Consider the following 71607-nt stretch of genomic DNA (forward strand, 5'->3'; position numbering starts at 1 on the left):
AAATGTGCCCAATATATGATACCTACAAAATAAAATACCTACATAATGAAGAATGTTATTTATTCAAAATTAATTTACTTACAAAATAAAGCAATTTTATTTGATTTAAAATTAATTTACCTATTATTTGTACATATATCTTATAATAATAAAATATGCCAAATATATGTAATAATACATGGAAAATATATTACCTACTAAATAAAAGAATATTATTTATTGGATTCAACATTAATTTACCTACAAAATACATGTTAGTTGCTTATCATAAATTTATATATATATATATATATATATATATATTGAGCTTATGGTAGTACTATATACATTTGAACGTGTGTATATATATATATATATATATATATATATGTTAGGGGTAATAATATGTGTAATAACTATTTGTTCATTGTAATTAAGGTGAGTAATTACATTTATTGAGTTATTTTGAATATTGTGGTACAAGTTGTAAATATCTTGTAATAATAGGTCAATTATTTTTCTACTTGGCAGTCATTTTCAAATTTAGGTTTTATTTGGAAGTTTATAATTAGGTGGGTTTTTGTTTAGAAAATAAAAGTTAGAAGAGTTTATATCTAAAGAACCCTTAAATTTACACGGACGTGTTTTTGAGCTGTTGGTCAAAAGTCTAGAATCTGAGACTGGATTCACCCCTACCCAACCCCTTTATCAACACGTTTTGCACTCTTAATTAATCAAAAACGACTTAATCAGGACCAAATGTTTGCATAATTCAAGTCAATATCATAGCTATATATCAATCACATTATCCGTGTTTTGAATTAAAGTTTTGACCATCGTGCATTCATCAGTTGCTGAGTATTTTTTATCAATAATTGAACGTTTCAAATTATCAACTGCAACACAAAGAAAATGATTTCTCCAGTGAATATAGGTTTTTTCTTTTGAAAGCAACGATATATGATATTGTATTGATAGAGATTCAAAGGCAGTAACATATTACAATGACAGGGGAAACTCCCGCAAATATAATCGCTACTGTCAGTCAACAAAACATTAAGAATTACATCGGGGGTTCCTCGAACAAAGCGCACACACAATGGGAGGACAGGGCATACAGTAGAGAAAATGGTTTCTGCTTAGACTTCCATGGTCCAAGAAGATGATGGTCATCTACCGTTTGTTCTTAATAAAATGGTAATGGTTATTTAACCTTTTTTTGTTGTACTTTTTCTCCGTTTTTGAATTAAGATTGAAAGACGATCACCATTTTCTTAGATCACGGGTCTAAAAGAATGGGACTCATGCTTTGAAGTGTATATAGTTTTGCCTACAACAGTCGTTTCATTTGATAACTACTTTGTTTTTAGTTTTCAATTTTAATATTTTGTGTGATTAATAAAGGAAAAGTATGTAGGAGAAAGGAAGAATGGAAAAGAGTAAAGGAAGAAGTGGTGAAATAAATGTCAAATGAATGTGTATATCAAAAAGGTAAACAAAATAGTTATAAAATGAGACATTCTTAAGTGATATGTTGTTGTAAACATCAATAAATTTTAAGGAAAACTAATGAAAATATCTTGAAAACTTTGAATTTTAAAGACAAGGACAAAATAAAGGGTAAAATGAATATTATCAGAATTGACTTTTTTATGTAAAAATGTAATTTTTCGTTAAAGTAAACAGTACCGGAAGCTTTTCATTAAACTTCCCTAAATTTTACTATTATAAAACCAAACTCTCACTTTGGGGTCACAAACTTGGACAAAAAATATTTGAACAAATAAAGCATCAAATGTGCAAACAAATAAAGCACCAAAAGCACTTTTGATGAATACTAGTTTATACACTTATGAATATAACTAATCTTCTCTTCATGTTAAACTAGTGTAAAATACCATTCAACTTATTAATTGAATGATAATATTTGCAAACTTGCTTTCCCTCTTCGTGATAGAAAAAATTCAACTCTTAGAGGTGGGCCCATGCAAACTTAAATGGACTATTATTTTATAAACACGTCTCGAAAACTAACGAGGAAAGTTCCACCATTGTGAAACTGGAATAATAGGCAAATTACAAAACGTGAAGCGAATGAGAAATAGGCATTGGTGATGGACCATTGACTTTGATCAATCCATATATACAATATTAACTTTTCACCCAATCCACCAAAACGGTGTCTCCAAATTAAACATTTAACCGGAACATTTCTAAAAGCTAGAGTTCCACCAATCCTAAAAGCCTAGAAGCCACTTTCTCTTGAAGTGCTTTTAACAAGCAGATTCTCATTCTACACACTTTTGTTAACTTTCTAACTGTGTTTTCTCAGTCTTCAGCAACACTCCATCTCAACAAAACCATTTTTTTTACGTCAATGGCCATGTCGATCAGAAGCTCAATTAGTCCTCCTTGCAGTTCTAGACGTTTGCAGGCTTCAGTTTTTAGACCTAGTTGTCTGAGTACTAATCACCGGGACAGATGTCGGTATCTCGGAAATTGGAGCTTCTTGCAGACCCTCGTGAAGATCCAAAATGGTAGCCAGAAAAAGATGTAAGTAAATTAATCCTAGCTATATTTCTTCAACTCCATGGATTTCCAGTTAAATTTGATTATCACGGATAAATAGTACGACCCTTTATTTGCAGGGACGTGGTTGTCAATTGTGTGGAACCAGGAGCTCCTCTTCCTTCTGGTCCTTCCGGTACTAATTGGTACGTCGATGATCTTCTACTACTTGATCTCCTTGAAATGTTTGTCGAATTAATTTCCCACATATGCTTTTCTTGTAATTTATGGTTTTGTATCAGATCAGCGCATGATTAAAGTTGACATTATACATATTACAAGTGCAGGAAACTATGGCTTGTGGGGATGCTTTTCTCAGTAGTTATACCCTTTTGGAAGAACAAATGGTCGCCATTGCTAAAATTCAAAGGTAAGGAAATATTTAATATCATTATCATCATCATTGTCACCATCGTCGGTACTTTTTTCTTTGATCTGTAAGAAGAAAAGATTCGATAATTTTGTTTTTCAAAAAGTGTGGAGATAAATATTACTAGGTCAATAGTTATTTTTCTGAAAAAGAAAGATTAATTGATTTATAATAAAAAATTATTTTGATGTAATATTCTCCATCCCTATAAACATGACACCCCCATTATGTACAGAGACATTTTCAACGGCGCTGGATACAGTGGAAGATGTGGCAGAAATGGTAGAGAAGGTGGCCGGGGAAGTGGAGAAGGTGGCCGATGACATTGCCGATCATCTTCCAGAAGGAAAACTTCAAAGGGCAGCAAGGATTGTTGAGAGTGTGGCAAGAGAAGCAGCCAAGGATGCTGCGCTAGCAGATGATCTCATTGAGCAGGTAATCTTTCTTTATACCTAATCCTCTTATATATCTTGATTTCCACGTTTAAAAGTGAACCACCATATATAATAACATTATCTGGTTAGTACTTAGTACTAATGAAAAGTTTTATTTCGCAATTAACGGGTGAGGATCACATGTTTTTGTCAATTCCGTGTTTAGTAGTTGTCAGCGTCAGTCATTGTACATAATATTTTGTTGGTATTAAGAATTGAAAATGGGGACGTGCATAACAAAACAGAAGACTATTTCTGCAGTTAGGAAAATGTCAATTAAATATTATGATTTCATTATAATTTAGTTCAGATCCAGCCAATGTGTTTATTCAAAGATTGCAGACGTGGGTGTAGCCAACTTGTTGATAAATCTTACATCAAACGTTATTACGATTATATGTTGTGTCCATTTGTGATCCAAATGTGCTATAATTTGTTTTTTCTGTTTCACCTTTGAATATAACATTTATTCTTGTCCAATTGACCAATTAGGAGATGCCATTAATCTTCTAATTTTTTTTAAAACAGAGCTTAATTAAGTACTGTTTAAGTAAATTGGTCTTTATGAAACGAATCAATCTGTCTTTGTATGTGTGTCTCTGTCTTGATGCTTTTGGAATATTAGAACACGAAGCCACTCGTTTAGTAATCGTTCACCATTTCTTAAACAAAGGCCGCTTCCTTCCTTCCCTTTCTCTATTACATATCACATCGCACTTGTTTAGTATCTTCAATAATTTTTAAGCAATTAAATAAAAACTCCTTTTTTTTTTTTTTTTTTTTTTTGTTGAAATGAATAGAAATTCTATTTGCAGCCCTAAGTTCGTAATGTACTTTTTAAGGTTTATTTTTAGTCTTAGAATTCGATTTTAATCTCACTTTGTCCCCTGTAACTAAAAAATCATCACTTTACTCCTTGTTCTATCATGGGACTCAAAATTCGCTCCACTCAAACTTGTAGACTCTCTCTTTTCCTTGAAACTCAAAAATCACCCTAAAACATATGTGGGACCCACCACCCATAAGATTAACCACATATGTCAATGAATTTGATTATAAGTCTCCACTATGCGTTAGCATTAAACAATCAGAAAATACTAAGTTTAAAAGAAGAAAATTGAAATTTTTTGGGTTGATGTGCTTGCTTGAGTTAGAGAGATGAAAAAATAAAAAATAAATTGATTAGTTTGGTGCACCCAAATCAAATCAACAGAACGGAATTAATAGAGTTAAGACAATTTGAAGCGAATTTTGAGTTTTATAGAGTGAAATGACGACTTTTCAGTTTTAGGGTGCAAAATGATATCAAAATTGAATTTCAAGGGGCAAACTGAAGCAATTTTGAGTTTTAAGGAGTAAAAATGACAATTTTTGAGTTACAGGAAGCAAATGACATTAAAATCGAGTTCTTGAGAGTGTAGCTAAAAATAAGCTTATTTTTCATTCTTATTTTAAAAAGTTTAAGATAAAGACAACCAACCTCAATTTTACTTTCAAAGGCCATGGTGAAGAAATGTCATGGTGAGGTGAAACCATGACGTCCGTCCACAGCTTCGGAGAATAAGTTAAACTCAGAACTTCCCAAATAAAGGATACATTCGTTGAGTTTAGATGTGAATCATGTGATTGATGTTAATCGTTCCAAAATTTTGCAGGTTGAGGGTGTCGAAAAGGAAGTGGACTCTGTCATTGAGCAAGCCAATCAGAAAATCAAAGAAGAAGATGATACAGAAAATCAAGCAGCAAAAATCAAAGACGCGACGGAGATTAAAACTAAGATAGCAGAGATCAAAGAAGTGAATGCTGTTAAAAACGAGACAATAAAAAGCTGAGGCAGCCTGCTGACTCAGAGTAGCAACTCCTGTGTTTTATTTTATAAAAAACTAGATTTTAATTCTTAAATAAAATGAAGTTCAAAAATACAAGATTAAAAATTAATTATAGCCCTTAGATTCTATTCAATGTCAGTATATATATATATTTAATGTCTCTTTTTTTATTTATAATTTTATGGTGTTCATAAATAAAATTTTAAGATTATATTATAAATTTTAATTCTCATTATGGTAAGTATCCTATATAAGAAAATATTTTCGTAGAGATTTTTCAGTACCCTTATACTTTTGTATATTGTCTTATGCGCCACTAATTCATTGCAATATATTTAGGTACGAATATTTCGGTACACTAGTTTAGTATAATATGTTTAGGTACGAACATTTTCGTACACTAGTTTAATATAATATATTTAAGTACGCACATTTCGGTACACTAGTTTAGTATCATAACTTAGGTAAGGAATTTTTGGTATACTTATGTTTTTGCATATTTTCTTATGTGCCACTAATTCACTACAATGTATTTAGGTACAGACATTTCGGTACACTAATTTAGTAAAATATATTATGATACAAACGTTCAGGTACACTAATTAGAAGAATTTAAATAAAATTAATGAATTAAAATGTGTGTAATAATAAATTTAAAATTTAATGTAATGACATTCAATAAGATATCTATTAAACATTAAAACAAAAATATAATATGAATTTAAATTAAGTACACATTAAAGGACTAAAATCAATATCCAATCTAACACCAGATTTTTATTAAACTTTAATCTTCTTCAAGGATTAAAATTCAAAAACCCCTTTATAATTAAATATAGCACTATGCCTGAATAAGGGAAATAAACTCGAAATTTTGACAAAAGTCAGAATTTATAATAAATATGCACCAATTCATTTGTTTGGATTCATAATCATATAAATTTTAGAATTTCCGCATAGAAAAAAAGTGGAATTTGGAAAGATTCCGGCCGATCCAGGTATGTATGTATGTATGTATATGTATATGTGTACACACACACACACGTGGTGACATTCAGATAAGAAGATCGGCAGAGAGGGAATGGAGAGAGAAGCTGGATAAAAAACAGAGAACTCAAATAGAATACTAAACAGGTCCTAATCTGCTCAAAATGCTAATTTTCTTGGTTTGCTCTAAAGATAATTTCTCTACACGGATGGATTGTCCATCGCTTCATGAATTTTGTTTCAAGGATTAATCTCAAGCTTGACTCATTTGCACAATGAATATGAGGTGACAATAAGCCCAAGTAGAATTTTTTTTGAGCAAGTTTTGTTAGCATTCTCTTTTTGTAATTGTCTCCACAATTTTTTTTGGTATGTTTTGACCAAGTACACACTTCAACAGTGCATCTATTATTTGTGCAAGACTGACCAAATTTTTCTCAGGTCGATTTGGTTTCAGTTTTACCAAAAAAAAAAAACCAATTAATGCAAAAACCGAACGAGATCGTAAGTTGACTTAAACCAAACCAGGCTAATCAATATTATCGACACCATATCAACATTATCGAGCCCTAACAATAGATTAGGAACAAGGGATTCCACTTCTTCATTTCGAGCAATGGCTATAGGATAAGATCCCTAATTGATGATCGTGGATTGCCAGTTTCAAACATCGGATTCGCGGATAAGGTTGAATAGACTGATAAATGGCAATCTGTTTAATTTAGAGCCACACCAAATTAAATAGGATTGAATAGGTACGAGGACAACACCTTTGCAAGTAGTATTGCTCAATGGCAGCTTAACCTTGCTTTCAGTATCTAATCAGTCGGCTTCTTGGAGAGAGTTAACAAGACAGGCAGAAAATGGGGTTGCAGAACGAGCGAGAGGCAGAAAAAACGCGTAAATAAAATTCATCCAAAATGACTAATTCGTAAAATCACATGCCAAAAATGAGTATGTTTGGTTAAGATTGACATTGTGAGTATTTTTTTTATTAAGGTGGCAAATAGTGAGTACTTTTCCCAAAGGGAGGTGTTTTAGTTTCTCACACAACCTCTTGATTTTTAGCCATCAAGTTAAATAAATCAAATAAAAAAAATTATCAGAATTAAACAAAAGTGTGTCAGAAACTAAAAAAATGAGTGTTTAGCATGTCCCGTTGGATTGTTTTGTTCACAACCACATACTGAACATACCTCACATACTAAAAACAGCTCCAGCGGTATCCCCATTGTCTTGCCAATTGGGTTAAACTGCTTTGGCACAAAGAATCCAGCTCCACGATCCGTAAGGTCGCGTTTGGTACGCGGGACGGGACGGAACAGAGTGGAACGAGGCGTTCCGTCCCGCGTTTGGTGCGCCTAAAATGAGTGGAACGCGCTGTTCCACGGAACAGATTTTGGATGATTTTTTGTTCCACACCCCTACCCTGGAACGGGTTGTTCCACGTCTGTGGGACAGAAATTTCCAATATTTTTAGACAAAAATGCCCTTGGTCTTTTTCAAAATTTACAACTTCAAAATCAGTTAACAAACCCTAAAAACAAAATCTCTTCTTCTCAGCCGTTTCTCTTCACCTCTGCATCCCTTTCCCCTTCGCAACCTTCCTGCTCATCTTCATCCCTTTCCCCTTCGCAACCTTCCTGCTCATCTTCTTCTGTGCAGCCTCGCAACCTTCCTCCTCGTCCCCTTCGCAACCTTCCTCCTCGTCCTCTTCCGTGTAGCAGCTCTGCGAACTTGGTGGTCCTGAGGTATCTCTCTCTCTCTCTCTCTCTCTCTCTCCTCTGTATTTTTGGGTAACTTGAATGTTTGAATTGGTGATCACAAAATCAAGATTTGTTTGTCAGTTACAGTATTAATAAGTGCCTGATTTCATTTGTAAACTATTTCTGTTTACAATAAATATGGATTGGTAATTATTGGATTTATGGATTCGTAGTTTATTTCCCAGCTGAATTAGATAATTTTGGTTTTGATTATTTATGTTGGTTGGTTTGCTTTAAGAAAATTGTTTTATTATTTAATTAGTAGTCGATTCTAATTTGGAGAAAATCTTGTGATAGGGTTATTTGGATGATACAATGAAAGTTGAGGTGATTTTAGGTTCTGGGTTTCTCTCAGATTTTAATATTTTTATGGGTTTGCGATTTGAATGGAGGATTTGCATTCTGGGTTTAGCTAAGATCAACAGAGAAGGAAAGGGGAGTTTATTAATTCAAATGTCGAATTGTCGGTTTCGAATGAAAAGGAAAAGGACAGGGTAAAGAATTAGTGTTGAGTGGGATCTTAACAACCCAGTAAAAAATATTACAAACAGGCATCTAGGGATTGACTATGCTTGGTTTTTTGTTTTGTCCTGTTTCTAATGACTTGGCCACTGACAATCATTTAGCAGTCAATGCATCTTTTTATTTCATTTTCTCCAGCAACCAAGAGAAGGGTATCGAGTAGTAGAGCAGGCTTTTATTAGCTGGCCTCTTTGCTATGGATTTTGGGTTGATTTTGGTTCGTTTATTAGTAGTAGAGCAGGCTTTCTGCTATTATACATCTGCTTAGAGCAGTTGGTTGTTTGCTTTGAAGAATATTGATTCACTAAAACACCTAATTTGGTATATACCTAATTTGGTATATATCTCCCATTCAATTCAATTTCTGAATTGGTATTATTATGAATTTAGAAGGATGACATAAAGCTGGCTTATGTGGTTAAATATAATTTCATGACATTTTAGTGCTAGGTTTAGATCAAATGTTTGGATTAGGCCTAATGAAGGGACCAATTCAGTGTTCAAGAGCTTGTAGATATAACAGAATTCGTAGAAATGTACTCTCATCTTTGAAAAACGATAGACGTGACCAATTTTTCTTCATAGGAGGATGACATAGGTATAGGGATGTCAAGATTTGGACTCTTTTCTTGTAAGGACAAAACTTCGACCAGTCAATATTAAGGTTAGATTCCTATTTTGAATGGTCTGATTGTTGTATTTATAGCTTCTGTCGCAGAAGGTAGTTCGATTTAGATGGTTGTTTTTACTCATCTACCATGTTAGGCCTTGTTCATTATGTTTGATATTTTCCTTTTTGTTTCCCTTTTCAAATCAGTGAATTCGAGGATGCTTTCAAAGATCGACAGAGAACTAGTGGTTTGTCAGCTCATAGTTTCAGGCGAAACGAGTATGGTCCATCTCCACCTACTAGAGGGGATGTAGCTGGTTATTCACGGCCAATCCATGGAAGGTGGGAAAGTCGTTCAACTGGACGGAGTGACAAGGATAGTGACTCGCAATCTGATAAGGATTCTGGTGAGGTTTTAGTTAATCATATTGATATGGTTTTCTCTGTACAAAGGCACATGTAGTTGAATATGCATGTTTCAGAAAAAAGCTTCATATGATTGTTAGTTCCTGTTGTAGAGGCTGGCAGCGATCTTTATAGGGATTCCAGTAGAGTCTTCCATAAGTAAGTACTAAGTAGGACTTTCGCCCTTCATCTTCTTTGCATCTATTGGATTTGCAGTTATTTGACAGAAGAAACTTATGAATTGTTTAGCCTTTACCCAGACCTCCAGCCACTCTCTCATCGTTGACCAAACAATGGAAATTACATTTCAATTTTCCAAAGGACTGGGCTAAGATTGGTTATGCTTAACAGTTAATATTAGCAGGAGGAAAATATATATTGATTGGGTGACATGAAAGTAGTTAGGGATTGTGAGGGATGCTTTTGCGGATGTCAGATTATGCTTTTAGGGATGTCCAAATTATTCTGTTTGGGAAAGCCCTTGAAGTTTAATCTGAGACTTACTTTGTGGACAAGCTGATATTTGTTGTGAGGATATTGAAGGATCGACCACTAAAAAGCATTGATTAGCATATAGAATTAGAATTGGTGACTGGTGCCCTTGTAGGTGATTGTTAAAATCCTACCATTGTTCATTTCCTGTCTTGAAACTATCAAGAAATTAATTTCTAATTGACATATTTTTTGTCCTCATTCTATGTTAGGCTCATTTCTGTGACAATATTATCTTAATTCCATGGACTAATCCATGTGTTGACTGTGTTGAAAGGCACAAATTTTTTTGACATGTTTGGGTTTGATCTCATGTGGATTATTGGAAAAACAAAATGGTATTGCTCTGACAGATTGTTGGTCGCTTACAGGTCTGAAGACTAATATTACGAATCGTGATTCTAAATCAGCCCAAGATCGTTATTTATCTGTGAGTTTTGCATGTTTATCAGCTTATATGGTTTGGATCTTTTTTTTTTTTGTTGGATCGTTATTGTGCGTGTCTGATGCATTTTGTTTTCCAGATTCGGGAAACTGTCCCTTTCAGATTTTTGGAATTTCAATGAAGTTAGTGAAAGATACCGATCTGATGGGTATTTGGACCACCTTGGATGACTCACAGAAGCCAGATTTCATTAAAGTGTTTATGGAGAGCCTTTGAGGTTTTAGTATTTGTGGTTTTAGTATGGGGAACTTTATCAACTTCTAAGTGTTTTAGTATTTGTGGTTTTAGTATGGGGAACTTTATCAACTTCTAAGTGTTTTCATTATTACTTTAGCAAGACATTATTTGTTTTTTAAGTCGGGACGAATGTTTGATTTCGAAAATTTCATGTTTAAGTTATGCATATTTCATTTTCTTTGTTTAAGTTCTAAATGTTTAAACCCTAAAATGTTTACGATATGCATGATCATTAAACTTATATATTTTTCAACATTTGTCATGTGCTCTTATGTGGTTTGCCTTGTTCCTGCAATAGGGAATATTTAGAGGGGTGTCCTTCTAAACAAGGCCAATTCTAATGTTTGTAGAACCTAAACTCCCTAAACAACAACCCACAATTGAAAGGACCAAAATTAGGGACTAAAAATTGAATTGGGGTGTGGGTTTTGCAATTTGCACAATAAAATTTGATGGGTTTGTGGTGAAAATTCGAATGGAGGTGTAGAAAACGGGAAAAATTACAAATTTTAAAGGGGTTTGCATGTGAAACACAATATATACCTATTAAAATTTGGACCAAGAAAAACAAATAATGGATAATAGTGTTCAAATTTGAACAACTTAAAAAAAAAAAAAAAAAAAAAAAAAAGATGTCCCGTTCCGCCCATAAAATTGTACCAAACAACAGCGGAACATGGGTATTTTAGTCATTTTAATCTTTTGGTTCCGTTCCGTCCATGTGCTACCAAACGCAGGACGGAACAACCGTCTTGTTCCGTCCTGCGCGTACCAAACATAACACAGAACATCTGTTCCGTTCCGTCTCGTCCCGTCCCGTCCCGTCCCGTCTGCGTACCAAACGCTACCTAATTGCACAGGCAGGTGGTGAGAGCAAGCCGGTTCAACTGCCCCGCCCAACAATTGATGGGCCTGAGCCCGCTGGCGATGGATGATGTTATGGGTGACATCAGCCTGCGTAAACAAAAGGATACAAATTGAACATAATTTAAGTCGTCTTCATAAAATAATTTCTTTTATAAACTGAGGCTTAAATAATTATTTTATATTAAAATTATTTAATAATAACTAATACGTGAGATCTTTTTACTTATAAGTAAGAGATCTTATATTTGATTTTCATTAAAAGTGAATTTTAACCACATTGTTGTCAGCTCATTATGAGGCTAAACCCATAATATCGTTTGTTCAAAAAAAAAAAAAAAATTCAGTACCTCTGGCAAAAATCCTCCAATTTTTTGGGAAATGGATCATCTCCGAATCATTTTTCACCATATCTACCTAATCTGGGATCCGGACAGTTAAAATTTAATCTAAAAGTTATAATTATTATAGCTTTTAAATATTCCATTTATTTATAACCGTTGAATTAAATTTTAATGATTCTGATCTCAAACTAAATTGATTTAGTAGAAAATGATCCGGTGAGGAACCTTTCCCATTTTTTGCCATTCATTTTCCTTTTCGTTGGCCACGTAGATCCAGGTGACGCCCTACTTTATAATGAAGCTCCAACGGCTAGCGCCTTTCATTTTGAAATCTTCCAGACCGAAGTTCAAAAAGTATACAGAAAGCAAAAAAGAAAGAAGAAATCCCTGAATAAACCCCTCCTCTCGATTTCGGACCCCAAAATCCCCAAATCTCAAATCTCCACGCCCCGTGAATTCCAAATTCACCATTTCTAGGGTTTCAATTCGCACCCAGAGTGATTACTGTACGCGCTCTCTCATCCTCCTATCAAACCTTAGCGGAAGAAAAATCAGATTTTTTGTTGTTGCGATTTCTAGGGTTTTGGCGAGTCTAGGTTTTTCTAAGATCGAGAAGGAAGAAAAAGAATGGATCTTCCGCAGGAAATCGACGACTATATCAAAGAATCGATCGACCACTCCTTGGGCCTCCCTGTGTCGACGCACACCCTCGAATTGAAGCTTCGATGCTCCGAAGAAGCGAAACGGCGGCTTCAGAATCAGTATTCACTACTCCTCTCGAAACTGAAGGAGAAAGAGCAAGTCCTGGAGCGCTATAAGGTTCGTAATTTTACATATGTTCGTATAATTGTATCGATATATATGAGTGTGTATATTTATTTGTTTTTTGGGATTTTGATTGTTTTGTATATTAGGCCGAAGCGAGTATGAATGCACAAGCTTTGAGGAAGTTCGTTGAGGAGAATCAGAGATTGGCGTCAGAATGTGCGCATCTGGTGACTCAGTGCAACAAGTGGGAGAGAGAATGCTCGCTCTACGATCACGACAGAGAGGCTTTGATGGATTTTGGGAACGAGGCTGATCAGCGTGCCAAGGAGGCGGAGATTCGTGTTCAGGAGTTGGAGGACGAAGTCAGAGAGTTGAGGGATGAATTGGGGTTCTACAAGCACAAATTGGAGATGCATTTGGTAATTTCTTCAACCGATTCTTATTTTTGAGCCGTGATTAGGTTTTGATCAATTGAAAGAAATGAACTGGGCAATGGGTTGGAATTTTATTATGGTGGTTAATACAGTAAATTGCTTGTTTTCTTCATTGTGTAATGTTCTCGTGGAATGCTATTACGTTTTTCTGGAATGTTATTCAGCTTCATGAAATTTTCTTTGTGCTTGGTGAAATGGCATGTATGCTTTTACAAGATTCATTTTTTATTTAGATGCTGTAAATAAGTTGTTATTCCTGGTTTCAATATTCCTCAATGTTTTTCCAGCTTTGTGCAGACATCACATACATGTGCACACAATCACAGACAAAAACTTAGAATAAATCTTGTGAGCTTTTTTGGGTTTTACCCATTCCAGTTTCTTTGAAGTACTGGGAAGAACAAGTATACAGATTACTTCTGTGCAATTTTCTTCTGATGTTGATGGCAAAAATTAGCAAGAAAATTAGTGTAAACCCCAGAGAAATCAGAAACTTCGATGGAATGAATCGATTAGAATGAGCGCAAAAGACTGAAATAATTGGTTTTCGACGCTGTATAATGCTTCTCAGTCATGAATTTGGAGTTCTGACATATTGCATATTTTTGTTCTAATATTTTTCTATTTCAGATAATGTTTAGTCATTTTGTGAAATTTGGGGATTTAGTTTCTTTTTCCTATCCCACTATCTTGTTTCTTCTCTTCCGTGTTAATTATGATTGACAAATAGGTTAACAATCCAAATATACTTTTATATGATTTTATGAAGACTAATAGAAGTTTTTATGTTGAAGGTTGAATCATCTGCTGAAGACACAACCATTGAAGAGAAACTACTGGATTCTGTTTTGGCAACATTGATCAATAAAGATGAGGCAACATTGATCAATAAAGATGAAGCTGTGTCTGCACGTGCTTTTCTGGAGGCCAACAAAGGAAATGAGTCATGTGGAAGGTTGCTAAAAATGTGGAAATGGTGAGTTTATTTGTAATTCTTCATTCTTTTTTTCTTTTTTTATCAAATGGTGAATTAGAATCTACCTTTGTGCAAAGTCTACTTTGCGAGTTGCTTCTATCTGAATATGAACTTCTCGTTTCTGAATGTGGTAGCTTGAAGCCGTCATCTCAAAAAGTTCTATCACTAGTTGCTGAGGTCAAGACACTTGAGAAGGATAAGGAACATCTAAGAATCAATCTTCGTACGGCTGAGGAAGAGGTAAGGAGTGCAGAAAATTTTGAACCTTTGCTTCTTTCCCTGATCTGTCCTCTCTTGATTTTTCCTGGAATACTCTGTATTGTATAATGATATCCCATACTTGTGATGTTTATATGTCAAAATATTGTAGAATGATTTCCCATATTTATGATGTATGCAGGTCAAATTGCTTTTTGAAGAAAACAAAGTCCTAGATGTGGAGAACAAAAGATTACTGAGGCTATACCAGAAGGAAAGAAACCATTCTGCGTCTGGTGGAAAACATATCGACAGTGCATCAGTGAAGGTGAGACAAGGGGAAAATAAGAGCTTTGACTCGTTTGTTCTATGTATTGATCTGCTCTAATATATTGCATTGTTTCTCCGTTGCAGTCAAATAAGCGCAAATCAAGCTCTAAGATAAGCAGCCCGATTCAAGGGAAGATTGATTTCAGTGAGCAAGAACCAGCAAGACAGCCCCTATCACCCTTGCGCTGTAACTCCCCTAACTCTAGAACCTATAAGAAGTAGTAGAAATTTTTTTCAAACAGTCCCCTTTGTACCTCGTGTATTCATGATACCTTGTGACTGGGGGTTAAGATCACAGAGTTCGGAATGACTAACAAGTTTGATTGTAAGAATCACTTGCTAAGTCTTTTAGTAAGTGGTAGGGAATTTTTCGTTTCAAAGGCAATGCCAAGTTCTCGTCTTTAAAGATCTGGTATTTCTAGGGATGCAGCAATTACGTACAGTTGTGAAATTGTTTGCGTTTATGATGAATTTCTGTGATCATGTTCTTGTATATTAGTATAGCCTAGTTGCATGGTTCAATTTGAGTGTATATGTTTCTTCAAAAATTTGTTCACAACAGGTATATTTCCAAATACGTTCTCAACCTGTTCATGTTCTTGTATCTTACTAAAACCACATACCAAAACGATAGGACTAATAGATGGAGAAATTTACCAATTGTGAGTTTGCCATGTCACTAGTAAAGTACTTGACGACAACCACACGTAATGTGTGTGTGTGTGTGTGAATAGATTTTATTTCTTTGTAATTTTTATTCTAATTTCCCCAAGTCCTAAGTCTTAGTGCTTACTAGTGCTTAATACCCGCGCGTTGCCGCAGGTTTGAAGTTAAGATAAGATATTAAAAATGAAAAAATTTCGGTTACGAAATAGGAACAACGATAACAACAATGAATTTGAAAAATCGTTAACTGGAAAAGGTTAAATTTAGATAATATAAAGATACAAATTATAGTTATCCATTATACTGTAGCACTTCTATGTATTTCTGGATTAGGAGGATTACATTTAGTTACAGAAAATAGAAATTCCTGGTATAAAGATACAAAAAACATTATAATAACTGAATTTTTTCTAATAACCCCATCTAATATACTGTGTTCCAGCTTTTGCATACAAAAAATGAGAAGATGCTGCTGTATGGGGATGCAAAAAATATTGTTGAGTTTTGGGCAAAAAAAGATATGTAGAGGTTTTTAAACATGTTAAACATGATTTAATATAGATAAACAAAACACGGTAAACATTCTTGATCAGAGTAGTGAAAGGTGTCTTCAGCCCTTGTTGTCATTGATGAAGCAACATGAACAAAGAGGAATAGAACATAACATATTTAGATAGGATTTAGTATCACATTTAAATGGTAATGGAGGAAAAGATAAAACAACTTGAAAGCATACTAACCTAATCATTGTTTCCAGTGCTGCTGTGTGGCTTTGCCTAAGTAGGAGGTGAATTTTTTTTTAATAACTTGATCGGAACCTTATCACATTCTCTTGGATCAACTTCTGAAATTTCTTCAAATTCACTGAGTTGAATGATTACACAACATTAATATAGTTGTTCACAGAAAGAAGAAAAGATGATTCCTAGTTATAATTCATAGTATTGAAAATGTTTGATATGTAAATTTTAAGAAAGTTGAAGTGAACACATGGAAATTTTTTAAAACATGATGTAAAAATATAAACATCATATTTGAGAATAGTATGAAATTAGATATCAAACCTTTGTTCACTAGGAATGAAAAGCACTCTTCTCATAGATTCTCTTTTTCGTTTATAAGATTGATCACTTGGTTCAAGTGTTGAGAACGATTCAAAAACAAAGGAAAAGGACTGGCAAGAGCGGGAGAAGCAAAGAAAGCAAACAATTGGCAAGAGTGGGAGAAGCAACCAAAGACAACGAAGAAAGCAAACGACTGCCAAAAGCGGGAGAAGCAAAGAAAAACAACAAAGAAAATTTGAAAAGAAAACGGAAGAAAGAAGAACAAAAGTAGAGATACTACCTTGTGGCGATAACTGACACGTGGACGGGCATAAATTTTTATTTTTTGTTGTGCCACAAATCATGTGGCCTGGTTTTAAGCACATTTTTTTTAATATTTTTTTTGTCTTCCCATCAGATATACATGGGTTTAAAAAGTTAAGAAGGTATAAAAATTTTATTGTTTGTTATCACAGAAAAATTTAAAAAAAAATGTACAATGATAAATTATACATATACTAAAACTTGGTAGCACAATAAAGAACAAAGAAAAAGTCACTTATTATAAATCAAATGCTTTGCTTATGTTTGAGCAGCTCCAGGAATCGATGGTTTTCATATCCTGCAAATTCGGACTCTTAACTTCGCTAGCTTTATATACAACTGTAATTTATCAATAGGAGTTGGAGCCATATTTTTCATTTACCCTGGTCAGACAAAGCATAAATTTTTTAATTTCTCTTTCGTTCTTTATTTGTTATTTCCTATTTTCTCTACTCTAATTTAAACATCAAATTCATCCAAAAACAAAATTTTTTTAATAATTATTTCCTATTTTCTGTGCTCTAAATTAAACACCAAATTTACCCAAGAACAGAAAATAAGCAAGAATAAGTGGAAAAAAAAAAGAAGAAGAACAACATACCTGAAATAGAACCAGCGCGAAAATGGCAACACAACACCTGGAAAAAACGAACAACACCGTTTCTTGAAAATACAAAACAGAACCAAATCATGCTCCCATAATAACAATGACAACACACAAACGAAAAAAAGATGAAGCACCATTTGCTAAAACGCGAAGGAAAGAAGCAGAAAACACAAAGGAAAAATTGAGGAAAGAAAGAGATAAAAATGAAAGATAAAGGGAGAAGCCCTCTCAGCAGAAAAGCCCCCGATGATCAACACGTGGAAGACAAAAAGCAGAGCAAAGCCAAAAAATAAAATAACCAAGGGCAAGGTGGAAGACAGCGGGGCTTCTCACAATTTTTAATACTTGGTTTCCATGCATTCAAAATTTGTTATAATTTTTTATTGTGTTATGTGCCACAAACCTGGATTAACTCATTTTTTTTAAATATTTGTTGTTAGTTTTTTTTGTATTATTTTATCTTTCTTTGTGCCCACACTCTGCAGGAGACTCTGCATTCAAATGTTTTTATAATATTTTATTGTGTTCTGTGCCACAAACCGTGTTCCGTGCCACCTACTACAGGAGACTCGGCGTGGAAGACAAAAAGCCGAGCAAAATAAAAAAAATAAAATAATCAAAAGGCAAAGCAATGGGGACATGTGTGTTTCTCACAATTTTTAATAATTATTTTGTCTATGCATTCAATATTTTTATAATTTTTTCTTGTCTTGTGCGCCACCAACCATGTGGCCTGATTTAAGTCATATTTTTTTAAATAATTTTTTGTCCCTTTTTAATTAATTATTTTATCTTTCTTTGTGCCACAACTCGACGATCATAGACACGAAACCTGGGAGGACAAAGAATGATCAACGCGTGGCAATCATGGGCAATACAGGTATTTTATTATGTGAACCAGGCAATAGAATGGTAATAGACCGAAAAAATTAGGGGCATTTCCGCCTTTTACTATTGTTGAACAGTGCTAAAACTCAACTGAGTTTTAGCATATATAATGTAGCACATGACTTGAAAATTTCATTTTCATACCCAATTTATGGTACGAGAGAATCCAAGAGGATTCATCTCGTTGCCTTTCCTATCAAGAGTCATAATAGAATTCAGAAAGAAGACGAGTCAAAAGATATTGATGTCGATGGTGGTGACATTCCACGAAGCAGAGGTGAAAGTCTTATGCAAGATGAGAGGGCAATAAGCTTTCAATTTTGACCAGCTCAACAAAGCGTTAAATCCATGTTCGTTAACCAAGCAAACAAAGTGAGGTTATGAAATAAACGAAGTGAAGTGGAAGAAGAAGCAGTGAGGCGTCAAATGTAGTGATGTAGGAAGAAGAGCATTCTGATGGATTCAATTTATATGACATTTGACTCCGTAACCTCTAGTGCGCAGCCTCGTGAATACAACCGTGAAGTTGCGAAGCAGATCTTGTGCAATTAATAATAAATAAATAAAGAATGAAGGAATGGAACCTTCCTTTGACTTACTTCAGTGGCAAGAGATTCAAGAATTACTACGAAAGATAAAGGGACTCTGTCAAAGAGGCACACTCATCTCGATGGCTTGATGAAACACGGCCACACACCCTTTTGTTGTCAACGTGACTGAAACGAAAGAGTGGCGCCTCATCCACTGCTTTGTACTGAAAGTGGTGCTCCTCGTCATGCTTGACGTGGGAGGGGATGATTACAAACCATCCTTTTTGCCAGTCCCCATCTCCCTAACTAGTCAGGGGATCCCTTGTATCATTCCGTCATTTCACAAATGTAGGGTCCATAAAGGTGACAAAAGGTAGGATGCCCCTATTTGGCTTTTGTTTTCCAAACTGGGTTTGCCGCTAAGTCAGCCTTCCATATTTGGACGCTGGTTCAAGTTAACAGTGGCAAAGATTCCCCACTTCACTTCGCTTCACTTCCACCTCACTTCGTTTACTTCATAACCTTATGTTTACACAAAATGTTGTTGTTAAGGAATTCCCACTATGGTCTCGAGAGAACAATCCTAACACAAAGCTTGGAAAACAGTTTATAATCATGCCTTCGATCTCTTCAAGCGGAGGGTTTCGCACTCAACCAGCGGGAGATTGCTCGACCATACCATTAGGGACAGGGGATTGAGATGATCTTGAAAGTCAGGTGAAGCCGAGACACATCCATACTATAAGCCATTTGAACTTCCAACAAAAGGACTCGGTGGTGACCTAACCGAGTCCATCTTGTTCCCCTGGACCATCCCAATGTGATTAAGATCAACCCAATGCCTAGTCGTTTCGAGCTTTGTCTCGATCAGATGCATCAAAAGGGCCAAAAGAGTGAGAGGAGGCTTAAAAAACTGCTAGAATGGCCACCGGAGGTAGTGTCCATTGGGAGAAGGGGCCAAAATGAGGTTTTTATTACCAGAAAGCATCCATTCAGATGATATCTAGTGGTACGCACATACCTGATGAGATCCCCATTTCCATTCTATTCATTCCTTAAATAGGCAAGTCCCTTACGTAAGTAAAGAAAAAGGTTTGGGATCAACTACAAGTTACAAAGTCAAAGTAGTCGTGAGGCATCGAAGATGTCCCTGTGGAGAAGCAAAGGCTCCACATTACGAAATACTGAATTTGCATATAGAAAGACAATGGATCCATGTCTTATACCAATGTACAGAGAAATGCTAGAAGTAGCCACAAGTAAAAGAACATGAAAGATTGAGACTTATGTGGATATCTTAATATCGGTGCTAGTCTTGCCCATAAGATAAGTAATGTTTGTGGTTCTTCTTTGACTAAGTAACTCCCTTGGGGTTCCCCTCATCTATTCTTGAGTCACAAGTCCACTACAAGGATATTATTGAAAAAAGTCAAAAAATGCTTGTTGCTTGGAAAGCTGTATGTTTATGTAACAACCCGTCCCGGAATTTACGTAAAAAAATGGGTATTTTTGTATTTTCACTAAGTTTGGGGGATACTTTCTTTTTTAAAATTGTTTTTGAGTCTTAATTGGTGAGCCCAAGGGGCCCACCCCCTGATTCTGTCCCCCCGAGCCTCTCATCTCTTTCTTCTCTCTCAGTCTCTCTTCTCTTTTTCTTTCTTTTTGTCTTTCTCTCCCTCTCTCTGAGCAGAACACACCCACACACACACACACACACACACACACACCCCCATGCCCACACCTATAGCTCTTTTCTAACCCCGTGGTTGTGTTTTGGACGTCAAATCACGAAGAAACCACCTCGGAGACATTTCCCAGTTTTCTGGCGAGCACCGCCCCTTTCGAGGCAATTTACGGCCAAACCACGGCTAGTTGGCCGGCGTACAAGGTATCAATCTCTTCGTCTCGCTGAGTACTACAACGTTCCTTTTTGTTTCACCCAATTTCATTGAGTATTGAAGAAGTTATACTCATTTGAATCTTACCCAGTTTCCGGCGGACACCCGTGGATTCCAGGCTGTTTTCCGGCCAACTCCGGCCACGATGACGGAAACCAAGGGTATATTTCGATTCCTTACCTTCGGGGCTTCAATTTGGTATATTGAATGACATGTTTTGGTTGAGTTTTGAGCTCCATCGGAGCTTGGGAATTTTCCGGCCAAAAACCGGCCTTCTCCTTCCTTGGAATCCGGCGAACACCCAAGGCCTTTGGGCCTTTCCTGCCAAGCCCAAAACCCTGGGCAGCCCAACCCAACCTTTTTATTATTTTTATTTTTGTTTTATTAATTTAAAGACCTTTGGGCCGTTTCTTTTAAGGCCTCTGGCCCGTTAACCCTAAACCCATTAGACCCAAACCCTTTAGGCCCAAACCCGGATCCAACCCAAGTCCAAACCCTTTAACCCAATCCGGATCCAAACCCAGACCCGTTTGACCTGTTGACACGGACCCGGACTCGGTCTGACTGTTGTCTTGAACCCGTTTCCGATGTCCGTTTTCTCAAATTCAATCGTTTGAGTAAAGTTTGACTAAATGTACCATTTATGTGCTTAGGGGCGTTTATCTGTGGCGTTTCCTTCTTTGCTAGATGGCGTGGCTTTTCGACGGCGAAGTATTGTGAGTGGACCCCTTCTAAAAATGCATGTTTTAATGGTAGAATTGCATACATAGAAAAACATGACTTTACAATTATGTTTTATGAAACGTTTTACGAGATAACATGCTTATTGAGGCTAGTTTGAATTATTACTATTTTTCCTATAACCCATGTTCTTATAGAATATCTGATGGATGACGATATGATATTCAGAACATGTTTAAAACATCTCTTTATAGTATAGATGATGGATGACTTTATACTATGAAGTTGATTTTCAATATATGTATGTTCACTGGTTTTGTACTTATCTAGTGGTCCTTTCCGCTATGGGACGTAGGGATAGATCCGGTCCGTCCTGGGCAACGATTTGGTGTTGGCATAGGGCCTGGAGTGTGTTTTCCTCTGACTATCTGCTCAGAGACGGGGAGCCAACAAGGGGCCTGAAGTGTATTTTCCTCTAACTGTCTGCTCAGAGACGGGGAGACGGCATGGGGCCTGAAGAGTTATATCGGACATTCACTAGTGTTTATTATTTTATGCGAATTATGATTTGAGACATTGCACGACATGTTAGGTTTCGGAAAACCTATGTTTATCATTACATATGTGTTTTCATAAAACCTGGGGGTTAGTATGTTGATAACTGTTTTATTATATATATATATCAATTTGATCCACTCATGTTTGTTTTGCGCCCCCTTCAGGACTTAGAATCGAGGCATACAATCCTGACGTCCAGACACTTCCGCATCGGCATCTTCGAGTCATCTCGGTGTAGGACCCACTCCTTTGTTTCATTCAATTTTATATTATTTTCTTTTAGTGTTCTAGATTAGTGGTGTGCTCTGAACACGGTCCTTATTTGCATATTCATTATTCTTTTATATTTATAAACCTTATTTACCCCTTGTTTTCAGCATTTGCACTCAATAAATGGCTTTCGTCACCCTCGGGTGTCGGCCAGCACGTGCCTATCCTGGTATTCAGGGAATATCGAGGTCAGGGCGTGTCAGTTTATCTTTGGCTAGGAGAGTTATTCTGATTCAATCAGTGACATCTTCCATTCCAATATATACCATGCAGTCAGTAAAGCTACCAATTAATGTTCATAAGCGGTTGGAATATCATTAGTTTGGTACAATAAAACTCAGTTCGGTTCAGTCTCTGGTTAACAATGTCAGTGCCTTGACTAGATTGAAGCATGTGTTGCAGCATCCTGTGAGGCTAATCCAGTAGAGAAGAGAATAACGAATTTGACTCACTTTAAAAGGGCCAAGTGTTATGGGAGCACATGCTTTAAAGCAATCGAGGGGGTGATAAATATGCAAGCGAACCCGATGCCACAAGGCTGAAGCCTTCGCATTCATTCTTTGCGTTGTACATAATGTTCTAGTGTAGCATGCTGCTCGTGTATGTAGCCCCGCTCACTCTTCCTTTGTTGCTTTCGTGTGCGACGAACTGTGCTGGCTGAGCAGTTTCTCATTCTCCTCCTATGGTGTGAGCAATTCCACCACTAATGATTGACCCAACTAACTAATCTCCCAAGTACAAAGCTAGCCTGATTGGGACTCACAAGATGGTTCATCAAAGGCCTTAATCTGCTAACAAATTTTTTTTTAGAAATCACTTTGTAAACAGTATAACGCAAGCTAATAGGTTCGATGAACAGTCACTCACTTTTGACAGTCATACAATTCTAGAAGATGCTCTAGAATTGGGTCAATCATGTTTATTAAAAGGGGACAATAAGCAGTCTATTAGCTAAATACTGGGAAGACTATAAGAGAAATTTCATGTCATTTGATACTACAGTCTAGTGGTATTCATCTTTATTTGTAAGTGAGAGGTCTTAAATTCGATTCTTGCCAAAGGCGAATTTGAACCACATTATTGCTAGCCCACTGTGAGGTTTAGCCTACTCTCCCACATATTGCTAGCCTATAATGTAGACAATATCGTTTAAAAAAAAAGACAAATTTCATGAGACCAACACCTAATAAATGTCTTTATTTCCATTCAAACTCTCCATTAATTAGGTGAAAACTAAAAGAGTAATACTAGACTAAATTTGTAGATTAAATTTTGTAAACTAATGACATGGAAGTTGATGAATGAATTATTATTTAAACGTTGATAAACATAATCATTTTCTATTAGTAACACATCATTTAATTTGCAAATTTAGTCTCTCTATCATTTCTTAAACTGAAAAGCAATGTCAGTAATAATATTTTCCCCCAACAAACCGTTGGACCCATTTATTTGGCTGCAGACAAGAAAAACACAATAATAAATAAGTTTCCTCGACATATGTGAACAACCTCTGTTGACCAAATTGCTGTAAAATTGAAAAAAAATTATCAAGCTGCTGCAAATGGCTATCAAGGAATTCAAGACCCTTCACAAATGCCAACACACCTTTTTCTCAAATAACCGCTTCTACATCTTCCTCGTACACTAAACACATCCCAATCCCAGATATCATCTCTTCCCGTATTGGTTTGTGCTTATGCTCAAATGAAAATTCAAGCTCGCTGATATTCTGCCACTCATTGCCAGTAAAGAATTCATGCCGTGGAAGGAAGAAGAACAAAAGGTGGTCTCTCCTTAAAAGATCTGTTCTCTGCTGGGCCATTAAACATGCTTTTCCATTGATGCTGAGTTTGAGGACATTTAAATAACGATGCATCCTCCCGAAGATCCCACACACCGCAAATCCCTTTAACTTCTGATCAGTAGACCACCCTGGATGTAGCTTGACGCTGATTGACAATCCCACACTTCTGTGAATGAAACACTCTGGAATTTCACTTCCAGGAACTACAAACAAGCATCCTAAACCAGGACGATGCGTACTCGTGCAAACTTGCACCTCCACCCGCTTGAAACAGTTAGCAAAAAGTTTAATCACGTCTACACGAGCTGATTCCAGTGCGTCGCAATTGTAAGCTTCAACACAGGATATTGTAGAAGGAAGCTCTGGGATTAATGTTTGAAGACTGTCGCAACTAGAGACACCAAGGTATTCAAGTTTGGAAAGTTGAAAAATACTCATGGGTAAGCTTGAAAGAGGATTTTCACTTAGATCCAAATACCTTAATGAGGAGAGGCAGCCGATATCATTTGGAATTCCTCCTTCCAAAAGATTGCAGTTACTTAGACTCAAGTGCGTTAAAGATTGCAAACCAGATAAAGAAGGCAACCGCAAATGTGCGCGACTTGGACTTCTTTTTTGATATCTGCCGAAATATAATTCCTTCATGTTTCTCAAAAGACCAATGGAAGAAGGTGGTTCAGTTATAGCAGTTTCACGCACATCAAGCCGTTCCAAACTCTCAACATGGCCCAAGCCTTCTGGCAACTTTTCAAGCCTCAAGCAAAAAGAAACATCAAGATCTTCCAGAGACTTTAAGCCAGATACACTTCTTGGAAGACGCGCAAGGTTTTGGCAACCACTCAAGTTCATAACCTTAAGTCTTTCAAGCGTCCCCACGGATTGGTCAACTTCGTACAGGTTGCAAAATTCAAGAATCAGACGCTCAAGATTTGGCATACCTCTGAAGTCGGGGGTTTCCACAAGATTTTGAGAGTTAGAAAGTTCAAGGGTTTTCAAATTGTATGAATGCTGTTATCAAGTGAAAACATAGCAAAATTAGCTTCGCATGATATTAATGTAGGTAATAAAAATCAATGAGTGAGAAAGGTACCTTTATTCCCTTCCAAAGATGTTCAAGGCGACTAAAGATCATGCGAAGTTCCACTAGATGCTCTGGACAGAAAGATGATGGCAAAGTTTTTAGAGGAAAGTTGTGCCATATAAGAAACCGCAAACTATTGGGAAGATATTCAAGCCCGTTAGAGAGGGTCGTATCATATAGCTTGAGGTATCTCAGTTTTTTCATCATCGAAAAGGATTTAGCATTCACTTGGACTGCTCCTTGCTCATCCGGGTCCATGATTATACATTCAATTGTTTCTGTTCCCTATTCAACATGAATATATTCTAAGTCATAACATAAGGAAAGCTGTAACTAGTATAACACCATGTTGTACATAAGACATAATAGCAACTAGCAATCAAATTTATCATTGTAATAAAAGCCTCTTACAGTATTTTCGCTCAGGACATGATTAATGTCATCTCTACACCACAACCTGCTACGCTTGCCTGGATCATCAGGAGATTCTCGACGAACAATTTCTTGACCCATTTCTTGGAGTAAATCATGCATCGATAGCTCACCGACTGAATTAATAGTTAAGAGAGATTTCTCAACAAGGACATCTATTCCAATATGTGCATTAAAACCGCTAGCTTCAAGTACCTCTCTTACTTGATCTTTCGCCTCTCCACTAAAGAAACAAGCGATGTCTAGAAAAATTTTCTTCTCATTGTCATCTAAACCGTCGTAACTTATTTTAAGTGTCTCAAAAACTTCTGAATTGCAAATTTTGCCTAGTTTATCCAACACACTTTTCCATGCTGTTAAATCTCTTCCGTGCAGAAAAGATCCCAAGACTTTAAGAGCTAGTGGAAGACCCTTGGCATAATTGGCCACACGATTTGACAAATGAACAAAACTTGGTTCAGGGCAATCTTTCTTAAAGGCATTCCAGCTAAAAAGTTGAAGAGAGTCATCGTTATTGAGTCCTTCAACCTCAAACCGTCTCTCCACTCCGTGTTTAAATAACAAATGCTCATCTCTTGTTGTAATGAGAACTCTGCTCCCCAATCCAAACCACTCTTGATTTCCAGCCAAATATTCTAATTGATGCAAATGGTTTACATCATCAAGAACTAAAAGAACCTTTTTGCCACGTAGACACCTGCGTATCATTGCTGCTCCTTCATGAACCTCCCATATGTCAATCTTTTCCATCCCGATTTTACAAAGAAGTTGCTTTTGCAGGTGAGGTAGACCACCTTTTTCGACATTAATTCTAACATCAGCTAGAAATATTTGGAACTCAAACTCATGAGAGATTCTCTCGTACACAACTCTTGCAATAGTTGTCTTACCAATACCGCCCATCCCCCATATCCCAATAAAGCAACCATGATTCACCGTTGCATCTAAACACAAATCAATAATTGGTTTCGACCTTGAATCGATTGCAACAAAGTCGCTCACATGAGATAATAATGTTGGGCGCAACTTTTTCCATACCACTTGAACAATATCTTTGACAAGCTTTGCTTCAGACCTATGGAAAATAATAGAGTTAGATATAGTAGATCCGAAATGTTTTCACTATTTTTTGCATTGAGTCAAGCCAAAACACAATAATCACACACCTAAATGTTGAAGAAAATTGATGTTCCATCATAAAACTAATGGGCAATATCAAGAGTAGCCCAACTTACTTATAAGAACATGCAAGGTTCCCCTCCCATCAATGCGAGATTCATTCTCAACACTCCCCCTCCTGTGTGACAAATTTTTAAGCCTAACACGTGAACAACACAATGGGGTAGCGTGGAGTGCGTGTGGTCATTTGACTTCACATTGGGACAACATGCTCTGATACCATAAAAAAAGTTGAGATTCCACCATAAACCAATTAGTAATATGGAGAGTAGCCTAACGTACTTATAAAACCATGCAAAGTCCCTCCTCCCATTAATGTGGAATTCATTCTCAACATATATGATGTGCATTGTATAAGTATTATCCAACTATAGATGGAATTCTTTTAATGGCATTTATAGCTATGTTCATTGTAATTTGTGATATATTTCTATTCCTCAAACAGAAGTCACACTATGAGTATGGGTGTGTGGTTCTATGGGTGTGTGTGGGTGTGTGGGTGTGGGTGCAGGTGCGCGCGCGCGTCGTTAAATAAGAACATGGTTGCGAGAAAAATCAAAACATTACCAGTCCTTTGAATCCCACCCAGAGAAATTTGCCACTTTCGCTAAAGCATATTTCCAACTCCGCACCTTCTTTTCGTCTACCCTGTCGTTTTCATGTTTATTGAAGGCTTCTGCAAAACATCCTGTTTGCTTTCTTACATTAGAGGGATCAACATTATAAAAAATTGGTAGCACTGCTTCTCTTGCTTCCATGCATTTAAGAATATGTAAAAGTTCGTCCAAGCACCATGATGACGTTGCATAACTTTCCGAGAGAACAATGAGTGCAAATCTTGATTCTTCAATTGCAGTAACAAGTCCGGGAGAAATAGATTCCCCTTTTTGAAGTTTAGGGTCATCCCTAAAAGTTATTATTCCATGACTTTCCAGTGCAGTGTATAAGTGGTCTGTGAATCCCTTTCTAGAGTCTTCACCTCTAAAACTCAAAAATACATCATATTTCCATTGAGGAGTTGAAGGGGAGAAAAATGCACAGGAAACTCTGAAACGCTTCCGAGTGTAATCACCTCTAAAACTTAAAAAGACTTCAGGTTTCCATGGAGGACTTGAATGGTGGGGATATGTGCAGGAAGCAGTGAAACCCTTGCGGGCGTCATCACCTCTAAAACTCCAGAAGACATCATATTTCCATTGTGGAGTTGAAGTAGGAAAAGGTATACAGGTTCCTCCCATTCTCATCGCCACAGTACTCCCGAAAGGATTCATCATCATTTTGAGACTTGGCTCTTGGATCTACAGTAGACGAGAAGTTCTTTCTGTTGTGTGGTTTCTCTACTGCATAGAAAACACAAAATATGAATGATACTTTACAAATACACTACAAAGCAACAAAACATCGGTTTTTTTCTCTCTTTTTATTGCTTTTTGTGTCTTGGCTTCATCTTGTAATACACTACAAAGACAACACACAGATACATTAATGTATAAATGTTAGCATTTTGGTTATTGCCAACTCTAAACTGCAAAGTATAAATATATGCTTTAAGAACATACATGATCATGTTAGACATTAGTGCCTCTTTAACAGTACGACATCAATAACGAAATTCATTAATTAGAAACAAAAGAGCAGAAAATAACTAGGATTTGGAAAAGTAAAGAAAAGTGTCATGTGAGAAAGATTTCGGGAGTTAATTATACTGACTGTTGAGGTACAACCACTGAACTAACTATGTTTTGTTGCCTAAAACAAATGGGTAGCAGTTGGATTCTTTGGAACTTAATGAGAGGCATAAAGACAGGAGGAACTTGGTTTCATATTGCAAGTCATCATATTTATAGTGCATTAGACAGCGTTTGAACAACTACGATACTGTTTGTTAACAATTCTGTTTTTAGTTTTTATTTTTGTTGGATATATAAGGGAAAATTGGAAGACATGAGGATTAAAGAGTGGTGTAACCTGAAAACTAGAAACTGAAATCAATTTTAAGTAGATGGAAAAGTCTGAAGTTCAGGCTTACTTCGTTGGATCAATCTCCTAGATCAATATATTTTCGTTCGGTTTTAATTCATATTGCTACCCCATGTTATCCTGAGTTCTATGCAATATAAATTGAACTTTTAAGGAGCTGTCAAGGTATTTGTTGAACCCGGAATTAGAGCAAGTGTGAGAATAGCAAACACTAGTGTGCTTGAATTTGTTTACCTTCTTCTTGTAAGGTGAATGTCCCCACTGGGCCTACTCCATAGAACTAGCTACCAACCTGCAAACGTAGCTCAAATTGAGTGAATCACGTTAAATGTAGTTTTCGTTTTCTCATTTTCGCCTTTGTACAATTTTGAATTCGTTCTATCTAGGCACTAAAAGAATACACTGACAGCAGTAAAATTAATTAGAGCAATATAGCAAAACATACAGCTATGGAAAAATTTGTAAGACAAATATGGAAAACCCCAAAAAATATATATAGTTAGGGACGAGCATAACCTCGTTTCTTGGCAATTTGAACAGGGGGAACTTTCAATTGCTTGCCCTTCGCTCTTCAGATATGAAAAATTAGCAGATGGTTAACAACCACTGAACTTAATTGTGCCAATTAAGATGCAGAAAAGACAGACGACCTTCTACTAAGATGCATTTTAATAACCTGCGGGGGAAGCTTCCTCTCAAGCTGCATGTTCCTGCCGACTTGAAATAATAATTATTTGAAAACATTGATAAGGTGTATTGAGGTTGTTGGGTTGAATTAAAAAAACAAAGAAAGACCTGCAATATTAATCAATATCTCTAGGAAGGAATCTGAGCCATCATAAACGACGTTGGAATATTTTAACCAAATAGAGTCGAGAGCTTCGCCTGCAACCGACTGCGTTGACTTTAGTGCTAACTATTCACTTGGAACTCCTCGCACGTAATGTCATTTCGTAATCCTCCTTAAAATTACACGTACCCAATTACTTGAACCTTTATTTTTCCTACTTGAACAAGAGTTGAGATACGTCCAACACTTCGACATTTTGACTTGGGAGTTTTTATTAACACTCTACAAAAGTTATCATGCACTTATTTGAACATATATGTACGTGCCCAGATGAGCTCACCTTTTGGCGGGGTGGGCGGTATTCAATTCAACATCCAAACAAGAGGCATTTTCATTCTCATAACCACTTAGCTTCTAGGCCAAGGCATCTTTCATCCCTTGTTAAAGTAAAGCGAGTGTGCTTCAAGTCAAGCCAGTGCACTTCAATACGTAGTTAATTAACAAGTCGGCTCACTCGAGGTCGAACACGTCTTAATCCACGTGAGCCCAATTCATTTTCTTACCACGTTCATGGTTCAAAGGAGTTTTACAAAGTTAACAAAATTAGCGCTTGTGATGAAGTAGGAATAGAGTTTTCAAAGCTCAAATCTTGAGCGTGAAATGTCGAGAAGATCGTAGCAAAAGTCAAAAGCATATTAATTCCAAATCAAGGCCGATGGAGGCAATCAAGGTAGAGAGGATTGTAATGGGTTTGAATGAAATTAGAACACTATAAATAGGACCCTCTAGGTCATTTGTTAGGTCATCTCCAATGGAAATAGTTAAAGCTCCAAAAGCAAAAAAATGGCATGATTCACTCAAAAACTCATCTCCAACCGATGGTTGAACTATAATTCTGTGGATCCTACCAGGCCATTATTTGGCCAAAGTGGCATCAGACTGGCCAAATGTAGCCCCCCTCTTAGCCTTTGGGGGCCGGGGAGGGGGGGGGAGGTCTAACTTCTCAGTTTTAATAATTGATTCAAATTTAACAACTAGATTACAAAATATCCAAAGATAATTTAATTAAATTAACCATTAAATTTGAAGTATAAACGTAAAACCAATAAATTGTGGAGAGGGCTATATTTAGCATATTCGGTTTGAGATGGTATATGAGTATGAGATGACTATTCATTTAAAAATAATGTTTTGTAGGACTATAATTCTAGACAAGACCATATTATGCCCTTTCAGTTGGAAATGACCTTAGGGTCCTGCTATTGCATTTGTTACCCATATATTTGTATTTAGAAGTGCCTCGTTCACATTATTTGGAGCTAAATTACTTTAGTTTTGTAATTTGTAAGGATTAGGATGTGTACTGGTAAAGGTGGAATGTAACATGTTCTTAACACATTCTTGACATTAAAGTCTTCCTATTCACATTGGCTTCACTTTTTTAATTAATTATTATTTTATTAATCCCACCTTTGGAGTTTTAGTCAAGTGAAAGCAAAAAGAAAGATGAGAAATTATTTTACAAAGTCTCTTTCCAGTTCGTGTGGTTTTGAGTAGAGGGAGATGAATTGGGGGCATTCTTGACTTTTTGATTAGACTAGAAAATATGTGCACGCATTGCTGCTAGACTTGAATGCACCAGGTTTAACTGAATGAATAAGGCACATTTAACCTGAATAAATTAAACATAATCATGAATGAACAGAGGGATAGATGAGTGAAGGGAATCGCTAAGATAAGCAGCTTGGTTTTTATATGCATTCAACATAGCTGATATGAAAAGACATTGTACAATTAACAGAACGAAGTTGAACGTTCTTGATTACAAAATATGTGGTTGCAAAAAATCCTCTGTTTCCATAAGAAACAGAAGCAACATACAGTTCACACATATATTGCCTTTGAAATTAAGATGGCAAAATATATGTCCTATAGGCTAGCCGCTTGTTTTAGCAGTTAACAAAAAACTTTAAAAGTGTTCCGTTTTTTTGTTTCAGTAGCTAAGCTTTCAAGCACTAATGTTCAAAGAAAAAAAATGCAGGACGCCTATTTTCGTAAGAAACAGAAGCAAGATGCAGTCCACACATATTTTGCCCATGCAGTTAAGGTGGCAAAATATATGGCCTTTAGGCCTAGCACCTATTTCAGCAGTTAACAAAAAATGAAAAAAAATGTTCCATTGTTTCAGCAAGTTTTCAAGCACATAGTAACTCCAAGAAAACAGAATGTTGGAAGATATAAAAACAATGCTAATTTCAAGCATAAACTATCTCTGAAAAATTAATACCTCAATTTTGTTTTCCCAATCTACACCATAAATATTATGTAAAATTGAACCATCCTTGACAACAAACCGAGGAAGCTCCTTGAAAAGATCTATGGTGTTGTAAAACACCCCAATAAGAAGAATAAAATAAGATGCCAAGAATTCATGAGCAGCTAATTATAAGCTAAAGGAAAGACGGTCTAGTGCCTAAGAACCAACGAAGTGAAACTTTGCTTGCTATATATGGAGATGCATGCTATAAGAAAGATTTATTCCCCCATGTAGTAGGCCGTTCTCTGTAATCTTAAGCTAACCCAAGTAGACTAATTATAATGATGCAAAATATATATAAATCTGACTGTTTTTTAAACTGGGATTCCAAAGAATCAATACCTTGTCATATAACTGTCTGTCTTCATCAATTACTGCAAGATCATCTTTCTAGCTATGCAACAAATCCAAATTGAGTACCATCGCATAATCTTGGGCTTACATTGTGGAAAACAGAAGCACTGCCATCGTTAAGAACAATCAACGTTACTTGCCAAAATCATTAGAGAGTGAACAATTAGGACCATTTTTTCTGTCCAGCCATTTTAGTTGGCCTAACTCTATGTAATTGCTTCTAATAACATAATATTCTGATTGATATGAAAAGCATAGTTCCTCTAAAAAGGCTGGAATCATTCATACCTGCCAAACCCAGAGTAATCTGGTTCAAGATGTGAGAGACCATTTATTTCTGTGTAATCATCAGAAGTCTTACTCATCTGCCTCCCAATCCCCTCCAATCCTCCAACAGATGTATAAATGAAACAATGAAAATATATGGGAACTCAAAACTCAAATGACCTTTCTTCTTGCATGAGAACTCAAATTCAAAACTCAAAATTAAGTCTCATAAAAAAGTATGAAGCCATCTTATTTTTTCACTACATAAACAAATCACAGATGTAACTGTACACCCAGATAAAAAATTATTCAAATTCAGATAAAATTCGCATGAGTCATCCAAAATCAGAATTATATTAACATTTTTCATCCCTGGTTTACATTCCTGTTTACAACTATATTACACTTCTAAACTTACTTGGTCATCACTTCAAAACTTCCGTCTTTTATTTTTCATGATATACATGTTTCTCTGTTACAATTTGGAAAAATAAAAGTTGTTAATGTAAATGAATAACAGTTTTAGTGAAGTGAGTGATTTTCCTAATTGCTAAAATAATTGAGTAAATTTATGTGATACTCAAATGCATTTAATAAGATTCATTAAAATAAAAATTGCACGCTACCTTTTATCGTCGGCAACGTTTTACAAACTTTATTTTGGTGCCAGCACGAACAGTCACAACCTTCGTAAATAACAATTGCCAAAAACCTGTCTAGATTCAAGATAAATCTTCAATGACAGTCATATGATAAAATCTGCCATTCTTCTAGTAGCATTCTTGCAATAAATAAAAAAGAAAAAGACAACCATTGAGTTGCTTTCCTTCCAAATTCAATTCATCCACCATACATAAAACAACTACTTGGAGGAAATCGAAAAAATCATAAATCATAAAATTTCCAGTGCATGCACCACGAAGCTCCATATACTGTTATATACCAGTCCCAAAATAAACTTATGCAGAAACTTGTTAACCCTAAAAATTACAAAGCCTATGCGGCGTGCAGGCCGAGTAACTAATAAGCTAACTACGTCCTTCGGTTGGATGCAGGGCGTGCAAACTCGTCGGCCAAGCTCGGCCAAGGAGTAAAATTTGTTGATGTTACGTTGAGCGCATTGCTGACTTCTTTATCTTGCAACTGCGGCCGAGGAAGGAACAAATCTTGGCCTTTGGATTCTCGAGCCTGAAGACAAGGCTACTAGTTCTGCGAAGTTCACAAATCGTCGGCGCCCGATTCAGTCACAGTGATTATATTCGTAAGAGTATAAGCACGTCGAATCGACACCAGACTATACGGACAAAGTATTCAAAGGTGATGTATGTCTTGATGGTGAATGTGGTTCGGCCATTACAATGTCGAACTCTGAAACTCACTTGTGAGTATCCAATCATAAAATCACTCGGCGTCCAGCACACCGAATGTCGTAACTCGTAACACCTTACTTCACCGAGAAGGCTAATAAGATGACCTCTGCCAATAAGGATTCGAAAACCCTTCTCGACCGAGACTTGGATAGGTAACCAGTCGGCCTCGACGCAGTGCTGTTTATCCAAACTGAAGGTGCTCCTTGATCGGCTGATTCTATGGCAACAGTGCTGTTTATCCAAAATGAAGGTGTTCGCCGGTTGCCTTCACAATGCTGTTTATCCAAACTGAAGATGTATCGGCGAGAAAAAGAAAATAAAAAATCTCAAGATGTTTGAGAGGTTTTGCGCAGGGCAATCGTGTGTTCAATTGAAGGTCCCGAATTGTTGCATGATGTCTTGTATTTATAGCACCAACTCCTTCTTGAGATCGAGTTAAAATCATATCTGGATTGGGACTTCTTGTTCCATTCCAACTTTGCTTCAACCAATCCTACCCCCATTAGGACTTTGAACTCACCCCTTTTTGAGGCTTTATTCATTGTTGGTCAAGAATCCTAATTGCACTAGGACTTCCTCGACCCCCTTTTCTTATCTGAGCTACTCCTTCTTGTGATAGGACTCGACCATCCTTACTGAATGGCCCAGAATCACCAGACAGCCTATAGTGTTTTGAAACGGTTTTGGGCCGAGCACAAATCTACCTCGGCCCAACAATATTATTTTGGGCCCAAACAAAACAATACACCATAAACTTTCTCAAAGATACAATGTCTGGCTTGTATACTACTCAGAAGACATAATCCATCGAAAATTAATCTGCAAGAAGGATAAAGAAAATTTACCTTAACAGCACCATTAAAAAGATGGGAATCCTGGAGATATTTTTGTTCAACTTGAATGGAAAATCAACAGAATTTCAAATTTCAAACAGTGAGCATTTTTCAAACCCAAAATTTGAATCATCACAAAACGAATTCGGTGCAACCATTATGCTCAAGGGAAATTTATTGTAACAAAATTCAAACAGATAGCAATTATGTCCGTGGATACCTATGACTTTTCTTATAACAACTTGATAGGTCCAATCCCAAATTCTGTCATTTTCCTAAAGATGTTCCAATTTCTCAAAATCTTAAATCCAACTACATTTCTCCATGATCAAATGGCCACACATGAGAACCAAAACAAAGCCTTGAAGGGGGGAAGAAGAAAGAAAAAAAAAAAAAAAAAAAAAAAAAAACAGAGGAAAGGTACTGTTCGGCTCCTGCAGTAATGATTTACCTAACAAAAGTTTCCATTTTGTTGGAGGTTTAGGAACTGGCAGCTGTAGAAAGCAATAGAATATGTCATTGGCAGTCAGTCAGATCTTATGCTTAAGAATCCATAGCAACTCCTAAATCAGTTACAGAAAAAAACCAGCAGTATTAACAACCTTTTTGCATACACTAACATTTTAGTCAACCAATTTACATGATAAGAACTGTAAATTGGCATCATGACAAAAGGAGATCAACAAAAATCTCGACAATTACCTGAAAATACCATTCTACTTCTTTTCAATTGTGAAGCACTCTGCATGTATTCACTATTAAATGCTTATATACATGATCAAACCTATCATAACAACATCGTTTGACAACCATCATAAAAAATACATCCAAAATTAAAATTAGTACTAAGAAACTAAAATAAAAGCAAGAAAAATAAAAATTGAAAATTGATAGGACTTACAAATGCCCATCTTTTCTTCCTTCCAGAAAACTCCAGAAACAATGAGATAAAGAGTTCCAAAAATAAGAAATATAAGCATTTTTCCAACTTACTGTGTCTCCTACCGAAAAAATGAAATATTAATGTTGCATAATAGAAGAGAAAACAACGGTAGATTTCTTTTATGCACTGCATTTTTCCAACTTACCCCAATATAACAGCATTCCACAGCATTATATTGTTATCCTGGAGCGCCCGGCTAATCCCTGCAGGCGGGTCCTGTTGCAACCTCTTGAAGTCTCTCATCCGCCTCTTCCTTGCATTAGTCGACGTCACTAATTTGCTACCACCCATATATCATGAACCCAATTTAATAAACCGTATTTTAAGATTAACTATGCATTGAGCAAAAATCAATTTCATTTTTTTTTCCAATGCCTGCCAAAACATCAAAACCCACATTTCTACACCAAATTGCACACAAAAAGATATTGAGGCAACTCATTAGCGCAAAATGAGGAATACCTACGTATGAAAAAGTTGTACTCTCCCACATTGAACTCGATAACCTTTTGGTAGACTATCTCATCAACAAATAGGAGGTATCAGTTCAACCATTAATTTATAAAGAAATAGAATTGAAGGAGGTCAACAATGTAATCCTTTTTTTTTTTTTTTTTTTTTTAGCAGTTCATTGGATTTCTATATTTCTCAATCTTTCAAGATACAACAAGAAATGGTAGATGAAAAATCAACACCAATTCCTTAGTCGATGGAATTAAAACGAACATTTTAAGTTTCTGTCTAGAAATCCGGAAGGAATAACATCATACCCTTCTTTTTTTATATGATTAAGGAAAGGATGAACAACGATCTGTTCTTCCTCAATTGAAACGCCCCGAACCTGTCCCCCTCCTCCCAAATACAAACTCTACATCTGGATGAAAAAACATCTTCAACCCATTGCATATTTCTGAGTCCAGCTACGTGCAGTGGATTCGTACTTGGCTCGATCAGTTTTGTACATGTGGGCAATCTCCGGCACGAGAGGGTCATCAGGATTTGGGTCAGTCAGCAATGAGCAGATTGAGAGCAATACCTTAGAGATAGGAAGTGCTGGGCTCCATTGCTCTTTTAGGATGTCAAGACAAATGCTTCCGTTGCTATTGATATTCGGGTGGAAGACCTTAGTCCTAAATACAACCTTAGGGGGCTTAAAAGGATAATCTGGAGGGAAATGAATGGTGACCAGGAAATCACCTCCTGCATATGGGCTATCAGGGGGTCCCATAATTGTTGCTTGCCAATGAAACATGTCTTCAGCCACAGGACCTGTGCTGCAAGAAGTTGGAGGATCCTTCTGCAAATCCTTGAGCTCTTTCAAGATGCGCTTCGACGCCATGACGAAACCGAACCACTCACAAATCACAACTCAAAACCTGCAATCCAGGGCCGCAAAATGTGATATCCCATCTCAAAATTATTATTTTATTTTATTCTTAACGTATTTCGAAGATTTGATTGGAACTAGTTATTTATTTCTTCAAATTTAAGAAAAACGAAATGAGGGATACTTTAGTCATTTCTAATTTTCTCGACCTTTTCGGTCAACTCTTGAATTGGTTAGGTAGAGTTCGATTCCATGAGCGTGTAGGCGTAAACAGCTCTTATTTCCGAATCCAAACGGAGAAGTTAAAGTCGTTTGAAGTTAGTGGCATTTTGATAATTTTACCAAAATGCTATAATTGGAGTGAAACCTCCAAAAAAGGAGGGGGGTTTTCAGAAAATGGAAAATGGGTGCTGCCTAACCCGTTTTAGGGAGAATTGGACCCATAAACCCACAAAACTTGACCCGCTTGTATCTTCTTCATCCGAGCTCTGTTTTGGATGATCTTGGTGTCCATGGAAAGCTCTTGACGAGCCCTACATCTCTGTGATGTTAGATTTCCCCATTTATTTTCCATCTTTGCAGTTCGAGGTCGCAAAGGCCACGACTTTTCCGGCGGTTTTATCATTTTTTCGGCGATTCCGGCAACGATTTCCTTCAAGTGAGGTATGAAACTTCATCTACTCTTCATAATCTTCAAGTGGGTATGCTTAGTTTGTGCTTTCGTATTCATTTTAGAGTTGGGTGTTTAGAACCCTAGAAATCCGGTTTTCTCCAGTGAAATTGGACGGTTTCCGGTTAGAATTTATCATTGACCTAGTTGTGAAAAGTGTTTCCCTTGTTGAGCTCTAGCTACCACGTAAATTTGAGCTCATCTAGTTAATGTTGAAAATTCGGGGTTTCTAAACCCTCTATCTTGAATTCCACCGCGTGTGGCGGTGCGTGGGATCGTTCACGAGTGTTGTCTAGGTTTCAAATACCTTCTAGTGACCATGTGAACCTATGTCTAGCTCAGTTTCCAAAGATTCAATTGTTTGGTGTGGTGATCAATTTGGACCGCCACTTGTTGTGTGATTGATGACAATCCGACCATTGGATCATAATGAAACTTTAGTATGTTATTCTCGAAGCATAATGTAGACTTTGGGCAGTTATGGATCATAAATCTGATTTGCGGATCGTTGTGGACCCCATCGTTGAACGAGAGTTGAATTATGGTCAACATGTCTCGGAACGTTCTAAATAATAAAATTAGTACTATGGGAGACTTAAGTGAAGTCTAGTGGGCCTACATTGGTTAGAGAGTGACTTGAACATATGTGATATGGTTATTACCTTGATTTCTTATATTGGTATCATCTGTGAATTTGACTTGGTCTTATAATGTGATTATATTGAAATGTGATTATATATATATATATATATATATATATTTAGCCATAGACCTATGTTTATTAAACATGATTTGGCTTGTGTACTGATGATGATCGTGATATGTGATTTGACATGCATATTCGAAAGGTGGTTGATTTACATAGATGGTATGATATGATGAAATGTGAGCAACTTAATATATGTGAATATGAAATGGTTTTATAATCATTTTTCCTATAAATTGTTAATTTTCATATTTAGCCAATGATATAGTTATATGAAGTGGGATTTGACGTGCATATTGGAAATATGGTTTGTTTTGTATGATTGGCTTGATTTGATGAGGTGAGGGCTAGTGGTGGACCGTTAACCCATTGTCATGGGGTTTGTTGCTTTGAAACATGTGTCAATGCTCGTTTCATTATTTCATTTCTTGTTTTGTTGAGCCTTTATAACTTGAGTAACTTGATTCATGTGTTGTTTCATTGATTGGTGGTTATGCAATGTACTCCGCGATTCCGTTGAGTGATGGTCCAGAATCGTATCCTGGTTTGGATTCCGTTGAGTGATGGTTCAGAATCCTTCCTACTCCACTCCACGATTCCGTTGAGTGATGGTCAGGAATCGTATCTTGGTTTGGGTTCCGTTGAGTGATGGTCCGGAATCCCTCTTACTCCACGATCCCGTTGAGTGATGGTCCGGGATTGTATCCACCTTAGTTCATTGAGTTTAGTTTGAGATGGTTGCAAAGGTGTAGGCTTTGGATGAACTGTGTCGCCCTAATTCTACTACTTCATTGTGTGTATGTGATTATGGGTGTGAGATGTTATGGTTGTTTGAAATGAACTTTTGGATGTCTGGGTGACTCCGTCGGAGTTTTCAAAAGTTTGGTATTGATTTCTTATGAAAGATTTATATTCAAGGTTTATAAATTATGATTGATGGCTGGTTTTATTATTGTATCACATGCTTATTTTATTGTCCCTCACCCGAGCCTCTCAGCTTATCTGAGTGCCTGATTTGCCAGTGAACCAATTCCATAATATTGCATTGACTTTACTATGACAGGGCTGGGTAGATTATGAGAAACCGCTTGATATTTTGGTTCCGTTGAGTGGTCCGGAACCCAATGTTGTTGGATTCCATTGAGTGGTCCGGAATCCTTGCTCTTGTTCATTCCGTAAGGTGATCTTAGAATCCTAAATTCGAGTAGATGGGAATTACCCATAATAGATATTGTGAAAATAAATTAGAATTATCATGTTATTATTCATAACCCAAGTTGGGAATTATGTAGAGTTCTTTAATTAAATTCGTGAAATGATATGTTATCTCACTGATTGATTAACATAATTAAATATTAATATTGTGCTTTGTGATTCCTTGATACGTTACAAGCTATGTATTGAGATATAATGTTGGAAGTATAGTGAATTGGTAAGATCAAGTGAAATGTGATTTGACTTGTGTATTGGAAATAGTTGTGACATGTGATTGAAATGCATATTGAATTGCTTGGGAGATGTGAGGTCTAGTAATTGACCGATAACCCATTGTGATGTGGAATTGTGCTCGATATTGCTTCGTTCATTGAGTTTTCGTGAATTGGGTAACTTGAATCATGTCTTGTTCCTTCAAGCCGTTGTTATGCTTCTTGGACTTCCGTTCAATTTAGTTGGGTGGTCTGGAATTGAATTCTGTTTGGATTCCGTTGAGTGATGGTTCGGAATCCCCTTTGGTGCCTTGGTCCGTTGGGTGGTCCAAAATCCCCTTTTTCAAAGAAGTAGTCTTCAACCGAATTGTGTTGCTCTAGCCTTGCATTTCGACATGTTGTATTTGTTATTGATGATGTGATGGTTGACATTATTGATTGATGTGATTATGGAATGACGTTCGATATGAGTATGGTTATCATGAGTATTTTAGTTGATTAATATTTCTAGTGAATAATGTGTACTTTGTTAATTCTTAAATATGTTACACACTATGAAATGCGATTTTATGTGGGAAACGTGAGGAATTATGTGATGGATGAAGTTGAAATGTCAATCGTCATGTGGGATTGTTATGTTGGTTATCATGGTTATTGTTATGAATAGACTTGTTGATAAATGTGGCTAGAGAATGGTATTGTGCTTCGTTGGTTCTTTGAAATGATATATGTTGTGAATTGCGTTATCATGTTGCGACATAATGATTTATATTTAGATGGAGGGGAACTCATGATTTTTAGGTGGGTTTGTTATGTAACCCTGAGTCGAGTAATTTCATGCTTGTCAAGTTCTATTGATTGATTGAGAAATGTTATGCCTTTCGACTTAATCGGACTGTGTTGTATGTCAATTATTGTGCATGACGAACTACGAATGGCTTGATCCCTGTCTAGGGTACGTAGGCAGTCTAACATGGAGGTTAGATGCAACCATAATGTATACGAAAAATAACTATGCGATTCGATTATTGAGTTATGCTTGCCCATATCCCAGAGGTGGGGTATGATAGATACGGATTTTTTGTGACATCAGGTGTCAATTCTGGACGTATGTCGGGATTGGGGCGTGACACAAAATCTGAGAGATCGGACGGAAATAGCGGCAGCAGAGGGAAACGGGTATGTAGCAGATCCGGAGCTTCGCCTCCCAAAGCTTTCGCTACCACCAATCGCTCGTTTCGATCGAGACCCCCCAATCTTTTGATAACTCATATAGTCCATTGATAGCTTCATATTGTCTTAAATCAATTCTTACATACAATTAACAATATAGGTTGTATATTTATATGTATAAGCCATCAAATTACCTATCAGCACCCCAAAAATAAACCTTTATGATGCCACTAAGAAGCTTAAACCCAAATCAAATGTCACTGTTGGACAAAAATAACTCAATATTTACTAATTGAATGTAGATATTGTATTGCATAATATGCCTACTTCATATAATTGCTAATAAAAGGCAAAATTGCTTATCTTTATGGAACATCAATTTTCCAGGTGTCTGATGCATCAAGAAAGGCCAAAGACAATTGCAAAGTAAAAATGTGAAGTACATGGCAGCGGTTCAGGGGAAGATATTGTAAGGTGCAAGGACTCAAGCATACAGGCCAATTTAAAAGTCATGTATAAAGTAAATCATACGCTCGTGCGCTCATTAAAACAACATTAAGTGGCATCTCACTATATTTATGAGTTTTCTATGATGAACAATCGAACGCAAGAGATTAAAGCAGCAACAATCTACCATTAGATAAGACCAGTAACATTCTACCATTAGAATGGCTTACAATATACAATCTTTTGTGATTTTACTACTTGTACAACATGAACAAACCGGCATCAAATCACTTACCTCAACCCAACAAAAATCACAACTCAACAAATCACTTGCCCCAAAAAATCGCAAAGAACAAACCTGCATCAACAGGCAAAGCAAAAAATTATAATAAATCAACAATTGTCAAATAGAAAAGAGAATGTATTTAAGGTTGAAAAAGAGCAGGCTTAACATTTTGTCCTGGTAATTATATTCCAACTCTTCCATGTATAGCAATTATATTATAACACTTCCAAATAAGCATTTTTTTTTTTAATCAACACTTCTCAACATCCACTGGAACATCCAGAACACCATCATCACAACTCCTACATTTCTAAATGGTTTTGTCCTATTTTAATTCACTCCATATCCTTTAAACATAATATGATATGAAATAAAAAATTAATATGGAACAAAAATCTATACTACATCATGAAAGTGCAAACACATGTTAAAGCTATGCAATGCACTATACTATCCATTATGCACACCTTTGTTATCCATGTATCACATTCACATGCCTTTTCATTAAATACTCAAATCAATGCAAACAAAATTAGTTTAGATACTTCTTCAACAATGTTACTAATAAATACTTGTTATCAAGAAGGAAACTAAAACGTAAAGTTGTAATCTCACTAAAACTAATAAGTCGCAATGAACCCCCTTTGCAAAATAGCTCATGAACACGATCAAGCACCTGACACCTTAAGGTCGTTAAAGTCCAAAAAATTCTTTTTCATCAACACCACTCTAGTCCATATGCTTGGCACCACGTTGCCAAACTCAGATGCTTGATCTTCCTCCAAATGCTCTATTACCTATGATTTCCAATCAGAGTAAGCAATATTATAGACCAATTATAGTACAATGGGGGCACTTGATTTTTATGAAAACAGGAATATTTACAGGTTTTGTGTGGCAAAACTTTATAAAGACGGGTTTGAAAGAAAAATATGTTAGAAATTACCTCTAACCAAGTGCCAATATCAAATGCATTCAATCGGGAATCAAAATTTGTAATTGAACCATCACAAAGAATTGCAGATTTCATGGCTGATGTACTGGCATCTAAATTTGAGTCAAACTTGGAATGAAGTATCTGGAATATTAACAGAAATTAAGATTCATGGCTAAGGTAAATATTTAACTAAACAAACTTTATGGCAAAACAAACAAAGAACAATATCTTAAATCAGCACACTTATACATAAGGAAGAAACAGTTCTATTTTGTTTCTTGTACCCACCATAACCTAGCACCACACGGATAAGGTTCATCCAAACAAATGCTCCTTTAAAATTAGATAAAACCACTACTAATGCTCCCAACCATAAATTAGAACAAACTCTTAGTCTTAAAAAAAAAGTGTATCACATGTCTACTGGCAAGGCAAGATGTCACCCACTAGGTTTTTTGGTGATAAAATCACCAGCAACTAACTATATGTATATGACCTGGAATACCTATCAACAAAATTTAATTAAAATCTTCACTTGGGTAATTGAAAAGAGAAGATTAAAATACCCCAAGAATACTAATTAACACCGTAATTACATCAGGAAAAACCCAAGTTTTAAAAACCTAAACACTATAATTATATTGGGAAAAATCCTATATCCTTCATTGCAACAAACCCCAAAACCCAATTACTGTTCTGGGTGGCATACACAGATTTTTATTATAAGAAAAAAGTAACCCCAATCCCAAATTAAGCAGAGAAATCAGTTTATAATCCCTAAATACTGGAAAGAAGGAATCTTTGAAAGGGAAGCTTCCGGGTGGCATACAGAGATTTTTATTATAAGAAAAATGTAACCCTAATCCCATATTAAGTAGAGAAATCACTTCATAATCCCTAAATACTGGAAAGAAGGAATTTTTGAAAGGGAAGCTCACCTACAATCATAAGGCATGAGCACAGACGGCTTCGGAGGCTGCAAACAAATGCCCAAAGAACGAAAAACCAGGGTCTCCTGAAACTGAAAGCAAAACTAAATTAAACCACCACATGTAGAATCCCAGGCTACAAACTGGCATGGTTATGGTTCATCTGCTGCCACATTGACATGGTTCATCTACTGCCACAACAATCGCAGTACCAGTTTCCATTGGTAGAATTATAGTAACAGTATACAGAAACAAAGAAATTATCTTTGCATCTTGCATATCAACTGTCATAAAATGCATCAACCAATCAACTAACAAATAAAAAACAAAGATAAAAAAACGAATGCTTTCCATTCAACAGAAAAAGTCTACATAAAGATAAATTGGAATGATAAACATACAAAATTTCACTTTTCACTTCACAGAATTTGTTTGAAATCACTAATTACCATTAGAACAACTTCATAATGAAAAAACATTACACTAAAATTTTAGAAATTGTTACTTACCAATCTTCAGAAGCATCTTTATGATTTCTAAAAATTTTTCCAAAAAAAGTAGAAAGATGAATACAAACCTCCTCGGATGGATATAGGGGTGGGTTCGAAAAACCGAAAACCGAAAAAAACCGTACCGAAAACCGAACCGAGGCTGAAAAAACCGAACTGAAAAAAAAAACCTAACCGAAAGTGTAAAACCGGACCGAACCGAATCTGGTTCAGTTCGGTTCGGTTTCTGAGGTTCGAAAACCAGACCAGACCGAGCCGAACCGAAGTAAGGCAAAACGACGTCGTTTTATATTTAATTATAAATTAATAATTTTTTTATCTTGAACGGCGTCGTTTTTTCACTCACTCTCGTCTTCAGTCTTCAGTTCAGTCTGAAAGTGAAACCCTAAACACTCCGCCGGCCTTCCCTTTCCCTTATCCTCCTCTGCAGCACTCTCACTCTGGACCATCTCCTTCCTAACTCCGCCGCTCTTCCGCTTTGTCTTCTTCCTTCCCTGCGACCTGCTGCAGTGCTGCGACCTGACTCACACATCGACGCCGTCTTACTCTCTATCAGTCTCTCACCCCCGTGACCTGTGATCAGTAACCCGCGCGCGACCCACGACTTCTTCTCGCCGTTTCTAGTCTCCAGTCTTGACCCACAAATTCCCTCATTTGCAAGGTTAGTCTCTCACCCAGTCACCCTATTGTGTGCAGATTTTTTTTTCTCGATTTCATTGGTTATAATCTGTAGACATTTCTATTGGGTGCTATATTGCTATAACCATTGTTTTAATTTTGGTTTATAAACATTATTCAAACATTGTGTAACCTTATTCAGACATTTGTAATTTTGGTTATAAACATTGGTTTTGAATCTTCTGATTAGATAAACTCATGAGACATAGCAGATTCAATTTCCTGTATCAACATTTTTGCCTTTTCTGCATAACCCTGCATCACATAATCACACACCTGGTAAGATTCTTAGTTGGCAAGCCAAGGATAAGCACAAAGTTGTAATTTACAACCACTCAAAAAACTATAACCTTCAAATTATGATGCCCAGTCTCGTAACAGGGCACCACATCAAAACTCAGCAACTCATTGATAATTTGATATAATCCAAGTGAACTTTCTCGATATTGTTACCACTACGAGATGACCAAGTTTCAAGTTTAGATAGACAATCTCTTACACCTTCAGCCCACATCTGAAATCTGATCAAATTCTTGGTTGTTTCCCGCACCTATATTTCAATGTGAAAGTAGATGAGCATAATGTCTGTTAGGTAGAATTTCAGAACGTAATAGAAGATAAAAAGCAGTTAAAACTCACAGGATTCATATATATAAAAAAAGGGGGAGAATTAAAGAAATTGCTGGGGTTGAACGGCTTTGGATTGGCTCTCTTGGGATGTGCTAACTGCTTTAATTTTTGCTCTGGAGAAACTGATGAGGGGCTTGGAAGGTCTGAGAGAAACTGATGAGGGGCTCTCTTGGGATGTGCTAACTGCTTTAATTTTGGTTTTGTATTGTTTGGTTTGAATTTTGAATTTTGAGTTTGTTGTTTTTGTTATTGTACCATATATGGAGGAATCATTTGTATTGAAATTTGGCATGGTGAGAACCTTAACTACATGTAGTATATATTCTTTTTGCTTCTACATGTTTTAGAACTTGTTATGGTGATAACTCAAAATCGTGTTTATATCTTTGCTTTAGGTATTTAATTGTCTTGGTATCTTCATTGAAGATAGATCGATAGCTACCTAGCTATCTTATAGGTAATTAAATGAAGATGTTAAGTAAATATTTTTCATAGAAATAGCCTCTACAATTCAACAAAAAAAAAAAGGAAAAAAAAAAAAAGAAGAAAAGGCAGTGTTTTAAACATCAACATCATAAGGTAAATGATTAGTATATAATTAAGAATTTTTCAATTTAATTCCATATTTACCATAAAGGGAAGAAAAGCCATAAAACTAAGTGGGTTTCTTATTGATTGATATTCATGATGGAGTACTTGAAAATGTATATGTGTTATTTGTTGGTGAATTCTTGAAATGGAAACAAAACAATAATCTGTGTTGGATACAAATTTCTCACAGCATGTTCACACATGCATGCAGTTTCTTTTGCCTATAAATTGAAAACTTGATAGTGATATATAACAAGTTATATACTGAATTGCAGACTTGTATTGTATCATTGTATGGGGTTTAGGTTGGTTTGCAGCATCATGTGTGGTGGATTAGCATGGACTACAGGACTAGAAGTGGTTTGCAGCATCATGTGTGGTGGATTACCTTATCTGATCGAAATTTAAGTTGGGTTAGGGTGGACTAGCATGGACTACAGGACTAGAAGTCTAGACCCCAATTAAAATTGAAATTCACATTCTAACCCAGCAAAAATAAAAAACGCCTCTAAACATTTCAAATATTATGGTTTTTTAGTTTGTTTGTTGCTTTGAATCAAAAGCAAGAAATTTCAAATATTTGATTGGATAGGAATACCTCTAAATTTTTGCCCCCATTTTTTTGTGGGGGGTGGGGGCGCATTTTTGTGTGGGAGTTGTCTCTATATTTGCATGTGCATTGTACCTTCGGTTTATTATGTGCATTCATAGCTTTTGCATGTGCATCGTACCTTTGCTTATTATATGTTTTGTATCTTAATTAGATGAAGTCAAGTGCATCAAAGGCCTTGAGCTCAAGCTCAAACTCAATGAGATCATCAAATAGCTCCCGTGAAAAAATAAACTCATCTACTTCTACTCCATCGCAAGTAAGTTGTCATCTCTAATTCTCTATACTTTCTCTATGGTTCTTATGTCTCAATTTATTTAATAATTAATTTTAATGATTCTTACTCTTATTTATGAAGGACATTGTTGGTGAATCAACTCCACATCAAGCCCCCATGGTGGCAACTCAACAAACTCCTCTTACTCATGGTGGATCCACAAATTTATTCGATGCAACTCCAAAACAAGGTGGCTCAAGTGATCAAGTAAGTAAAGAAGACACTCTCTTGGATTCACTAAAAAGTCATTCAAGATCTACAATTTGGGAGCATTTTGATAGGATAATTGAGGGAGGTAGAGTTAAAGGGGTGTGCAAGTATTGCAACAAATCGTATATGGCCGACACAGATAAAAATGGAACAACTAGCATAAGAAATCACTTAGCTAGATGTAGGAGCTATGGTCCTAATAAGGAAATATTTGCCGCAAATAGGCAAAAGATCTTAACCTTTGTCGGCACAAAAGATAAGTTAGAAGCTATTGGTTTTTCTCAAGTGGAAGTTACTAAGGCTTGTGTTGAGATGATAATTATAGACGAGTTACCTTTTTCTTTCGTCGAGGGAGAGGGTTTTCGTCATTTTTGCATGTATGCATGTCCTTTGTGGAGAATACCTAGTCGTAAGACAATAGCTAAAGATGTACTTGGCTTGTTTTACTCCGAAAAGGAGAAATTGAAAAGTCAGTTGAAAACATTTAGGGTGTGTCTAACAACGGATACATGGACTTCTATTCAACAAATAAATTACATGGTTCTCACCGCTCATTTTATTGATGATGATTGGACGTTACAGAAAAAGATTTTGAACTTTTGTGTCATTCCAAATCATAAAGGAGAATCCATTGCTCAACTTTTGGAGGAGTGTTTGGTGGAGTGGGGCATAGAGAAGGTGTTAACTATTATGGTTGACAATGCTTCGACAAATGATTCCGGCTTAAGGGATTTGGTGCACCGAATAAGTGGGTGGGGGATTCCTAATGCACTTTTGCATGATGGAAAGTATTTGTACATGAGGTGTGTTGCTCATATCCTTAATTTGGTGGTGAATGATGGGATAAAGATGTTGAATACCGCCATACAAAGCATTCGTAATGCGGTTAGGTATGTAAGATATTCCCCTCAAAGGTTGGAGAGCTTTAAAGGTGTGTTGAGAAGGTGAGAATAGAAAGCAAAGGGCTTGTGATTTTAGATGTGCCTACTAGGTGGAATTCCACATTTTTAATGTTAGAATCGACTTTGAAGTTCAAGATGGCTTTTGATAGGTTGAAAGTAGATGATGGTCATTACCTTCCTTACTTTACTAAAGAAAATCATGATAATATAAGGGAGGGGCCACCTTCGACTCATGATTGGAGTGAGGCGGGAATATTTGCATCCTTTTTGAGACCTTTCTATGAAGTCACTTTAAAAGTGTGTTGTTCTAATACTCCAACAATTCATACTACTTTTGGTGATTTGTTTAAGATCAAAAGTCTCCTTCTTGAAAACAAAGATAATGAATTCTTGTCTATGATCTCCATGTTGATGCAAGAAAAATATGACAAATATTGGGGTTCAATTGATGATATGAATCAATATGTTTTTATTGCACTTGTGCTTGATCCTCGTCATAAATTGGAGAAGGTGGTTGATTATTATGAGATACTATATGGCGAGGATGAGGAAAAAGTTGAAATTGCAACCAATGCGGTGAAAAATTTGTTGTTTGATCTTTACAAGATTCAAGAAGAGTTGTCTTTTGATACACAACAAAGCACAAGTAGTGTTGGTAGTTCTCAATCAGCAACTACAAGTGGAGATCCTTTATCAAGCATGACAGAGATTGAAAGAAAGTTGAAAGAGAAAAGTGAAATGAGAAAAGCAAAGAGAGTCCGTATTGTGCACAATGATTTGGATATGTATCTTTCGGATCCTAATGAAGGGGAAGAAGAGGCAAACTTTGATATCTTGAATTGGTGGAGGGTGAATGGGTTTTCTAAGTATCCTATTTTGGCACGAGTTGCAAAAGAGATTTTAGCTATTCCCGTATCAACCATTGCTTCGGAATCCTCCTTTAGCACAAGTGGACGAATAATTGATCCATATCGTAGTTCTTTGAGTCCAAAAATGGTGGAAGCTTTGATTTGTACACAAAATTGGCTTAGGTCAATTCATGTAGCATTACATCATGAGCCAACCATTGAGGAGATTGAATTTTGTGAAGAAGTTGAGAAAGGTAATTTTACTTATTGCATTTGGTTTTGTTAGACTATTTTAATTACATGCTAAGTCGCATGCTTTCTTTACATCATGTTGACATGTTGTTTCATTTTTTATTTGTATGTAGAAATGGCAAGTGGAAACTCAAACAAAGGTGCTATGTTGCCTCCTAGGCCGCCTAAGCGTTGAGCTGGAGGACTTAGAAGATTTTATTTATGCCAAGACATGAAATGATGAAACCTTGAAGGTTTATTTGACTTGTGTGATGTTTATTTTAAATTTGGACTTTTTGAAGACTTAAACTTTGATGTTTATTGAAGTTTGGACTTTGGACATTGGAAGACTTGATTGATGATTCTAGTTGGAACTTAGAAGACTTAAACTTTGGATTCTCATTGTGGTTTTGTTGTTGAATATGGTCTCTAAGGTTATGATAGTAGTACCACTTCTCAAATGGCATATCTTTCCTTTTATGTCAAATGTAGATGTGTAAAATTGATTTCAAACTTGTAGGTTTTCATGTGGATGACTCTGAAGAAGTGACTTTGAATGTGAACTTTCATATTTCCATTTTTTTTTTTTTTATAATTTTAGAGGGAAAAAAAAACCGAAACTGAACCGAGAAAAACCGAACCGAAAAAAAAACCGAACCGAGAAAAAACAAAATAAAATTGAACCAAACCGAACCGAACCGAATTTTTGGTTCTGTTTCGGTTTTGAGAAAAAACCGAACTGATGAGAACCGAACCCAGCCCTAGATGGATATGCTAATAGGATCATCCAGTCGACTAGACCTGTAAACGGGTCGGGTTTATTGGGTTTGGTTCGGGTTTAACCCGATCCGTTAAGGTAACGAGTTACCCAAACCCAACCCGTTAATTTAATAAGCCACTCGTTTCACCCATTTCACCCGTTAACACCTGTTAACAATTGTTTTTTTTTTTTTTTAACATTTCATCCAAATCAAATATAGCCCCATTTTGTATAGTAGAAGTGGACTTTCTATCAATTTTATACATTCATAATCTGAGGGGTTGGCGTTTTCAGGTAGAGAATTGTTTCGCCAATCATCAACATCTCTAGGACCAAGGTTTGGAGAAGCAGCAGCCACAGTAAGATAGGCAACCAAAATAATCAAATGACTATTAGCCCTTGAAAAAATCCTCTCGTAGGTTTCAAGATTAAGAACATCCCTCCCATCAGTAGAAGACTTCATCCACAAGGGTTCAATGGTCTGCAAAAGCCTAAGCAACTCTTCCATGGCATTTGCAGCAATGTCAATCATGAAGGACTTATCCATGTCCGAAAACCCATTAAGCTAGTAAGGTAAATTGGGCATGGAAGATGAAGCACTCCCAGGTAAAAGATCAAGATCAAGCGAAGGTCCGGCCATCCCTTGACCCCCAAAACTTGCCATTGATAAGTCCAAAGACGAAATATAAATAGACTGAATTGGTGGGAGCTAGGAAATTGGCCTTCCAACGTATTTTGCAGCAATACAATATTGTCAATACTAGACACTGCATCTAACTGCAAATGAATGAAAGAGTGAAAATTTGATATTACACAAAAGTCCTCAATAACGGGTGTTAACGGGTTTCGCATGTTGACCTAAAATGACCCGTTAAATAACGGGTGATTAACGGGTTGACCCATTAATGATCCGACCCGTTTATCACTTATCCAAATACTAATGTTAACGGGTTAGGTTGAAAATGCCAGGTTTACAGTCAACCATCAAATACTTCCAAAGATAATGACAGAAGTGGTGTCTCAATTACAAGCTTCTCCGAGAGCCCCCTGTGAGAAAAAAAAGAAAGGTAAAAATCAAAACTTGCCTCTGCCAAATAGGAAAACCCCTACAAACCACACAATCAGAAAAATTAAATATTTTTTTTTCTAAAATTAGGAGAGAAAAATAGAATGATTGTGGAAAATCCTGAAAAATAAAAGCCAAAATTATAGATCTAGAGAAAAAAATTACCCAAAGTTCCACTCAGCACAAACATAAGGGCCAATGCGAAGGTGAGCATAGAGCCCTGCCTTCTGCATGGTCTGGAGAAACCTCACCAGATTATAACTCCCTTTAAAATTGTACTAAAACCCAGAATAAATCCAGAAAGTGAAATTAACTATAAAACCAAATATACAAAAGTATTCGTTTTAGATCTAAATTCATACCCCTTTATACTGGCTCCAAGGTGGTTTTTTGTCATAGCCATGTCCAAGACAATGCACCCAAGACTCCATACATCTACAGCAAGGTTTGCACCACCTGAGTTCTGTATAACCTGGGCAAGCAACCGAAATGAAGACTTAGTAAACGTAAAAACATCAAGAAGCATGCCACGAAGGAGAAAAATACAGTAACAAAAAAAAAAAAAAAAAAAAACACTCAACCTCACAAGCTTATCCTGTGAAGCTCCATTTGATTGCTCTAATCTTCATTAAGAAGATTGGTACCTGTTCAGATACATTACAAACTTCATTTAATTAAAGAAAACAAAAGCCAAAAATGTAGAAATCCAACACAATTAACGTAAAGAGAAGCATATGAAATCATTAAAATAACATACTACTACTACAATGTAATCAAACAATGATTATTCGACATTAAAACTAAGCCAAACCAATGCGTAACTTGTTAGATTGGGGGAACAAAAACCTTTAAACTTTGTGCATAAAAGCACACATCTTGAGACAACTATGAAAACACTATTAATAACCTAAGCAATAATTAACTCACAATTTAGTTCCATCAATATGATAGACATACCAAACTGTCAACAGACTAACAAAAGTAAAAATAAACCCTCCTCAGAAATAGCCCAATGGTAGGATTATGTAGTTCGACTGTGCTGCACTAAATAAGAATCAGAACGTGCATTGTCAATTTCGAGAAATTCACAGAAAGAGAGAAGATAGGGATAGAGTAGTACAAACCTTAGATCGACTGGCCTCGATCCTCTAGATTCCCTCATTATTGTAGTAGAAATCGACAAAAGCATATATACAATGACATTTTATTAGCCACTGGTTGGACCACGTTTATTACCTGCCATAAACGAAGAAACAATGACATTCTATGTCCCTTGGTCTGCATGTATATTGCAAAGTCATTTATGAGTGAGACAGGATTTGAGGTGAAGTTTTGAATACCCTTATGGAATGAGGTATAGCTGTGATTTGCTACATGTTGAGGTTTGTACGAGCCAGAGTTGGGCTATCTTGAAGGAATCATTCTATGATCCTTGTTGAACTTAGGTTTCAGTTCGGGATGCAAAATCCAGCACCTCTCCTCTACGTGACCTACAACGTCACAGTAACTGCACTTCAAGTGTGGATTTTTACTCTTGTAAGGCCTGCTGTCTGAAGGTTTATGTTTGGCAACATAGACTATGGACTCCGAAATCTTAGAATTCTTCTCCAAGTTCATCACCCTTCTTCGAGCTTCCTCACGTTGAACAGTGGCACACACTGTTTTAAAGGAAGGAAGTTCAACATTCATCATGATGTAACTCATGAGATCCTCATAGTTCGAGTTCAAACTAGCAAGCAACTGATATATCTTGTCTTCTTCAGCCTTTTTCAAAAGAACAGCAACATCAATGGTATGAGGTAGATAAACATCTAACTCATTCCACATAGTCTTGAGACTTCCCAAGTGCTGCACAAAGGTTTTTCCATCTTGTTGAAGACTGGCAATGTCCTTATTTAGCTGAAACACTCGTGCATAATTATTTTGATTCCCATACATGTCCTTCACAGATTTCCACGGATCATGCGAAGACTTAAAATAGCTGAAGATTTCAACGATATGTTTCTCCATTGAGTTGAGAATCATTGACATAACTTGTTGGTCTTTGCATAACCATGCTTTGTATGATTGGGTAGAAGGCTCGGGTGCTTCAACTCCTCCATTGATGAACCCTAGCCTTCCTCTTCCATCGAGAGCAAGAGACACTGCTCTAGACTATGGGAGATAGTTGAATTCATTCAACAAAACAGAGCATAAACGCTGATTTGTATTTATCTCAGTATCTGGAACAAAAGAGGGAGAACTTCGTGAGTTTTCTCTTCCAAGGTTTACCGAGCTTACTTCAACCATAACTGGAGCTTGAAGATGAACAACAGCAAAAAAAAAAAAAAAATAGGCAGAGCTAGGTCAAGAATGACACTGCTCTGATACCATGTGGAAGTTTTAAGTTGGTTTAAATATATTCTTCATAGATTGAATGAATGTACAAGAGGGTATATATAAAAAATGAGGGAGAAGGTTACAAGCAACATTTCTTTAACAATCTCAAATAGCCGAGTGAACCCTAAAGCTATCACTCCTTAAATTAAGGGAATGCAGCAAACAACTAGCACACAACTATCAACAAGTCAACTAGTTGTTAATCTTCCTCAAATTAAGGAATTAGGATTACTAATGAATCCCACAGAAAGAGGAAAGCTGAAAACTGGCAGCATGGGTATTAGTCACCTCATATCTCCCATATCTCAGCCCATATCGTCCAATACGCCCTCCCCCTTCTCCTACGCCCCTTCGCCCTTTCGTCTTCTTCTTCCTCGTCGAACCTTCGCCCTCTCGTCTTCTGGTCCCTTGTCAGTTTCCAACCGCGTACTATGCGATCGCTGCCAAAAGCCTCCTCGTGTGGGCGGATAAGCTCTGCTTTCGCTCCCCCTCACCGACCCATTCTCCAACCCCAATAATCTATTAATTGGGTTTGTGTTAATGGGGTTTGATGAATTTATGTTAATTTGGGTTAAATTTTGTTAATTTGGATAAATCTTACTGGACATTAAAATTCCATTATTGTTCCTTTTTTTCTTTTTCTTTTTCTTTTTTTGTCTGCAGATTCTTGAAGCAGCAGAGAAAAAATAGGAGTTTCAATTTTTTTTGGAATCATCGGTTTTGGCATTGAAAGTGTGAGGGGATTCTTGGTGGTTTCGATGTTTTCGTCAATTCAGAGTATGATGCAGTGAAGGTAAATCTTTTATTATTTGAAGCTTTTGATTTCTAGGTTTTTAAGATGGTGCAAGAATCTTTCGGTGGAAATTATCCCTGTGTTTTTTGTAGTTGTTCTTGGTGTTTGCTCAATCGATTGGGTATTTTGTGTTTAGAGAATAAGGATTCAACAATTGGTTGAACTTGCCAGTCTTGCATGTACTGAGTAGCGCGGTTCCACATTTGAATTAGCCAATTGCTGTTTTATTATTTTAGAATCTTAGAATTGATTTAATTTTAGGAAAGTTATTAGCACTCAAAAAATCTAATTCTACACTTCTCACAAATGTATTTTTTCTTTCCAAAATAGAAAATTTGGAGTGTAGAATGAGATTTTTGGAGTGCCAATAACAATTCTCTAATTTTAATATCGACTAAATTGAGTTGTCCTTGGTGGCATTGGTTTAAGGATACCTTATGCTTGGGACGAAGATCAGAGAGTCCGGAATGACTAACGAGTTTGGTTCCAAGAATCATTTGCTAAGTGATTTACTAAATGGTTGGGAATTTTTCTTTTGAGAGGCGATGCCAAGTTCTCGTCTTTACAGCTTCGTTAACTTCTAGGGATGCAGCCCTTTACCACAGTGATGGAAAATAGTTGAGTTTTTGCATGACGACATGAGTTCGAATCCTGGCCAATCTAACATCTAATATAACAAATTTATCGTTTGACCAAAACAAAAAAAAACTTCTAAGGATACAACAATTACTTACTGTTTGTGAAATTGTTTGCGTTTATGATGTATGCAGGTCAAATCGCTTTTTGAAGAAAACATAGTCCTAGATGTGGAGAACAAAAAAATTACTGGGTCTGGTAAATTAATATTAGGAAGACTATAAGAGAAATTTCATATCATTTAGTACTATGATCTAACATTATTCATCTTTATTTGTAAGTGAGATTTCTTATGCTCGATTATCGTCAAAAGCGAATTTATTACATTATTATTAGCCTATTGTAAGGCTTGGAACACTCTTTCACATCCTTGCCGTAGACAACATCGTTTGAAGAAGAAAAAAAAGAGTGAGACCAACACCTAATTAATGTCTTTATTTCCATTCAAACTCTACATGAATTAAGTGAAAACAGATAAGCAATGTTATTTTCCCCTACCAAATCGTTGGACCAATTTATATGGATGCAGACAAGAAAAACACAATAATTAATAAGTTTCGTCGACATATGTGAACAACCTCTGTGTAACAACGTCCAAGTGACCATCCGATTTGGAAGGATGAGCAGGTACTTCAGTTGTTGAAATCACAAGACCAAGATACTGTAAGGCCAAATTGCTGTAAAATTGCATACAAATTATGGAGCTGCTGCAAATGGCTATCAAGGAAGAATTCCAAGACCCCTTCACAAATTCTAACACACCTCTGCCTCACATAACATCTTCCTCGTATACTAAACTCACCCCACACTTCACCCCCGATAGTGGACAGACCTCACTCCAAAATGAAAATTCAAGCTCACTGATATTCTGCCACTCATTGCAAGTAACGAATTCATGCCGTGGAAGGAAGAAGAACAAAAGGTGGTCTCTCCTTAAAGCATCGAATCTATGATGGGCCATTAAACATGCTTTTCCATTGATGCTCAGTTTGAGATCAAAAGGTGCCCTTCCGAAGACTCCACACACCGCAAATCCCTTTAACTTGTGATCGGTAGACCACCCTGGATGTAGCCCTACACTGATTGACAGTCCCACACTTGCGTGATTGAAACACTCTGGAATTTCACTTCCAGGAACTACAAACTTGCATCCTAAACCTCGACAGTTCGTACTCGTGCAAACTTGCTTCTCCACCCGCTTGAAACAGTTAGCAAAATGTTTAACCACGTCTACACTAGCTGATTCCAATGCCCCACAATTATAAGCTTCAACACAGGATATTGTAGAAGGAAGCTCTGGAATTAATGTTTGAAGACTGTAGCAGCTATACACACCAAGGTATTCAAGTTTGGAAAGTTGACAAATACTCATGGGTAAGCTAGAAAGAGGATTTTCACTTAGATCCAAATACCTTAATGAGGAGAGGCAACTGATATCATTTGGAATTCCTCCTTCCAGAATATTGCAGTTACTTAGACTCAAGTGCGTTAAAGATTGCAAACCAGATAAAGAAGGCAACTGTAAGAGACTTGGAAGTTCGCCAAAATATAATTCCTTCAGGTTTCTCAAAAGACCAACAGAAGAAGGTGGTCCAGTTATAGCAGTATGACATGCATTAAGCAGTTCCAAACTCTCAATATGGCCCAAGTCTTCTGGCAATTTTTCAAGCCTCCAGCAATAAGAAACATCAAGAACTTTCAGAGACTTTAAGCCAGATACACTTCTCGGAAGACGCGCAAGGTTTTTGCAACCGGTCAAGTCCATAACCTTAAGTCTTTCAAGCATCCCCAGAGACTGGTCAACTTCATACAATTGGTCGTAAAAGTTAAGAATCAGATGCTCAAGATTTGGCATACCTCTAAAGTCTGGGGTTTCCACAAGATTTGGAGAGTGAGAAAGATCTAGGATTTTCAAATTATATGAATGCTGTTATCAAGTGAAAATATAGCAAAAGTTAGCTTCGCATGATATTAATGTAGGTAATAAAAATCAATAAGTGAGAGAAGTACCTTAATTCCCTTCCAAAGATGTTCAAGGAAAGGTCTCTGGACAGAAAGATGATGGCAAAGTTTTAAGAGGAAAGTCGTGCCATTCAAGAAACCGCAAACTATTGGGAAGATATTCAAGCCCGTAAGAGAGGTTCGCATTATCTAGCCTGAGGTATCTCAGCCTTTTCATCATTGAAAAGGATTTAGCATTCACTTGGACTGCCCCTTACTCATCTTGGTCCATGATTATACATTCAATTGTTACTGTTCCCTAGTCAACATGAATATATTCTAGGTCATAACACAAGCAAAGCGGTAACTAGTACAACACCATGTTGTATACAAGACATAATAGCAACTAGCAATCAAATTTATTGTTGTCATAAAAGCCTCTTACTGTATTTTCGCTCAGAAAACGATTGATGCCATCTGTACGCCACAACTTGCTACGCTTGCCTGGATCATCAGGAGATTCTCGACAGACAATTTCTTGACCCATTTCTTGGAGTAAATCATGCATCGATAGCACACCGTCTGAACTAATAGTTAAGAGAGATTAACAAGGACATCTATTCCAATATGCGCAAAAAAACCGCTAACTTCAAGTGCCTGTAGTACTCGATCTTTGTCCTCTCCAATAAAGAAACATGCAATGTCTAGAAAAATTTTCTTCTCATCGTCATCTAGACCATCGTAACTTATTTTAAGTGTCTCAAAAACTTCTGAATTAGAAATTTCTCTTAGTTTATACAACGCACTGTTCCATGCACTTAAACTTCTTCCATGCAAAAAAGATCCCAGGACTTTAAGAGCTACTGGAAGACCCTTGGCATAATTGACCATGCGATTTGACAAATGAACAAAACTTGGTTCAGGGCAATCTTTCTTAAAGGCATTCCAGCTAAAAAGTAGAAGAGAGTCATCGTTATTGAGTCCTTCAACCTCAAACCATCTCTTCACTCCGTGTTTAGATAACAAACGCTCATCTCTAGTTGTAATGAGAACTCTGCTCCCTAATCCAAAACACTCTTGATTTCCAGCCAAATATTCTAATTGATGCAAATGGTTCACATCATCAAGAACTAAAAGACCTTTTTGCCACCTCGAAACCTGCCTATGATTGCTGCTCCTTCTTGAACATCCCATATGTCATTTTTTGTCCATCCCGATTTTACAAAGAAGTTGCTTTTGCAGGTGAGGTAGGCCACCTTTTTCGACATTACTTCTAACATCAGCTAGAAATATTTGGAATTCAAACACATGAGAGATTCTCTCGTACACAACTCTTGCAATAGTTGTCTTACCAATACCGCCCATCCCCCATATCCCAACAAAGCAACCATCATTCACCGTTGCATCTAAACACAAATCAATAATCAGTTTCGACCTTGACTCGATTGCAACAAAGTCGCCCACCACATGACATAATAATGTTGGGCGCAACTTTTTCCATACCACTTGAACAATATCTTTGACAAGCTTTGCTTCAGACCTATGGAAAAGAATTAGAGTTAGATATATAAGTTCCAAAATGTTTTCACTATTTTTTGCATTGAGTCAAGCCAAAACACAATAATCACACACCTATATATGATGCGCATTGTATAAGAGTTATCGAACTATAGATGGAATTCTTTTAATGGCATTTATAGCTATGTCCATTGCAATTTGTGATATAATTGGCTTTATTTCTATTCCTCAAACAGAAGTCACAGTAGGGGTGTGTGTTATTAAATAAGGAACCGGCTGCGAGAAAAATAAAAACATTACCAGTCCTTTGAATCCCACCCAGAGAAATTTGCCACTTTCGTTAAAGCTTTTCTTCAACTTTCCACCTCCTTTTTGTCAACCCCAGGGTTGTTTCCATGTTTAATGAAGGCTTCTGCAAAACATCCTGTTTGCTTTCGTACATCAGAGGGATCAACATTAGAAAAAATTGGTAGCACTGCCCCTCTTGCTTCCATGCATTCAAGAATATGTAAAAGTTCATCCAAGCACCATGTTGATGATGCATAATTTTCCGAGAGAACAATGAGTGCAAATCTTGACTGTTCAATTGCAGTAACAAGTCCGGGAGAAATAGATTCCCCTTTCTGAAGTTTAGGGTCATCCCTAAAAACTATTATTCCATGACTTTCCAATGCAGTGTATAAGTGGTCTGTGAATCCCTTTCTAGTGTCTTCACCTCTAAAACTCAAAAATGTTGGATTATGTGGCCAAGTGGCCATATACTTTAGAATAAACAAACAAAAGGTGGACAACACCTTTCCTTGTTTTGGGGAGGAAAAAAGGGAAAAGTTGTTTTAGAAAAAGATATAGGGAGAAGAGCTCATTTTTCGGTTGGGAAGACAACAAGCAGATAAGAGAGCATTTTCTGATTTGCAGAGGCAGAGAGCAGAAGGGGTGCCGCATCCCCCATTTGAAAAAGAGCTCCTCTCTTTGGTTAGTAATCATCCATCAAAGTAGTTGTTGTTGTAATAGCTTTGAGCTAGATGTATAGAGAAGAAATTATTCTTTATATTTCTTCCTCTATTTGTTTCTTTGGTGTGTGAGAGCTTTTGGGGTGTATTGGGTTAATTGGGTTGTGAGATTGCCAACACTTTGTAAACTCCCATTTGGTTGATAGTGGATTATTAGGTGAGCTCCTACTGCTCCGAGGACGTACTCCAGTTACACTGACTGTGGATGAACCTCGTTAAAATCTTTGTGTCATTTATATTTTTGTTCTTGCATTTTCATTTGATAAAATTTCCTGTGGGTTAGCTTGAATTGGTTCCATTTAGTTTGGTGCTATCCTAGCACAACAAAAAATACATCATATTTCCGTTGAGGAGTTGAAGGGGGAAAAGATGCATAGGCAGCTCTGAACCGTTTCCTTGTAGGAGTTGAAGTGGCAAACATCTGTTGTTTTCTATCTTTTTGTTGCTGCTTGAGTCTTGGCTTCATCTTGTTTGGAATACACTAGAAAGACCACACACAGACACATTAATGTATAAATGGTAGCATTTTGGTTATTGCCAATTCTCAACTGCAAAGGAGATTTATATGCTTTAACAACATACATGATCGTGTTAGACATTAGTGCCTCTTTAACAGTACAGCATCAACAACGAAATTTATTAATTAGAAACGAAAGAGCAAAAATAGCTAGGATTTGGAAAAGTAAAGAAAACTGTCGTGTGAGAGCGAGGTTTTGGGAGTTAATTGTACTGACCGGTGAGGTACAACCACTGAGCTATCTATGTTTTGTTGCTTAAAACAAATGGGTAGCAGTTGGATTCTTTGGGACTTAATGAGAGACATAAAGAAAGGAGGAACTTACTCGGTTTCTTATTGCAAGTCATCAAATTTATAGTGCACTAGACAGCGTTTGAACAAGTAGGAGCCCATTTGTTAACCTTTCCGTTTTTAGTTTTCATTTTTTGTTAGATACGTAAGGGAAATACATGGAAGAAATGAGGATTATAGAGTGGTGGAGGAAGGGTTGTGACAACATGAACCTAAAAACTGAAATCAATTGTAAATAGAAGGAAAAGAGTGAAGTTCAGGCTTAGTAAACACTAGTAAATGGTGCTTGCGCGTTGTTGTGGGATTAAATGCCACCCAATTAATAAAAATCCGATTGCTTATAAATTTCCAATTTTCCTTGTTTACTTTCCATTGTCTTCTCGCTTATTCAGCAAACAAATAAAACAGAGAATTAAAGTTACAATGATTAACTTATAATTAAAGCATCTGAAGTGTTATGCTTTTATAATAACAAAACAAAACAACCCACACAAAATCTTACATTTTTCACAGATGAGCCTCGACTATCAACGATGTCATCTTGAAACCTCCACGCTCCCGCCACAAACTTATAGGAATCCTAAATTCCTAATCCTGCGTTAACCAAAATTTATAGGAATCCTATATTCCTAATCCTGCATTAACCAAAATTAAAACGATTATTCAGATTCCTAATTAAAACTGCATGAACCAAAATCTTAGTAACATGAAGAAGAAATTGCAGACGGTTTATAGTAGTGATTAACTTTAAATTGCTTGGTGAGAGAGAAAAAAACACCAACCCCAACCCCAGATTAACTTTAAATTGCTTGCCCTTCACACTTGAGATATGGAAAATTAGCAGATGGTTTATAGTAGTGATTTTGATCATGATATGTAAAATTAAGATATGTAATATTGAGATATGTAATATTGGTTTGTGTGGCTTCCTTGTAAATTAGCTATTTGTTTGACAAGACTAAGTTGATGAGTAGTTAATTTGTTTCTCACTATGCTTAATTAGATTTCTGCTTGTTTATGTATACTGAACTATGGATATATAGACGGTAGGAATAGATGGGTTTAAGCCTAACCATGGTAAATGTGTACCTGACCACGTACATATGTACATAAGTTATTTTTGTTAATATCTGATAATTCATGAATTGACATTGGATATTAGGATACAACAATTAGTGGTGGAATCAAAGCCTTAAGAGTTTTCTTACATTTGTTTTCAACCATATTTCTGCTTATTCATTGTGTAGGTTTAAATTTTCTTCGATACAAATCCAATCTTTATTTCAATTCATTAAGTAATAGTTATAGACTCAATTGGTAATTCAACCCCAGTGGATTCGATGTAGTATTTACAAATTTCTACCATAACTGATTCATGCACTTGCCATTAAATTTAGTTTGAATTAATCTATTTACTAGGTTGGTTTAAATTCACATCACTAGCCATAGTTTTGCATTAGATCACTCGCTATTCTACACTAGGTAAAATTTATCTTTTTAATTATTTTTTGTAATTCGCTTTAATTTCATGTTTGCATTGCACTTCAATTCAATAATTTAAAGTCTATATCGCTATTTTAATTTTGTAATTTCGACTTATTTTCCACCTCGCACTTCAAATTTTAATTTAGATTATTATAGTTTACATTTGAGTTCCTTTTCAAATTAATCCCCACAACCAGTTCGCTCGGATTGATATGATTCATCATACACACTCAGGTCACCTACCACACCCCGATAACCAAATCCACTACCCATTCATTATATCTATCACAAGCAAGTATCTCGACCTACCGATTTCTCGCCCATCACAAAAACATACGAATTCACACATCATCTAACAAGACCCATCAAAGTCCTTGCACATAAGGCACAGGGATCCAAGACCAAGACGCGTTCCTTCCTCAATATGCACAATGGTTTTGAAAGAAGTCAAACAAAGCGCCAATTACATTTTACTCAATTGGCCTCCAAGCTGTGAGTTAGCATGCCCGTAACACAAACTTGAAGGACCAAGAGATTTTGAAATCCTCAGCTTTGCAATTGAGATCGATTTTGAGACTAACATCTATTGGCACGCCCTTTGAGACAGGACACACTATCGTTATATGTCGAAAGACATGAAAATTCGGCTTTCATGAACGCCTAAGAAATTTAATGCTAAAGTTAAAGGTGGGTTCAATTCATTTGGTTCAGTTGTTTGCCAAAACCGAAAAACCAAATGGAAATTATTTTTCGGTTTGGATTGATTTTGTTTTCTTCGATTTTTTTCTTGGTTTGGTTTGTTTTCAGCTCCATTTGGTTTCAGTTCAATTTTGATATTTTTTAACAAATTTGAAAATTGGTTTAAAAAATAAAAAATAAAATATGAAAAATCATAGCAAGAAGGATGAGAGAAGTATGTGCTATAAACTTCGATGTGGTTCTCCAAGTTTGCAAAAATACCGTCGCACAAGAGTTTTATGATTAAGAAGTTGTCCAAGTAGATGGACTAGGATTCTCTCCCCTCTTCTTTCCATCCCCTCCTCTCACATTCTTTATTTTGCCTTTCTTTTTCTATAAAAAATTAATACAAGATGTTGACGTGGCTTAACCGTGACCGTTCAAATAGGAGGAGAGGGAATGAGAGGACAAAAAGAGGGGAAAGAACCCTTATCCCCAAGCAGATGAGGCAGGACAGGCGCATCCCCACTTGATCCGTGTGAGGGCTAACAACACAATCAAGTACAATGCAAAACATAAGCACTGATGTTGCGCCAAACTTGGACTCTAAGGTGCTTTGGTACAGAGCCTTATAAGAAAACTTGTAAAATGACATTGTTTTAAGACAATTTGGTTCAGCGTTCAAATCGCTAAAATCGAAACTGAAGTACTTTAGTTCGGTTCGGTTTTCTAATTCAGTTCGGTTTTTTTATTCATTTTTATTCAACTTTAGTTCAATTTATTTCAGTTTTTTATTTTTTGAGTAAAAAAAAATGTAATAATTACATTTCATCTAAATTAAGAAAAATAATCCAAACTTCTAAATCACGCCTCGACCAAATCTCCTTCGTTGCTAGTCTCCCACTTAACACCGGATGATGCTAGGGAGATCAAATTTGACACGCCCTGACCCCGATATTCCTAAATACTAGGATAGGCACGTGCTGGCCAACACCCAAGGGTGACGAAGCTATTTTAATATGCATGTAAGTGATAACGGTAAACAAAAGTAAGTAAAATATTTACAATAAAGAAGTAAACAAATGCGAAAACATGTTCCTAACATACAACTAATCAAGAATACCATGAAATAATTATTATAAAAATGTACGAACAAAGGAATGAGTCCTACACTGGGAAGACTCGAATATACCTATGCGAGAAGCCCTGACGCTGGAATCGTACGCCTCGATTCTAAATCCTGAAGGGATGCAAAACAAAGTGTGAGTGAACCAAAGTTTATAATATAATAATAAATAAAATCGTTTTTCTTTTGAACATACTAACCCCTTGTTTTGAAAAGCTCATATAATATTACATAATATGTTTGTAGACATGTAAATTTCATTGCATACAAATGATGCATCACAAGGCTCCACGTGGCATATGACTCATCACAAATGGACAAGTCATCAATGACATGTGGCACAAATCAAGCTAAGGAAATGTAAAACATTCCTAAAATTCGGCAAAAGGGAGAAAATCCCTCTTAAAATCGGCAAGGGGCCCAAATTGCTCCCAAAACCGGAAAGAAAGTTAAAGCATCTTCATAAAACAAGCAAGAATTGAAGATTGCTAAAAAAATAGGCAATAATAAGGCCTATAAATTTAGGCCAATATGAGGACGGTGGCTGATATTAAGACACAAAACATATCTAAATTCTCCCATTGACGAATCAAGACACATATCAAGGTCAAATCCATCCAAAGGCATGGCTTTGGAAGTCTTTAAATACAAGGACCCAAGACACACAAAGGGGTCGAAATTTCTACATTCAAAAGAACCTCTGCACAAATCTTTGAAGACTAACACGCTGCCAAAGCTCTCTTCGAAGAACATGCAACCAAAACTGAAGCTTTCTTTCGACCAAATCCGAAGCATTCCCTTGAAGAATCAACAAGCACTTGTGCCGATTCCTTCAAGAATTTGTTGCAAGCTCAAAACTTGTAACGACGTTCGATTCAAGATCAAGTCGCCAAGACCCTTGAATCAACAAAGTCCTACATCAACTCTACCTTTGCCGTAGCCTTAAACCTGAGGTGAAGACTACCCACACATTGTTTCAAGCTCAAAACTTGAAGCAATCGTTCAATCGTTCGTCCTAGATCAAGTCATCGTGACCCTTGGATCAACAACCTACGCATCTTCATCAAATTTGAAAACTAAATCAGAGGAAAAGTTGTAAACAGAGATTGTAACTTACAAATTCAAATCAATACAAATCTACTACTTGTACACGTGTTCTCATTTCATTCGATACAGAATTTTCATGTTTACAATGTTTTCTAAAAAACTCTACATGCTATGAAAACGTTCATACGATAAGATCAATAAAGTACTCAAACTAACAAACTAATCCCCTCCCAAATTAGCTCTAGCCCATTCGGGCAATTGGGCTAAAGGGGAGCCCATGGAAGATGCCAGGTGGGAGTCCAAGGCCCGAGCGCCTGAGTTTAGGACTAATGCAAGGCTAATATCAGCATGACGTCAGCCATGTTCTAAAAATATTTGCGCCAAGCACGTGGCTAACAAGTGCGTGTGGGGGTGCGTCTCTGACACATTTTCAGATGTTGGGACCCGCATGTCAGGCCCACTCAGTTACCTTTGAATTTGGGCCTTTGATTTCCAAATCAATGGTCCAGGTTTTTAGACTTTAAAAATTTTTAAAAAAACAATGGAAAAAAACCATAAATGTTATGGTGGGCCACGTGTCACATTCTGGACAGTTGGATTTCAATTTTTTTTTGTAATCCAACGGTTCAAATTAATTAAGTTAATAAATTAAAAAAATATATTAAAGCTCCCAAAAATTTCAAAAAAAAAAATATATATGTGTGTGTGTGTGTGTGTGTGTGTGTATATATATTTTATAAATACCTTAACATTTTCTCCACTTTACACCACATTTCAATATTTTCAACAATTCTAAACAATTAAGAATATGTCGCACGACAGAATTGGTTAAAAATCTTATCGTAATCTATCTACAAAAATTTTATTTTCGGATAATGACATATAGCGTGACAAAATTGGTTAAAAAATACTATTCGAAATTTAAAATTAATTTTTATTATTTTATAAAATAAAAAATACTAATATTTTGTTAACTATTGCAATGGCTATTTTGTTTAAGAATGAAGATGCAAAAGACAATTACTGTTCATTGAAGATAATTACTATTCAATGGAGGGGATTCAATTGTCAATTGCCAGGTGTGCCTTCCTACACTGGAAGTGCTCTCAGTTCAGGCTACCACATTTGCAGCTCTAATGAAAATTTTCATTTCCAATGGGCCAGAAATTGGGGCTACATCTATCATATGGGCTAGCAACTTCAATTATTAGGTAGCAAAAAGTTAGGCTACATCTAACCCCAAAAAGTAGGGTGACCCACATCAAATTGAGGGCCCGATCTTGGTTCTTTGTTTGTTTTTAGTTAAGAAATGGGTAAACCCCATTTTTAATTCCAAAACATGATTTTAAGGTTATTTTTCAACCATTTAGGATTTTAAGGTTTTATTTTGAACCGTTTGTTTGATTAAGAAAACATACACAAACATAGGCTATTTTTTGTGTGATTGATTAGAAAAAAATACATAGTGCTTTGTATTTAATTTTCTAGATTGAAAAATTCATAAAATAGTGATGAAATTAACATTGGTAGTTTAGAGACCTAAACCAAATATATAAACAAATAACATAACTAAATTGTGATAAGATAATCCAATCCAATGTTTGTTATGAAATGAAAATCTTGTTTGATTTCGGAGAATGTGTCAATCAGATAAATAAACCAACAAATGAGATTGAGATAAGGTAATCAAATTCAATGGTTGTTATAAAATGAAATCTTATTTTGTCTGATTTCATATAAACAAATCAACGGATGTGATTGAGATAAGAGAGCTTACAACAATACATAAGTGATGAGATTTAATTTTGTCAGAATTTGAATTTTTTTAGGTTAAAATGTTCATAAATTAAAATTTAAGATAACAAGTCCAAAAATCAAGTTAAGAAAAATTAAGACAAAATAAATTTACCACGTAATCAAATTACTCATAAATAAAATGTGTAGCCTCATATAGAACCTGAAAGATGTATCGCTCCTGATTAAGAGAGATTTTTATTAAAGCTCCAAAGATCTCTCACAGCTCAAAATTGGACTTTATCTACCACTTTTCTAGCCCCCTGTACAGAGCCCCTCGTTTGGGATGCCTCTCACAGACAACAAAGCTCAACATGGCTTTACTTCGTCATCTCTCTTTCCCCACTGAACAACTCCTCCCTCTCACACTCCGACCACTCTTCTCTCTCCACCTCTCTTTGCTCCCCCCCTCTCTCTCTCCCAAACCCACACTTGTTCCTCCTCCTTCAGGGCCAAAAAGCTCGGAATTTCGTCCTTCAATTCTCCGCCGCCGCCCAAGACCAAGTTCTCGACGAAACCCCAGTACTCGAGGCGGAGCCCCTAGAGTTCTCCGACACAAGACTGCTTGCCCAGAATGTTCCATGGCATTGCACCCCGGAAGACATCCGTACTGTGTTCGAGAAGTACGGCACCGTCTTCGACGTTGAGGTTGTCATTTTTCTCTGGTTTGAAGGAGAATTATTTTTTTTGGGTATTAATAATTTGTGATTTTATTTGATGGGTTTTGATTGTTCTTGTCTTTTCTTTTTTTTTAAAATTTTTTTTGTGGTGGTGTTAGTTTGCCATGTATGACAAGACCAGGAACAGGGGTTTGGCATTTGTAACAATGGGTTCGCCCAAGGAGGCTCGTACGGCTCTGGATAATCTCGAATCGTCTGTAAGTATATTCGGTTCTGTTATCTTATGTAATTGCTTGTGTTGTTGTAAGCTTAGTTTTATGCTTGGTTTGGTCAGTTAGAAAGACTACTAGTTGGGAAAGTGAAATGAAATTTGGGAATTTTATAGTTTTTCGCTGTATGAGAGGTAGCGTTCTACTATTCTACTTGACTACTATTTTGTGTTTGTTTCGTTCGTATTGGAAATTCGTTGCTCTCCAAAAATATAAGAAGAGAATTACTTTGGAGCTGAATTTATTGGTGAAATTCACTAGTATCCCTTCGACTTTAAGTTTAACCTCTGTTCCGTATTAGGCCCTTTATCTGGGAATGCAATTATTCATCTGATTGGAGGTGGCACATGATTACTAATTTGTTATCTTATTCCTAGAAGGGAGGTCTACTGTTTCATCTCTTCATTTGTAGATGATTAAAGTCATGCATTCAGTAACCGAGAGAGCATAAATGACAATCTCTTAGAGGCATCCGACACCTCCAGAAACCAGTTAACTCTGTCATCATCGTCATCAATTCATTCCAAGATATCTATACGCCCTCATCCTTTCTCATGGCGTCATTATTTAGCATCATACCCTATCACACACTTACTTCTTTACCTTCTTCCACCTCTTCCATTGGTTTGTGATCTTCTTACCTTTGTTGAACATACCATCAATTTGTGTTCAACCTGCAGAGCTACTCCAACATCAAATAACAAGGGATTGAGCTGGAACTATGGTATACGGTACTTCTACTGTGCACATTTTAGTTTTTACTATTTGTGGAGGTTGTGAAGGTTTCCTCGTCCACTGGGTTTGTTCCTCTTCTTGTACCGAGACTTTTTGGTTGTAGGAGAGTCACAAAGTGGCAAATTTTGAAAACAGGAGAGAGGATTTAACATGAAGTTTTAAGGAGATGAGAAGAGATATATGTTTGAATGGAATGATAGGGTGGTGAAGACTAGAAGATGTTTTAGGGAAAGGGAGAGGGAAGTAGTCAATGGAGGTAGTGCTGCCACCGTTTTCTCAATATTTGAGAAAATTTTCAACCTTCGCTTCTTTCCGTGATCTGTCCTTTCCTGAATTTTCCTGGAATACTCTGTATTGTATAATGATATCCCATACTTGTGATGTGTATGCATCAAAATATCGTAGAATGATTTCCCATATTTAAGATGTATGCATTGCTTTTTGAAGAAAACAAAGTCCTAGATGTGGAGAACAAAAGATTACGGAGGCTATACCAGAAGGAAAGAAATCATTCTGCGTCTGGTGGAAAACATATCGACAATGCATCAGCAAATATGAGACAAAGGGCAAATAACAGCTTTGACCCGTTTGTTCTATGTGTTAATCTGCTCTAACATATGCACTGTTTAAGCGCAAATCAAGCTCTAACATAAGCAGCCCAATTCAAGTGAAGATTGATTTTAGTGAGCAAGAAGCAGCAAGACAGCCCCTATCACCCTTGCGCTCTAACTCCCCTAACTATAGAACCTATAAGTAGTAAATTTTTTTTTCTTTCAAACAGTCCCATTTGTACCTTTTGTATTCAGTATACCTTATGATTGGGGTTAAGATACAGAGTTCGGAATGACTAACAGTTTGATTATAAGAATCATTTGCTAAGTCTTTTAGTAAATGGTTGGGGATTTTTCTTTTGAAGGGCGATGCCAAGTTCTCGCCTTTACAGCTTCGGTAACTTGTAGGGATGCAGAAGTTACTTTCAGTTGTGAAATTGTTTGCGTGATGCGATATGCGTGTATATATTTCTTCAAAAATTTGTTCAGAAACAGGTGTATTTCCGACAACGTTCTCAACCTGTTCATGTTCTTGTATCTTACGAAAACCACAAAACTAATAGATAGAGAAGTTTAACTAACTGTGAGTTTGTAATGTCACTATTATAGTACTAGATGAAGGGAATTTTAACGAAACATTTATGGTACTGTTCACTTTTAACGAAAAATCACACTTTTAGCTTTCTCTGATACTATTTACTACACCTTTATTGGTCATTTTTTATTAAAACTGAAGTTTTTTTTTTTTAACTTTTCATTAGTTTTTCTTAGATTTTATTTATTTGTAATTTTTGTTGTAATTTCCCCAGGTCCAAGTCTTAGCGTTTATGTACTAGATGACTGTCGAAAATGTCATTTTCATGCCCATTTTATGGTACGAAAGCATCAATCATTTTTCTTTTTCTTTTTATGAATAAAAGATGGAAGATTTGTAAAGCAGTCTATTACTTTAATATGCGAAAAAACAAAGTGAAATTTCATGAGACCAACACCTAACTAATGTCTTTATTTCCATTAAAACTCTTCATTAATTACGTGAAAACTGAAAGCATTGTTGTAGTAATATTTTCCCCCAACTAGCCGTTGGACACATTTATTTGGCTGCAGACAAGAAAAACACAATAATAAATAAGTTTCGTCGACATATGTGAACAACCTCTGTGTAACAACGTCCGAGTGACCATCCGATTTGGAAGGATGAGCAGGTACTTCACTCGTAGAAAACACCAGACCAAGATACTGTATTTGTGTTGACCAAATTGCTGTAAAATTATGGAGCTGTTGCAAATGGCTTTGCCTCACATAACATCTTCCTCGTATACTAAACTCACACCATACTCCACCTCTCCCAGACTACTGTAGACCTCACGCTCAAATGAAAATTTAAGCTCACTGATATTCTGCCACTCATTGCCGGTAAAGAATTCATGCAGTGGAAGGAAGATGAACAAAAGGTGGTCCTTATTCATAAAACCGTATTCCCCCCGGGCCACTGAACATGCTTTTCCATTGATGCTCAGTTTTATACCACTTATATCCACTTGCATAAATGAGAAGACCCCACACACCGCAAATCCCTTTAACTTATGATCAGTAGACCACCCTGGATGTAGCTCTACACTGATTGAAAATCCCACACTTCTGTGATTGAAGCACTCTGGAATTTCACTTCCAGGAACAACAAACTTGCATCCTAAACCAGGACGTTCTGTACTCGTGCAAACTTGCATCTCCACCCGCTTGAAACAGTTAGCAAAAAGTTTATTCACGTCTAGACGAGCTGATTCCAATGCCTCGCAATTGTAAGCTTCAACACAGGATATTGTAGAAGGAAGCTCTGGGATTAATGTTTGAAGACTGTAGCACCTAGACACACTAAGGTATTCAAGTTTGGAAAGTTGACAAATACTCATGGGTAAGCTAGAAAAATCATTTGCACCTAGATCCAAATACCTTAATGAGGATAGGCAGCCGATATCTTTTGGAATTCCTCCTTCCAAAATATTGCAGTTACTTAGAATCAAGTGCGTTAAAGATTGCAAACCAGATAAAGAAGGTAACCGCAAATGTCCAGGACTTGGACTACTTTTCCGAAAGGAAGGTGGTGGTTCTGATATAGCGGTTTCACGCACATCAAGCCGTTCCAAACTCTCAACATGGCCCAAGTCTTCTGGCAATTTTTCAAGCCTCGAGCAAAACAAAACATTAAGATCTTCCAGACTTGGAAGACCCGCAAGGTTTTTGCAACCATACAAGTTCACAACCTTAAGTTTTTCAAGCGTCCCCAGAGATTGGTCAACTTCACACAAACTGCTGCAAAATGCAAGACATAAACGCTCGAGATTTGGCATACCTCTGAAGTCTGGGGTTTTCACAAGAGAACTACAGAAAGCAAGATCAAGGATCTTCAAATTGTATGAAAGCTGTTAACAAGTGAAAACATAGCAAAATTAGCTTCGCACGATCTTAATGTAGGCAATAAAAATCAATGAGTGAGAGAAGTACCTTTATTCGGTTCCAAAGATGTTCAAGGTGACTATACCTCATGTAAAGTTCCACTAGAAGCTCTGGACAGAAAGATGACGGAAAAGTTTTTAGAGGAAAGCTCTCCCAATCAAGAAACCGTAAACTATTGGGAAGATATTCAAGCCCGTCAGAGAGGTTCGCCCCATGTAGCCGAAGGAATCTCAGTTTTTTCATCATTGAAAAGGATTTAGCATTGACGTTGACTTGGACTGGTACTAGATCATATGGGGCCATGATTATACCTTCAATTGTTTCTGTTCCCTAGTCAACATGAATAAATTCTAGGTCATAACATAAGCAAAGCGGTAACTAGTACAACACCATGTTGTATACAAGACATAATAGCAACTAGAATCAAATTTATTATTGTAATAAAAGCCACTTACTATATTTTCGCTCAGGACACGATTGATGTCATCTCTACGCCACAACCTGCTACGCTTGCCTGGATCATCAGGAGATTCGAGGCGGACAATTTCTCGACCCATTTCTTGGAGTAAATCATGCATTAATAGCTGACCAGTTGAACTAATAGTTAAGAGAGATTGCTCAACAAGGACGTCTATTCCAATATGTGCATAAAAACCGCTAGCTTCAAGAAGCTCTGTTACTCGATCTTTCGCCCATCCACTAAAGAAACATGCAATGTCTAGAAAAATTTTCCTCTCATCGCCATCTAGACCATTGTAGCTTATTTTAAGTGTCTCAAAAACTTCTGAATTACAATTTTCTCTTAGTTTATCCAATGCACTGTTCCATGCACTCAAACTTCTTCCGTGCAGAAAAGATCCCAAAACTTTAAGAGCTAGTGGAAGACCTTTGGCATAATGGACCACACTATTTGACAAATCAACAAAACTTGGTTCAGGGCAATCTTTCTTAAAGGCATTCCAGCTAAAAAGTAGAAGAGAGTCATCGTTATTGAGTACTTCAACCTCAAACCGTCTCTCCACTCCGTGTTTAACTAACAAACGCTCATCTCTAGTTGTAATGAGAACTCTGCTCCCCGATTTAAACCACTCTTGATTTCCAGCCAAATATTCTAATTGATGCAAATGGTTCACATCATCAAGAATTAAAAGAACCTTTTTGTCACTTAGA

General features: G+C 36.5%; 6 protein-coding genes and 2 pseudogenes across 9 annotated transcripts in view; 4 read left to right on the forward strand and 4 right to left on the reverse strand.

Moving 5' to 3' along the window:
- The first annotated feature begins 2126 nt into the window (after positions 1–2126).
- Positions 2127–5415, forward strand: LOC137713539 (uncharacterized). The gene is made up of 5 exons (XM_068452854.2): positions 2127–2532; positions 2628–2693; positions 2835–2917; positions 3153–3352; positions 5007–5415. Exons 1-5 carry the CDS (start codon positions 2357–2359, stop codon positions 5181–5183), a joined length of 702 nt encoding a protein of 233 aa, XP_068308955.2. The 5' UTR covers positions 2127–2356; the 3' UTR covers positions 5184–5415.
- Positions 5416–12025: 6610 nt separating this feature from the next.
- LOC137719358 (uncharacterized) lies at positions 12026–15106 on the forward strand. Its single transcript, XM_068458415.2, has 6 exons — positions 12026–12671; positions 12767–13039; positions 13849–14030; positions 14165–14270; positions 14431–14556; positions 14643–15106. Exons 1-6 carry the CDS (start codon positions 12480–12482, stop codon positions 14778–14780), a joined length of 1017 nt encoding a protein of 338 aa, XP_068314516.2. The 5' UTR covers positions 12026–12479; the 3' UTR covers positions 14781–15106.
- An 8328-nt stretch (positions 15107–23434) lies between these two features.
- Positions 23435–29134, reverse strand: LOC137733878 (TMV resistance protein N-like). Its single transcript, XM_088685192.1, has 6 exons — positions 29019–29134; positions 28737–28794; positions 27090–27862; positions 25323–26418; positions 24921–25196; positions 23435–24838 (listed from the first exon to the last, which is right to left on the reverse strand). Exons 3-6 carry the CDS (start codon positions 27797–27799, stop codon positions 23639–23641), a joined length of 3282 nt encoding a protein of 1093 aa, XP_088541318.1. The 5' UTR covers positions 27800–27862; positions 28737–28794; positions 29019–29134; the 3' UTR covers positions 23435–23638.
- A 6869-nt stretch (positions 29135–36003) lies between these two features.
- Positions 36004–36757, reverse strand: LOC137708801 (ubiquitin-conjugating enzyme E2 28 pseudogene; annotated as a pseudogene).
- A 7562-nt stretch (positions 36758–44319) lies between these two features.
- Positions 44320–49214, forward strand: LOC137725017 (zinc finger BED domain-containing protein RICESLEEPER 2-like). 2 transcript variants are annotated; one of them, XR_015957319.1, is made up of 4 exons: positions 44320–44448; positions 46451–46555; positions 46655–46780; positions 48899–48962. XR_015957319.1 is itself a non-coding variant. In XM_088686900.1 (2 exons), the coding sequence occupies exons 1-2, from the start codon at positions 47821–47823 to the stop codon at positions 48958–48960; spliced, it is 1029 nt and encodes a 342-aa protein (XP_088543026.1). In that variant the 5' UTR covers position 47820; the 3' UTR covers positions 48961–49214. The 2 variants fall into 2 exon arrangements, 1 of the variants encoding a protein (XP_088543026.1); XM_088686900.1 differs by lacking the exons at positions 44320–44448; positions 46451–46555; positions 46655–46780 and adding an exon at positions 47820–48787 and having other exon boundaries at positions 48899–49214.
- A 5680-nt stretch (positions 49215–54894) lies between these two features.
- On the reverse strand, positions 54895–60306 carry LOC137727130 (TMV resistance protein N-like; annotated as a pseudogene). The gene is made up of 6 exons (XR_015956485.1): positions 60178–60306; positions 59200–59348; positions 58158–58589; positions 56785–57879; positions 56409–56658; positions 54895–56325 (listed from the first exon to the last, which is right to left on the reverse strand). The product of XR_015956485.1 is annotated as a TMV resistance protein N-like (transcript).
- A 5014-nt stretch (positions 60307–65320) lies between these two features.
- LOC137727123 (uncharacterized) lies at positions 65321–68426 on the forward strand. The gene is made up of 4 exons (XM_088684907.1): positions 65321–65324; positions 65996–66453; positions 66584–66682; positions 67877–68426. Exons 1-4 carry the CDS (start codon positions 65321–65323, stop codon positions 67889–67891), a joined length of 576 nt encoding a protein of 191 aa, XP_088541033.1. The 3' UTR covers positions 67892–68426.
- Positions 68427–68955: 529 nt separating this feature from the next.
- The window catches only part of LOC148690425 (TMV resistance protein N-like), a 6040-nt gene continuing 3388 nt past the window's right edge, over positions 68956–71607 (reverse strand). For both annotated transcript variants that reach the window (XM_088686022.1, XM_088686021.1), the window contains exons 5-7: positions 70893–71607; positions 70486–70767; positions 68956–70403 (exon numbers count right to left, since the gene is read on the reverse strand). The exon at positions 70893–71607 is cut by the window's right edge and continues 384 nt beyond it. In XM_088686022.1, coding sequence (XP_088542148.1) covers positions 69279–70403; positions 70486–70767; positions 70893–71607 — 2122 coding nt within the window. In that variant the 3' untranslated portion in view covers positions 68956–69278. The remainder of the gene's footprint in view (positions 70404–70485; positions 70768–70892) is intronic.

Source organism: Pyrus communis, chromosome 15 (assembly GCF_041283825.1).
Source record: "Pyrus communis isolate YQ-2024b chromosome 15, ASM4128382v1, whole genome shotgun sequence".
Lineage (NCBI taxonomy): Eukaryota > Viridiplantae > Streptophyta > Magnoliopsida > Rosales > Rosaceae > Pyrus > Pyrus communis.

Coding starts and splice junctions, on each gene's coding strand:
- LOC137713539 (XM_068452854.2), top strand. CDS start 2,357: ATGGCCATGTCGATCAGAAGCTCAATTAGTCCTCCTTGCAGTTCTAGA. Junction 2,533..2,627: donor AATGGTAGCCAGAAAAAGAT/GTAAGTAAATTA, acceptor CTTTATTTGCAG/GGACGTGGTTGTCAATTGTG. Junction 2,694..2,834: donor GGTCCTTCCGGTACTAATTG/GTACGTCGATGA, acceptor TTACAAGTGCAG/GAAACTATGGCTTGTGGGGA.
- LOC137719358 (XM_068458415.2), top strand. CDS start 12,480: ATGGATCTTCCGCAGGAAATCGACGACTATATCAAAGAATCGATCGAC. Junction 12,672..12,766: donor AAGTCCTGGAGCGCTATAAG/GTTCGTAATTTT, acceptor TTTGTATATTAG/GCCGAAGCGAGTATGAATGC. Junction 14,271..14,430: donor TTCGTACGGCTGAGGAAGAG/GTAAGGAGTGCA, acceptor TGATGTATGCAG/GTCAAATTGCTTTTTGAAGA.
- LOC137733878 (XM_088685192.1), bottom strand. CDS start 27,799: ATGATGATGAATCCTTTCGGGAGTACTGTGGCGATGAGAATGGGAGGA. Junction 25,197..25,322: donor ATGTCCTGAGCGAAAATACT/GTAAGAGGCTTT, acceptor CATGTTGAATAG/GGAACAGAAACAATTGAATG. Junction 24,839..24,920: donor ATCTTTGGAAGGGAATAAAG/GTACCTTTCTCA, acceptor ACTTGATAACAG/CATTCATACAATTTGAAAAC.
- LOC137725017 (XM_088686900.1), top strand. CDS start 47,821: ATGGCTTTTGATAGGTTGAAAGTAGATGATGGTCATTACCTTCCTTAC. Junction 48,788..48,898: donor TTGTGAAGAAGTTGAGAAAG/GTAATTTTACTT, acceptor ATTTGTATGTAG/AAATGGCAAGTGGAAACTCA.
- LOC137727123 (XM_088684907.1), top strand. Junction 66,454..66,583: donor GCACCGTCTTCGACGTTGAG/GTTGTCATTTTT, acceptor TGGTGGTGTTAG/TTTGCCATGTATGACAAGAC.